Raw genomic sequence first — 71,159 nt, 5'->3', positions numbered from 1 at the left:
AAGTTAATTTCATAGGAAACAGGCGAACCAACACAATTACAGATTCAACAAGTCTAGCGCCTACTTGAAAGGGAATTAAAGCTGTATTATGTTTCATTTAAATTTAACAAACGGCAGGAGTCTTTTAAAAGTTTTTTTTTTATTCTAGCGATGAGAAACACCAAAATTACACATCACACATCACATGCAAATGAAGAAAAAATTCTTTCCGGGAAAGATGGTCTCCATACAAAAACAAACATTTCCAAGTTGGCAAATAACGAGGCGAATCCTCGCTCATGTATACGCCAAAAATGGGGAGCTTACTGCCCACGTACACAAACAGTTCGTGGTCAACCGAAGCAGGTTCCAAGAAGAGGAGAGTCTGGGGAAAACGGAACTCACGATCTGGCTAGATTTTTATTAGAGGACCTAACCAATACACAGTACAGTAGATATATTGAAGCGCAACAAACTGACATATATGTTGGTATGCTCGGACTGGAGCTAAAGGGTGAGTATTGACTATGTGTGTGTGTGGGTGGGGGGAGAGGGGGGGGCTAGATGAGCATGTTCTGCGTTGGTTAATTCAACGGGATTTTCATAGGAAAATTCCCAGGAAACTGACCGATCGACATGAAAGGCAAAAGAGTGAAGAGTTATTTCACTTGTATTGTGAATGGTTATGTGTTTAATCAAGATCGAGGATGCGAGAAATGAAAACCGAAGACGGCAAATAGATCTATGAAATATTATTTTTCCACATTAGGTGATTTCTCGCAATCGCTCCTGGTGGTGTTGAGTTGTCTGGTACTCAACACGACACTGAAGTCGATTTATATATACAAACATAGCCAAGCACAGCATTACGGTAAAATGAACATATAAAGCGCTATGAACGCTATGCTCTCTAGCAGCGAATCACTTACGCATGTATAGGTGAGTGCGAGGTTAATTTAATTCCTCGATGGAAAAAGACCACGCACAACGGGAAGCAATTTTCCAGGCATGGACAGAAAGTAAAAATACATTGTAATAGACTTGATGCACTCTAGCTCAACCCTCTAGTGCTCAAGTTAATTTTCAGACGGACTTCGAAAAAATCACTATGAAACTTTATCACATTTTCAGGGCCAAACGGTATTGAAGCCAAAAATAGCACAAGACTCGGAAATAGTTAATACGTCACATGTGAAAACGCTATTTTATGTTTGTGAAGCAAACATAAAATAGCGTTTTCTTAGGGAACTCATTACAGGTCGGACTCCGGAACGTCAAAAATATATTCATTCCAGATAATTGAGTTTTCCGGATAATCGAATCACAGAGAAAAAAATTCATATTTGCTTTTAACGAACATAAGATAAATATTTCCTTTTTTTGTTTTACTTGTATGATGCAGTGGCGTAACCAGAAATTATTTCTGTGGCGAAAAGGAGTAGAGAGAAGCGAAAAAAAATTGTTCATTAATTATTTTCACTCAATTCGAACATGCCCCAAACATGCGGTAAGTGACATAAATGGTCACAAATATGCCAGGAGGGACGGTAAAGGTGAAAATTTCGGAATTAAAATTTAAAACGAACACCAAAACAATAAAATTTCGAATAATCGAGTCTAAAATTCCGGATAATCGAATTCCGGATAATCGAGTCTCCGGATAGTCGAGTCCGACCTGTATCTGTATGTTCCGAGTCATGTGCTCCTAAAATTTCAAGTGGTGGCTCGAAATCGGCTATTTAGGGCTTCCATACCGTTTCACCTTAACTATTGATTAAAGCTTTTTAGAGGTTTAACTGAAGACTGTCTTAAGGCGACGCTGGGGACTAGAGGGTTAAGGTTTGTTTCATTTAGAATTTGACCGCATACAATTCCCGATTTCTTCATGAGAAAATAACGTACAAAATTGGTACAATATGTTTTTGCAGGGTTTTTATTAGACTGAAAGGAAAAATACAAGAAAAAATATTTGTCTGCTATTCTGATGAATTCTCAAACTTTTCGTGGAATATGTACTGCCTGTAATCGCAAAATTGTAACATTCGACATTTTATGGATTTCGTGCTTTTTATTGGGAAATGTTTAAAATAGTATGTGCTCTTTACATTTGAAAAAATATGCTTTGTTTGTTTGGAAAAAGTCTTCACGAGTTATTTTGTCACATAGCGTAAATAACCTAAATACTTAACTTTTTCAACTTTTTTGTCAAAAAAGCAAATCCAGATCTGCATCCGTTGGAACTCGGAAATTATTCTGGTCCGGCAACCAAGCACCGGTGATCCGTGTCTGATGTTCAGCGCATTTCCGTTGAATACAAGAAAAACTTCATTTCCACTGTGATATATTCCAAAAGTAGCTTGAAAGTAACGGCATAAAAGTATCATTGCAAAAATTTCAACAAGTTTGACTTCAAAAGTAATATTCAATATGTACACAGTGTAAAGTAGTACTTTCTTCATGATACTAAGTTTAGTTGAACTGTTTCATTGCATGAATATATTGAGAACAATGCATTTAAGGTAAAAATATAAGTGTCATTTCCTCGAATACCAATTTTGCAAATGTTACAATTATGCGATCATGGGCAGTGTACCTCCCACCAATTTTTGTACAGTCGCAACATCAACGGTATCGGCCATTTTTTCCACCACTTCGCCATATCAGACAATGTTTTGATTGATTTATCATACGTCTTCAATTTACGCTTCAGTATTGCCCAATATTTTTCGATGGGACGAAACTCTGGGCAGTTTGGTTGATTAATCCTTTTTTCGATAACATCGATATTATTCTGTTTGTACCGTTCCAATGCATTCCGGGCGTAGGGGCAGCTAGCTAGATCGGGCCAGAACTTAACGGAGCCTTCGTGTGACTGAATGAACGGCAAAACTATCTCCTGAAGACACTTCCCCAAGTAAACTTATCCATTCATGTTGCTCCAGTGATGAAAACTTTTGTCTTCTTTCTACAGCTAGAGATGGCTTGCCAAATCATAAAAATGTAAAAAATAAAAAAAGATAAGAAATATACTCTACACAGAAAATTTGGTACGACTGCATCCCGAGTAGAAGATTCGACAGCCATCACACTTCATGGTATAGGCTTCGATGCATTAGCGTCGTTGAGAATTAACAAACCCCCTAGCTTTTAAAGGTCTAACAAAAAAAAAATCTTGTCAATTTGTATCTCAAACGCTTTTGTCGAAACCGAATTTTAATAACTCAACCATTCATGTTTTGGTAAAGAAATTCAACATTGACGCACTTATTAATTTATGGAAAATAGATTTATTTAAAATTTAATAAATTTATACCTTTTAAGAAACCCTAACCAATGTGACGGAAAACCAGAAGAATCGGGGAGTGAAATGCATAGACTTTAAATTCTTTGTTATGATAAGGTTTATGCTGGTCAAACTAGAACAAGGAATGTTTCCGGAGAATAATATGCAGCTAGAGATTTAGAGGAAGCATCCTATAGTTTTAAAATATCTTTATTGTAAATCACTCCGTATCACGCTTCCAAATCCTCAGCTATTTTCATGATTTACTACTCCTGTGGATATATGGATATATGTTCATTACTTTTTCAAGTTTTCTTTGAATTGATCGTGGTATAAAACCAGTGAGTTTATGAAATAGACCTCGTTCGATTTGGGCATGTTTTGTTTTTGGTACAGGTAAGTTTAGGCAAATGGGCGTTTTTTTAATATTTTTTCAGTTTTTCGTCCTCCCTTTAACAAGTTTAAGCTCAACAACCGTCAAAAAGAGGTATTATGCTCATCAGTGATGCCAAGATCGAACGGGGTCTGTAAATATAATCTTGTTATTGTGTAAGTCACATCCATAGGTCCTTAAAATTGAATTGTTACATTTTAACAAATTTCCAAATACGAACGTCAGATCATGAAGAGTTTTTAACTGGCAGAGGTTGCAATGGAAAATCTACCCATTCACCATATCTGTTACTCACTGTCCAAAATTGTTTATATCGAAAACTCCTCCGAAGATCAACAAAAGTTTCAACGCGAGCCTCTCATTTTTTTCAGAATCTCTTCAATGGAGCAACTTTTCCGAGCAAAGCTGTATGGTACTTCGGATCGTACATAACGAACGATAGAGTTCTGCTTGTGTGTATATGCGCTTTTTCATTCAATAGCTCTCATTCTATCAATCAACACTGTTGCACAAAAAGGAATCCCACGCCGCAAAGCAGAACACATATACGCTGGAACGTAACTGTTTATATAGTGTACACGTATATGAGTTCGCACTGAGCTAGCAATGAATGAACACGAAGCGATGCATTGTTCATTCCATACACCCCTCTCGTTCTTTTCCTATAATCTATCTTTGTTCAGGAACGAAAAGGAATTCTCACGATCGTGCCCGAGTGCCGAGTAGTACACGAGCATACGTGTGGGCATGTGGGCATGTGTAGGTGCTTCGTGTCGATTCCACGTCGTTCGCAATGAACTTTGCGTGCTCCTTGCTCGTTTATGGTCCATCAGAGTTTGCGCAAGTATGGGAGTCCGTTCGTCCGTGTAGGAGGGTCGCGGAACGGAGAGAGGGAGCGCAGCACAGAGTCGTTCGCTGTCGGAGTGTTGGTGCAAAAGTCAGCTTGGTGTGGCGTGGAAGTCAAAAAGTTATATTTAAAATGCTTTTAGTTGGATACGTGCCGCGGTTTGAGTAAGAACGTTTTCCGCTTACTGAATGTTGCGCGCAGGACCTTCTGCATTTATTTTACTGTGCACTTGAGCAATAATTATTGTTGCGCCATCAGCAAGAGTGACTGGCTGGCGAAAAAATTGAAGTCAATTGGTGCCCAACAGGATCTGTGTGTCTAGAAGTTGTGATCTTACATTAGTTATAATCTATTCTTCTGCTGGTGATGTGTGAAGTGTCTCTGGAGAGAAGTAATATTTTGGCTTCGTGCACGGATTGATTGTTTCTTATTTGATGAAAAAGAGAAAAATTGAAAGGGGTGGCTGTTAGGTTTTATATGTCTGAAGTGAAAATATCTGGAAATAGGAAGCAATGAAGTGTTTTTTCGTCTTTCAAAAAACGTGATCTCTAACGCAAGTACCATCAGAAACGCACAGTGTTGGCCACTAGATAAAATAAGCTGGAAAAAGTGCAAGCTTTACTGAAAAAAAAGGAGTGCAAAAAATGTTTATCGCAGTGCGAGGAAGTTGCGAAGGAATTTACAAATACAGCACATAGCACTGCAGGCAGCCCTGCCCAGTGAACGAACATCGCACGGACGTTAGACACACAAACGAGCAGCAAATCGAAGTAGTGGTTCGTGTAATCACCGCTGCCAGTCGTCCCAGCTAAGCAGCAGGCGAACAGGCGATCGGATTCGTAGTGTGCTGTTTTTTTTTTCTTAACTTACCCGAAGCAAAAAAAAGGAAACTCGCGCAAGAACAAACGATAGCGGGGCCTCCAATCCAAGTCACATACATACACGGGCGGAGAAAATTGCCGAAGCGCAGCAACACACCTCAATAGGAAACCCATTCAAATTTCAATCCATACTGGCCCCGGAAAGGAGGAAAATGTAAAATAGGTACGTGGCAATTACTTTTTTTGAGCCGAGGATAGTTTAGAAGTTGATCCATTTTACTTTAGAGAATACGTTTAGTAGTTTAGGTGTAAACGAAATAAGAAATTTCATTTTTTGTGTCAAAAATTCTATTGCTAAAATGAAATTGTGTTTATATTTTTTTGCATCATACAGCATTATTAATTTTAGACATTAGAAGAATTTGCGATTTATTGTTATTGCTTACCAAATAAATTATGCGCGGTAACTAAGACGTTTTAAATTAAATTCGTCATCAATTATTTCATTCAAAGCATCTTGCAAAACTGTTATACATAAATGTTATTCGAATATGAAGTTCCGTTTTAGTTTTGATAATCCTGTTAGACTGATATTCGATTCATGAATGAAAAGGAAACAGGGAAAACGATTACTCTACCTATACCCACAGTTCTGACAGGATTCTCTTTGTTTCCAAAGTATTTCACAAACTATTACCCGCCAAAAGTTTTTGAAAACTCACGTCATTGTCGATAATAAAAGCCTATGTAGTTTTTTCGTGTTTTGAAGTGTTACAAATAAATTGTTCATTATTTATTAAATTGTAGTAAAACATCTAAGTTTAAAGCCTGTATTACACTCTTTGTCCAATGGTCAAATATTTGACCTTCTGACATAATGGTCAAATTTGACATCATGGTTGTTGTTTGCCCGTGTTTGTCCCATGTAAAAATTGGAGAGTGACAAACAATTATCTTTGACCAAATTTTTATCTGTCAAAAAGTGGCAAATATTTGACGCTTGGTCAAAGAGTGTATTAGAGCCTTTAAGCCTGTAGTACACTCTTTGACCGAGCGTCAAATATTTGTCACATTTTGACAGATAAAAATTTGGTCAAAGATAATTATTTGTCACTCTCCGATTTTAACATGGGGCAAACACGGGCAAACAACAACCATGATGTCAAAAAAATTTGACCATAATGTCAGAAGGTCAAATATTTGACCATTAGACAAAGAGTGTACTACAGGCTTAAGAATCATGAAGCACTGTAGATTTAGGTGTGGTTGGGTGCTTTAGGGAAAATCAAAAACACAACTTTTTCATATTTGTAAATTACTTTCGATCAGATGATCGAAAACTTATCGATATCAAAGTGCTTCAAAAACCAAACTCAAAGTTTAATGACTTGAAAACCACACGCCTGGTAGCTGCAAACCAGACTTATACACACATAAAGCAAAACCTTAACCACAAAGTAGGCAAGGAGGAAAAACTAGAAAATTGCATGCTTTATCGCCTTCTCCTGCACTTAGCTCCGCCGTGTCCATCGCCCCTTCCCCCATTACAACCCTTAGCCATATCTGTGGTATCCATCATTTTCCGTTTTCCTTTCTGTCGACATTTTCCTTTTTATGACTCCTTTTGTACTCTTGTGGTACGCCTGGCTTGCTGTGGCCTAACCTGTACTAACGCTGGAAAAGGCAGCATCGCTGATGGGCTTCCGACCCATGTTACAGCGCCGGTTGCCTGCTACCGGACTCACGAATAGTCAGTCAAAGAGAAGAAAAAGGCCAAGCCACGTCTAGTTTCTCCTCCTAGACTAGCCTCCTGCCAGAGTGGGTTCGAAGCAGGCTTCTCGAAAAAGGTTGTGGCCAACTGTGAGCTATACGGGGCAGCAGCCCAGAGAGAGAGCTTGAGCGGTGATTGACCTCCATCGGAGTATTTTTCCTTCTGCGTCGTACTCCTTCTCCATTTTTCTTCTGTTTTAGTGTGCACCGTTTTCGCCGCGCTATCTATTTTCTGCTTCACTGATTTCGTCACCAGCGTCTAGTCCTCCCCGCGTTTTAGTACGAAGTAGGAAACAAAACAGATCTTAGCAATTATCATTACTCGATGCGATTTTCGAGAATTGCTTCATTGCCCTCCGCACTGGATTGTATTGGGGTTGGTGTATTTCTAAGGAGGGAGGAGGTCGGTTTATGATAAAAAAGTTTTGTAACTTCAGAGCGCACCGAGCTGAGCACAATTTAATGGAAAGTAGGTGCGACCAGTTGGTGTAATAATAATATAATAACAGATTGAATGTGGAAAATCTAATTAATCTAACTGTATAATTGACGAAGTTTAAGCCAATTTACGACGCAGACGACTCGAGCGCGGACTGAACGGCTGATTGAGCAAGAAAAGTTTTCTTTATGCCATAGTCTTGTTCACAGCGCCATGATGGCATGGGCACATTGCTGTCTCTGTTGGTCGGTAAATCGCGGTCTCCTTTTTCGGGCTACATCGAGCCACTGTGAACAGTGTTCTAATTTTGATTTATGGTATCGGGGCTAATGAGCGAGTTGTTTGTAGTGAGAAATCCGTTGATTGGCCATTGAAAGTTTGGAAGAATTCGAGATCAGCCATCGCTCGACTAGTACAAACTGGAATTGTGTTATTTGTGCACCGTTACTATCGGCTTGGTTGTCACTGGGAAACTCCGCTTGGAGTCATTAGTACAGTGTTTGAACGATTGCTGATGTTTTTAATTCCACCACTGGTCCAGAGCGGATCCTCCTGGTAATGCCTTTATAATGTAGTCAGTCCGTTAAATGGCACATAATCCTGTGATCACATCCATTCCAGCCACAGAAACACGAAAAATGCGAAATGTCAATTAGCGCTAATTCCGTAGTGCCGAAGAAATTCGGTCACAGAATAGCGCACGATTTGCAGGCAGTATTTACCGAGGGTCGTCGTGATCGGGTGATTATGAAAGAATCCTCGCTCGTCTGCTCCGTCGCGTCGTGGCAATTCCTGGAGCAGTTTACAGTTCTTCGGAAACCTCGTTCAGCTGAGCCAGTTTGTGCCAGGGTTAGAGAGAAAGACAGAGAGCGAATATGCTGACGTAACCTTCAAGAACGTCGCCTTCTGTGTTGCTCTCGCTTTCCGTCTTAGTATGGGCGTCTTGAATGGAACTCCCAAACCAATCCAAGCCGATTGACAGAAAGAGCGAAATGCGAACCGGCTTCTTGCTCTCTGCACACAAAAGCTTTGCGCTTCACCAGCACTAGCACGCGATGTGTTGCCACCAGTCGTAATAAACTCATGATTTGTTTTGGTTTTTGATGTGGGAAGCCGTTCGATCTCTCGATTTTCCTGGTGTAGGATGGCTAGTTGGCGCTGGTGTGTTGGTGCCAGAGTTTGCACATCTACTGAATTCAAAATCCTGACAGTTCGAAATACCGCTGCCAGCATCTCGAGGTGCATTAGAATTCCTGCATGACGACAGAGGAATGATACAAAATTAGTTGAAAAAACGAAGGAAACCAAGTTTAGCTCACAAGTGAAAGACTGTGTAGCAGACGTCGTGTGCGAATATTCTAGAAATACATAGCTATAGATATTTTTAAGAGAATATACTGCCTGCCCAGTTCCTGCGAAATGACGGCTTCGGTTCGGTGTGCTCGTGCAAAGCTAACATCACTGGTTGCCTGCGGTCTGCTCAGCCATCAAGGACAGTAAAAGGACAACGCAGGATCACAAAGCCGTAGTTTGCTGCAACGTGAGGTGGAAGCCCGTCAAGTGAGAGTCGAGCCCGTTGCGTCCAGGCAGAGGAGCATAATAAGGATATCCAATTATGCAGAAGTTGACGGAATTACACGGAGGATTCAAGCTGCTCCCTTTACAATTAATGGACTGGAAGCGCTGGTTTCAGAATAGACTGAGCCTTTTTGTGCATATAGGATAATGAAGTCGTAAATAGTCTAAATATTGAATCTATAGTGTAATGATATAGGTCGGCGTGCAGAAAAACCGAACCAAGCGCCAAAAACATTATTTCGACTAATCGGCGTTCAATGTTTAACCACCCCGTATGTTTCCGCAAACTGCCACAACTAATTTTTGTTATAATATCATTATGAACTATTTAAATGATTTCGTTTTTTCTTGGAAGATAGATTATCAGTTTTCACATCCACTGGTGTTTAGAACTCAATTAGAAAAAAAGGCGTTTGGTTCGGTCTGGTTGCACGCCGACCATGTCAAAAGCAGAAACAGTTATAAATATGAAAGCCAAATGGTGAGAACTCTGGTCACAGATAATTGACAAAATCGCTGCATGTGCATAATTCAGATTAGATGCATTTAAATTACTTCTTTACTTTTAAAATCCATGCATCCGAGGAGGAATACACGACCAAAAATATCAAATGTTAATAATTTTTGAGAAGAAACATATATCAACAAAGAAGAGAATACTACTAGCTACTAATTGTGGCTTTGAAAGATTGCTTCGCTTCGTGCTCACATTACCGGGGTTACGAAAAAAGCTATACACGATTGTTAAAAATGTTACCTTCCAGTTCCCAGGCTCTACCAGCTGGTCTCGAGGTACGGTGCTGGCCTAACAAGCCAGTCGTCGTAGGTTCGAGTCTCGGCTCGGGAGAGACTGTTAGTGTCACTAGGATCGTAGCGCTAGCCCCGCAATTTTCCTGTACACTTAACAGTTGGCTGCGAAGTCTGTGTATAATAAACAGAAAGTCGAGTTCCGATACGGAATGTAGCACCAAGGCTTTGCTTTGCTTTTACCTTCCAGTTGATCCCGACGTAAACTGCGGATTCAATCAACCAGTTGTCGCATATTCGATTCTCGACTGGGAGAGACCACTAGCGTGAAGACTTTGCTTTTTTGCATAATTATGTGTAACTTTTACAATGGTAAAAAGATAATAAAAATTTAAAGATTTTTAGAAAAAATTGACGAGCGTCGCTTTGTAAAATATGAAGTTTATTCGTTTTTAAAAAAAGTTCTAAAAATGAGTGGTTGTTTTGTATGCTTAAAGAAAATGAGAGAAAAATACCACTGCCAAACTCAACAATGATTTCAAAATAGTTCATAATTTCCAGGTCGACGATTTGCTATAGATTAGGAAAAGGGGAAAGCAAAGCCTTGATGCTACATTCCGATTCGGAATTTGACTCTCTGTTTAGTAGGATCGTAGCGCTGCGATCCTACTGACACCAACAGCCTCTCCTGACCCGAGATTCGAACTTACGACACCTGGCTTGTTAGGCCAGCATTGTTGAGGACCAGCTGAGAGAAAAACAAGATTAAGAAAAGTTACTGAAGAAATGTAGTAAGTCTGTATGGATCCATACGACTAAGTCGTGAAATATATATGGGAGCACATGTCTTCCCTTAACGATTTCTAAAAACTCAATCTCTTCAGATTCTCAATCTTTTCAGATTTGAATCTCCTTTTCCTAAGACATCGCAATCACATGAGGATTTATGTAGTGTTAAATTTGACGTTTTCGTACAAGTTTTCAATATGTAAATGGTGACAAATCGGAGATATTTTCACAACACACGCTTTATTTATAGCCTATATATTATTATACATCCATTCGATTATTAAAAAGGCAAATGTTTGTTGTCCTATTCTAACGAGGAAGCAGCCAATTTTTTTCACTAAAAAAAATCAATGAATTCTCTTGGATCTATTAAATACCGATCAGGACAGAACGATAAAAACCTCAACTAACGTTCTCATTTTATACATTGTCCAACGTAACGAAAAAAACATCTCAAGGACATATATTGTGGTATTCGAAGCGATAAGGATTAATCGTGCGTTTGACAGTTCAAAACCACACGAACGAACTCATGCGGGGTACTAGAGCGATTGCCTGTGCATCTCAACCAAAAAAGGCAACGCTATCATCTGCGCTGCTAGCTAACTATCGCGTTTGGATCAAATTTTCCGTGCATACCACAGCACGGAACCGCACTTCCCAGCAAGCACAGTTAGGCAACATTTGCTTCCTAATTCCCAAAGACAGCTCTAAATAGGAAAGGATGGAATGGAAACGATGGCAAAGCTCCCCGGTGGTGGCGGTCCGGTAGCGGTGAAGGTGATGGTGATGGAGAAGAAAAAAACTACATGGGGAAAGGTTTGCAGCTACCACCGAGGAAGCCAACGGAGCTCTGGGAAACACAACAAGAAACAACACGAAATGAGATTATTATTTTCTCATGATTTTTTTCCTTGCTTCTTTTTTTATGTGAACCGAATACGGTCGTCTTCCTCCTTTCGCGTGGTACGCCTTGTTACGCTCCTCTCGATCAGCTTCGCTGCGGTCATCATTATGGTGTTGCACCGAGGTACAGAACACAACCTCAGCATTAGCACTAAACTAACAGTCAGAAGCTATAATTGCACTAAAAGTCTCTCGATTGTTTTTTGTAACAAAAATAAACATAAATCAAAAACTTGAGCTTACGTTTTTGTTTTGAGCTGAGATAATTTTTTGAAATTAATCCTCACCGCAGAAGAGGCGGCATGCGAAATTTGATGCCACCAAGGACCATAGAATGACATTTGCGTAGTGCTGGCTGTCCACTGCTGTGGGTCCACCGAAAGCTGTATGTTGTGTACTATGTAGTGACACCACACCCAGTCCTTCTAACAAATTCGAACAATCATGCTAGAAGAGTGCGTAGTCGTAAAGTGTCACACTGTGTAGCGTGACATGTGCCGGTGTGTGCGTGTTTCAAAGGGTTCATAGAATAACCAACACATTGTCAATGGGAGGTAATTATATGCTGACTCTTCCAGTGAATCAAAAATAGACGAGTGGGTCGTAGGTGGGGCACTGGGCGGACCGAAGTGGCAAGGGTCTGCACCTACATACCAAGCGTGCAACGAAATGAAAAACTCGTAAAAAGCGCAACAGTTAGCTTTTGGGTCCGGTGTTTGTTTTGTTTCCTCCGACCCCCATTCTCGCTGTGTTTGGTTGGTTCCTCCTGCGGGTGGTCGGGTCGGGTGGTAGCGTGCGGAGCTGTCGGCACAAGCTAGCTTCCCATGGCCCCTCACTTGTGCATAGAAATGATTAAGCATTCTTCCTCGCTTATTTCTATAACAATAGGATTTTTATGTAAGCGATGGAAAAGGTAACAACGATACACAGCTAGTTCACAAACATTCAGTTGTTCGTCAGCGAAAACTGACAGCATGCGAAATCATTCAGCCCGGATATACCCAACAGTTGGCACAAATCTTTTCCACGTGCTGTTCTAACAATCCTTCACGGTTGCTCCAGGAACATTACATTACGTAATATATGTGTTCAAAAGTAAGACGCACAATGGTGATGCTTCCCATCATTCGGTCGGGTGGGGCCATCCCTTTTTCGTTTATCTATTCGACAAATAAAGCGGCTACGCGTCTCCATTCGACGGAGTACTGTCTCTCGACCATTGTACATAGTCATCCGGGGAGCAGCATCAGCGCAACCGTGGGGCGAGAGATAGGATAGAATGTTATTTTCCACATTTTTATCGTTTCTGTGCGCTCGTTTTTGTCCTCTCGTGATCCGTTGCTCCTCCGTCGTTGCCGCTTGGCTGGGCGATAGAATCCTACGGAGAGGCAACGAGAAACGCAAGCGATTGGGGGTTCGTGTTAGCCGCTCTGTATATGCTGTGTGTTGGATACTTGGGCAAGGTTGAATGAGGGGACTGGTCTAGCATTAGAGAGGAGGTTTTATGATGATACTGACTGGTATTCGCGCTCCAGTCAACGGCATCTCTTCGCCAGGCTGGCACTGGCACACAAAACAGACTCGCACCGTGTTGTTAACAAGAGCGCTCCGAGGATGAGAGGCAGAAGGCGAAACCAACTCGGCAAATCGGACCGCCAGGAGGGTATAGGATGAAACTAGTCAGCCAAGGGGCGGGGAATAGCATCAGGAGGCAAGGAAGCGGAAAAATAAATATGGCGTTTTTTTCTACTAGCTGTTCGCCTCCCTGCCAGGCCGACAAACGGAGCGTTTTAAAGATGTATGCGTGTGTGCGGATTTTTCAAGATGAGACTCTATTAGGGATGTGGCTATTTAGCCAACGTGGAAGGAGACTCCTATAGGATGGGTGATTCCGCTGCAATGCTTCTATACGAAATTCATCACTGTATTGCACCCTCATCTAATCTACCTCAGTTGTTGCTATATCTACTGCGCAGGCACCAGTCGCGGGACGAATCAGCGAATTCTTCAAGACACCCGCTGGAACGGGAAACAATGGCAACCATAGTGAGTTGCGGTATGAAGGGGGAGGTTGCGCATTATTTTCCCATCATCCCATCCAATTTCAGCTGCCTGCCACCGTGGAACCCAAAATCCAAGCGGGCTTCCGAGTAGTGTAGCACTGTGATTGTTTGCAGCCGCCCCGCCCGTATAGGGCAGGAACGGGGGTAGGGCATGCTTGGATGCGCAATTGCCGCTTTGACTCTGTTTTTATGACCGGACCGCATCGACTCCTTCCTGCCTTTTGTACTTTTCCTCCTCGCGAAACGGGTGAAGCTGAGGATGTGTTAGTGTAGCCAATATCCGCCATTAGGAAAAATGGAAATGAGCGAGAATAGAAACGGTTGGCCGGGATGATGAAGCTGTGCAGGGAGGGGCAAGAAGCATGGCAGGCGACTAGGAATAATGGGGACGAGTCAGACTCTGCCGTTCAAGAGCTTACAGGGGAGTGCGACTATAATTAAATGTAGCATTTCCGGAAGTTGGCTCATCGCTCTCTGTCACTCCACTACTGGCTACTGTCAGGCACGGGACGGACGTGCATGTATCTCGCCGCCTGATGGCCGTCTTCCGCTGCTATTACTGCTGCTGATAGTTGCCTGATGACAGTGGAAATCTATGTATATATGACTGTATATAGACAGATATACAGGAGAGGAACGACACTAACCACGAATGTTTGTGTGCGCAGTCAACCTCGACTCTGACGACTGGCGTGGCGGTGGCGGCACATAACGGACGCACAGAGAGCCATTGATGGGGCCCTGCAAATGCTGAATGTAGATTCAGATGCTATCGTCGTTTTCCTATGACAGCGCTAAATTTTCATCCATCTTTTTTTTTCTCTGTCGCTTGTGTCCGCTGCTGGATATTTAGGTCACGAGTTACGATCATAGGATTCTCGGTTGTTGTTGCTGTTTGCGACAGCATTCAATCTACGTATCCATGGTTGCGAGGTATTCTAGGCAATTATTTCAGCGAGATAATCAGTGTCGAAAAATAATTGTACATACGGTATTTGACTCACCATTTTGTGGCTTTAGCAGATGTTTTTTAATTCAAGCACCTGTAATGGACACTGAAAGCATTTTTGACAGTTTGTTTCTACTGATTGAGCACTGAGGAAGGTTCCAAGAAGAAGCCGAAACACATATTTGCTCATAGACAGAAGAGGATTCAAGAATGAAGTGAGAATTTTAAGTGAAGTGTATTTAATGCATCTTGCATCACTAGTAGCAAAATTCTTTACTCTGGAAGCAATTGCGAGTACATCGTGCAATTTCGCAATCTTCGCAAGCAATCGTTTCAATCGATCGACCCACGTTTCCCCTTCCGTTACAGGCTGGAAACCACAAAATTGCTGTATAACCATTTCAGGAAAACAATTCCTCCCATATAAAAAAGTAATTACCATTCTCGTGCAATAGACTGAAAAAAACCCTAGCCTAGCATGGAGTGGAGAACAATACAAAAAAAATGCACATTCAAATTGCTCTCCTGTCACTCTGCCGCATTTTCTCGGAAGCCCCCAAACGGATGATAGATAGCGGTGAAATCAGCGAGTGTCACTCCAGCACCGAACGGCGGACTCAGTCGACTCCTGGTGCAGCTAATGTCGTCGTGCCGGTGCGCACACACATCCACCCGTACATCCATCACTCAGCAGCAATCATTCATCTCGCGGAAAACACCCACCTTCCCACGACGCATAGCGCTACACGTATTCATGCATGCATTCGACACTCAGACTGTGCTATACACCGGCCATCACACCACCACTACCAGCGCATTCAATCCAACCTGGCGAATACGGAAAACACACCTACGATCATCATCGGATCGCCGGATCGCACACACTATGATGTAACTGTAAAGAAGCGGCTTCTCACAGCAGCATCATCACCACGAGAAGGTAATTTCCGCGGACGCGAACTAGCCGTCTCCGCTACTTCCGCCACCTTCCGGAGCCAATTCAACACAACCCCACCCGCACCGTTGTACGCCTGGCTCCTCGTGCGCAAATTACGTCATTAATTTAGCGTTTTATTTTAACGCCCCACACCGTTCCGCGCGGCTTATCGCTGCTGCCAATTGGGCTACACACATGCGAAGAACCGCCACTTTCCGAGCGGTGCTCGGCTCAGTCGGTGGAGGAAAATAATAAATAAACTCGTGGATTTGTTGTGGCTGCTTCCAACACTCACCCACCTCTGCCCGCATCTTCGATCATTACAACTTCTTTTATACGCTTTACGCGATGCTCGTTTTGCATCTTTTATTGATGCCTTTGGCCTACCACCGGCAGCTTGATAAATATGCAATTAGTTTGGCAGGTAGACAGCATGAAGGTCGTGGTCCGACAGGGATCGACATCGACACTTTGTCACCTTAGAAAAGAGGAACATTATGATTTTGAAGACCACCAATGATTATCTAATCGAGCACACAAAGTATTGTTTAGACAAACAAAAAGTTTGTTTAATCTCAAGCACACAATTCCATCCATACCTAGCTATGAAGATCAATCAGGGAGATCTCTTCAAGTACCTTTGCCACCGTGTCAACGAAACGGTGATGCTGTTATTTGTTCGGTTAAGTCGCGATGTTGGTTATTTCTGCTGTTGGTATTGTCCTTCAGAAGCTATTCATCACCTTCTTGGCTGATTTCAATTTTTTGGTCATTTGTCATCATCCTTTATAGTTTGGCTTTGGGTGTCGCAACAGCAGCAGCAGAATTCGACGAAAAGGGTCGACGAAAAACCGGATTTGAATTCGGCAGAATATTATTTACACACTACTACCATCAGCACGCAGCGTTCAAACATAGAAGCTCCGGGATGGGACCTTTTTGGGACGTTTTTGTCACGCTAGAAAATCCACCTCTCAAGGTTAGCGGGGTTCTTTTCAGGATTACCGCAGCACGGCGAATGATTGATTTCACGTCGGAAGCTTGCCGAAAAACGTTGCAAACATGTTTGTTTCATCCACATTTTGGGTTCAGGATTTTACTATAAATTGGTATAATGGAGCATTGGATGAAAAACTGAGCATTATGCAACAGCGGTAATAATGATACCGAGTCACCATTTGCTAGTGCCATTAGGGGATATCAACTTAAAATTCACTAAAGTCGCTTTTACGCAGTTACCAGAATTTACGCTGATTTCGGATTTCACTCGGATTTCAATTTTGGTGCGTTTGTTTACGTGTTCCTCAGAAACGTAGAATTTTACGCAATACTATATTTTATTATTTTTTACGCAATATTTTATAATTTTTTATCATCAGATTCTATGTAGTATTTTTACGTTGATTTCGTATCCTCGCCTGGAAAACCACTTCAGTGTAGTTAAATCTAAAAAACTGACTATACAATCAAAATTAGTGTACCGTTTCCTCTTATTATTATTTTTAATCATAGAAAGTTCGAACAGATCGATTTCCGATTAGTTTTTGATTTTTTGCTTTAAATACTATTCGGAAAAGAAATTAAAAAACCTAAAATGCAAATGTAATTGTTCAAAAACGTATGACTTTCCAAATCTAGTTTTATTCTTCAAATTTATACCAGTTTTTTAAACCAAAATAAGTAGAAAAACTTTAACAGAAAATCCATCTAAAATGTTTTTATTTAATAAAAACAACCTTTGTGTTTCACAAAATTTGCCTATAAATACTAACATATATAATCTTCATCACCACGCACTGAAGATGATCATCAGCATCCTGCCTAAACTGGTGTATGAACAAGCGCTAATCGCCACCGCACCACCGTCCTGCGCCGTTGGGTAACGCCTGCTGTTGCCTTGTATGCATATCATTACTAGAATAGGTAAACCTAAATTCACATCGAAGAAGCGAACTAAACTAAACCTGCATATGCGGCCTTCAAGCCAAACGCGTTTACACACCGACGCAGGACGGGCGAGGCTGTGGAAGTGTGGCTCGACAAACCAAAGTAGATAACAAGTGGGTGTATTCCCCATCAGCATATTCACGCTCCACGAGACTGGTTTCGAAGGGAATTTTTCAGCTTTTTAGCGTTACATCGCCTAGTCGTCGTAGGATGACTCCAACTTGGAGAGAAATTGCGCAACAACTAATCGTAGGTTTCGTTCTCTTGTCTTTGTTTCCCTATCTTACAGGAGAGAACTTTGTGGTTCTGAATCGACTGAAGCAAACAATTTATAGTCATTAGGAAGGACGTTGGTGTCGTAATCGTACTACAGCTGCAAGAGAAACCTTAGTCTAATCATCAAATCATGTCGTCCCAAAGATTCTGCCTGCGGTGGAACAATCACCAGACCAATTTGCTGTCCGTGTTTGATCAGCTATTACATGCAGAAACCTTCACCGATGTCACGCTGGCCGTCGAAGGCCAGTACCTAAAAGCACACAAGGTAAGTGTCCTAATTTCTTCCCGTTTACAGTACACCGTCGTATTCTTGGAACGCTTATCGCACATGTCTCAGTGTGAGCCTGTATATCACATGTTTGAAAGTAGCACGGACAACTACTCGAACTAGTAAAGCACATTTCGAAGCAGGAGAAAATCAATTCCCCTGATAACAGCAAAATAGCCACAAACAGATAAGACCACGAAAGATTGAGTGAAACCGGCCAGGCCGAGAGGAGCAAAAGGATCCAATCCTACAACGTATGTCGTTATCAGTAGTCGACCACTTGGTGCCTTTTCGAAATTATCTAGGTACTGTCGCCGTGCTTGTGCAAGGCTTTGCGATAAGCACAAACTTGGGCTGAAGGAGATAAGCGTACCACAGGACAACAACCGCGATAGGACAACGCATGAGCAATCATATGCGTTTGTATTTAGAACTGAAGTAAAACACGTTCTTCCTTTTTTGTTACAATTTCAGATGGTTCTATCGGCGTGCAGTCCCTACTTCCAGGCTATATTCGTAAGCCATCCGGAGAAGGATCCGATTGTTATCCTCAAGGATGTACCATTCAAAGACATGAAATGTCTGTTGGATTTTATGTACCGTGGTGAGGTTTCTGTTGACCAGGATCGTCTTGCTGCTTTCCTACGGGTGGCAGAGAGTCTACGGATAAAGGGCCTTACAGAAGTGAATGATGATAAACCGCCCCCTCCGACTACATCGTTGACCAGCAGTGGTCTGACGACAAACCAAAACCAAACCCAGCCTTCCCACCAGCAGCTTCAGCAGCAGTTAGCCGCGGCAGCGAATCGGAACACGCAGCTGGCCGCTCTGCAACAGTCACAGCAGTTGCTGCAACAACAGAAGCAGAAATCTGGCCAAAGTATGCTGCTGACAAATCCCCTACTCGGTTCGGCACTGTCACAGCAAAAACGAAAGCGTGGTCGACCGCGAAAACTGTCTGGTAGTGATACGGGAGGTGACGGGGAATGCGATGGCTACGAAAGTGACAGTCTCGTACAGGGTTCGCCGGAACTCATGGACACCAAAATGGCTGGCGTTGACAGAATGTCCAACTCTGGAGACGAGAACGCAATCAGCCGGTCAGAAGATCCAGACCAAGAGGAATCATTGAACCTGCAAAATAGCCCACCTCACGTAGTGAACAACAATAACAACAGCATCAGCAAAAATGCCAGTAGCAGCCCCGCCCCTTCCGGTCCCGCAGCGGCGACCAACACAAAAAATACCACCACTACCACCACCACCACCAACAACAACAATGCCTCTACCAACTCTACCAGCAACGCGAAGAGTTTGGCCAGTAGTCTTAAAAACGAAAATAGCATGTCAGGTACGTGTGTTGTCCAAGTGCTTCTTCACCTTTAGACTTTCCTAGTTTCTACACTTCCTATTTCACTCATTCTTTTCTACTTCCATTCAAAATTTACCGTTACCTGATTGTAATCTAGCCACTGACTGCTTAATGAAAAAAGTGATTTCCCCACTCATTAGGCTACTAACACCATCATCCTATCATCTTTTTGTCTCTCGCCTTCCGATTCTACTATGCAATCTAATTGTTGTAACTCTCCATACTGCCACATAATTTCCGGGGCTCCAGGAAAGAAATTTTGTCTATTTTACTAACCATTGAATAGATTTAGGTTTATGTAAAAATGCAAAACAGTCAATAGCCAATAACAACACAACAGTGTTTTTCCACTCTCTGGCATTTCTCTCTTTCTTTCTATTCCGGAAAAGCTAAAAGGGATTTGATTCTCGGTACAAGAATTCATTCTAAGAGAAAAACTAGAAATCATTATAGCGGAAATGAAAATCGTCGGGCGTTCGATTATTTTTTTGTTTGCGTGTGTGTGCGTGCCCTGGTATTGCAAACTGGGTAAAACGAAAATAAAGAGAAAAAAAACTGTTCTAAAAGTGTTGTTCCCTGCATATGCGATCGACTTCCTATAAGAAAATACCGAGCGAGATACTACAACGGAAAAAACTCAATGAGGTGAGTTTCCGGCTTCCCAAGCGCCGCAACAGTCGAAAATTAATCAGAACACAACCTCAGCTATCCTCGATATCCAATCGGGGGGAGGTGCACACAAACGCTATTCCAGTTGAATTCGGAAGAAATATTTTTGAATGTTTCGGTCTTTGCTTTTACCGTTGTACGGGTTAGGAGATTCGAAATTGCTACGGTTCGGCAAGTAGTAACACGACTTTAATGGTTTGAAATTGGCTTATACTCTTTATAGTCTGCGATCAGACTAAAATTTTACTTAAGTAAACTCGAAAATTGTTGTTCATTAGGTTCTAGTTCAGAAGAATGCAGAATCTTCGACTGATTCCAAAATTTTAAAATTTTAGTGTGAATAGCCAAGACCTCTTTGGAAAAAATTGAATTGTTAATTAATTGCTTTGTCATTCAAAACTTGTTAGTTTGGTCTTTCATCAAGTAGTCAGCCTTTGTAACTTAATCGATTTTGCCAGGAGCTGCGCAATAAAAAAACCAAAGCTTCCCCCTCCTTTCAATATAAGACATCCAAAAGCAAAGATCGTTACGATTCTCTTCCTCTGTAAATAAAACAAAAACATTGTTCGCTCAAAAGCAGCCTCCGGTTAATTTCGTATCCGAAATCAAACAGATCAACTGATTAAAAAAAAAAAACAAAAACAAATGTTCAGCCAATGCACAACAAAACTAAAACTGAGCAACGATCCAAACGTGTGCCAACCTCTGGAGGAAATGATCCCTTTTAGCTTTTCCTGAAGTTTGCCTTTGCTCCAGGGGGCAAAGGCTAGCTCACACACATTTGTACAGAATATTTAAAGAATAAGTATCACTTAACGAAAATGTGTCTAATAATTTAATGTTGGTGTTGGAAACATGCAAAAATATTTCTTACCAGAAATCGAACTACAAAACAGTTACGCACAATTCTCATTAATTTTTGCTGTCATGCGGCCTGGGAAAATGGAATTTATTTGTTTACACGCTACTGTCCCTATAGTGAAAATCGATCATACGAGAGTCACGTGTTTTCTCGCTTTCGTTTCATTGTAGATTCCAAAGATTCATTCCCGGAAGACGATACTTGCGGTGGCCCTATGGACGAAGACGACGACGACGATCAGGATGACGATTCGGACGAAGATCGGGAGCTCAACTCGAGCTACATGGAACCGCAGATGTTACTGGACGAATTCGACGAGCCAGTGGAATTTAAGTACGACCCCAAAGGTTCGGACAGCGGAGCAGTAGATTCCACGTCCAGCAGCTTCCCACCTCCACTGCAAGCCAAACCTGATACACCAACTAGTAATTCCAGTCGAATGCCGCTGATCAATGTGGTTCCAACGATGGCTCTTTTGAACACGCAGCTACCGAAACTGGCCCCACTTTCATCCAATGCTGCCGCAGCAGCAGCAGCAGCAGCAGCGGCCGCATCAGCCGGATTTCTCGGCACAAAATCTTTACCAAAGCTTCAAAAACGTCCACGGTTGATGGGTAAATCACAGAACGGTATTACCGCTACGCAGACCATCTTAAACAATTTGAATAACAATCTAAACGATAGTTTGATCTCGACTTCGACCAGCGGATCGACAGCAGGTGCAAATGCTAGTATGCAAATCTCCAATGTCCTTTCCGGGCTGAATACTTCGGATTTATTCGACATGTACTCGAGTCAAGTGATGAGCTCACCGACAACCAGGTCATGTTCGAATTCTCCTTCAACGAAAGGCGGTGGTTCTGGAGGAGAAGGAAGCAGTGGCCGTACGCACAAATATACGGTGATTGATGATACCGAAGGAAGTGTGCGAGATTTTTGTACCAAAGAGGGCGACCACGTGTACCGATGTAAGGTTTGCTCGAGAGTCTATACTCATATAAGCAACTTCTGTCGACACTATGTAACATCGCACAAGCGCAATGTTAAGGTTTATCCATGCCCGTACTGTTTCAAGGAGTTTACGAGGAAAGACAATATGACGGCCCATGTTAAAATAATCCACAAAGCCGAATACGCCCAGCAAAATCCCAACAGTGGTTCGGATTCGGCGCCTCATCTGATGAATACCAATAGTAACAGCAGCACGAATGGTGGTTCCACGACGCCAGTACCGACAACTTCAGCCAGCAGCTTTGCAAATGCAGCAATCATCAATGCCGTCGCAAATGCTGTTGGTTTGCAGCCCAAAAATGTTACCAATTCCGGATCCGGTATCCGGATAGTGTTCCCTCCGGTTGCCTCTTCATCCACGACATCAGCCGCTACAACAACCACCACTGCCGGTAGTGGTACCATCAGTATCAAGAAAGAGTTTCAGGAGAAACCTTCGTCCTCGTCGCCGGTCGATGGTGGCTCGGTATCATCCAGCACTGTCACTTCACCGAGCTCGACGACGCTGGCCAACAGCAATGCACCGGCAGCAGCAACCGTCAGTCAATGAAAACATGCAGGAAATCCACCACAAACACACATAAAAGAGGCTACTAACACTAAAGTATATCAGCTGTCGGACGGCACAAAAAACTCGGTTGAAGAAGACGACGGCCAGTGGAAGAGAGGAAAAGATAGAAAGCGAGCTGCAATAACTGTTTTTATATTTTATGTTCTGTTGTTTATTTAATTATTTTTTCGCTGACCGAGATCGTTAATCATTCCTTTTAAAGGGTATTTGTAATTTTAATATAATTTGGAATTGTATAGCAAGAAGCAAGCACATGCGTTCTAATTGGGCGCACCTACAGTAAGATTGACATCAGAATAAGCAGAAGAAAAAATTACTTTTCATTGAAAAAGAATAAAAGTGTCCTAAAATTTACATAAACATTAGTGTATCAATTTTTTGGCTGATTACCTTTATATTGTAATATTGTACTATTAGTAGTAGGACATTGCAATCGCAAAAACATGCAAAAATCTATACACAACCAGTACATATGCAACAACCATTTCACGCAAGTCTTCCCATTTTATCGATTGCGAGGTAATTCGCGCGGAGTGAAACCTGACCTCCCTCGTTGATTGATTCGAAACATTTAAAGAGTATAATCAAAAAAACATAGTACAATAAAAATTAAAATCAAATAATTATTGCCTTAAGAAAGCAGAAAGAAAACATATTTAAAGTATTCTTATAGCCTGCATCAAACCAGGGAACCGTTTAGCACCGTTGTTTTGAACTTTCACTGCACCTTTATAACAAGCTGAACAGAGATAAGATGTTAATTACTTTTACCATTCAGAAACCGCTTACGTTTATGTTTCCAACCTCGATTATTTACACCGCATTGAATAGTTGTTCACTTGGACCTACCCTCAAGTAAATTTACAGCATTTTAGCGTACGTACAAAAATGGAAACGTTTCGAATAACAATGCTTCCTTTCATTTTATTATCAATCTTCAAAAAAAAGGTGTACGTTCCATCCACAACTTAATTTGCGTTTTAAAAATTCTAAATTTCTATTAAAATCTAACGTTATGAAAGTAGTTTTTTCTACGTCCTTTCGAAATAATTTCGTTTCTTCCAGCATACGCAAAACTTTTCTCCTTCGCGAATGTTCAAGTGTGATTCAAAACGACACTCTTCTTGTGTACAGTAAAGAACGTCTTTATAAACACGGTTGTTTACAAAACTAACTAGCAGAATAAAAATGCTAAATTCATTTTGTTATTTGCCTCCAAGGCCATCCTCCTTTTAATCGAAACAGAAAGAATAAAACAAAATCGTACTTCGGAACATTACCGGCGGGAAGAGTGGCGATCACGGATGGTAGACATCGCGTGTGTCCCTTCCTCGACCGGTGTGTGTATGTGTGCGTGTCACATGGCGGCAGAAGCATAACAAAATTCTGTGATTATTTTACTATTAAAGTGTACCACTTTTTTTTTGTTCGTTTTAGTTTTGTTGTTCTAATTAAATCTCCACCTTCGTTTCAAAAGCTGTTCTCTTTCGAAATTTTGGATACCTTGTGTAGATTTGTCACAATCGAAACAAACGATTGAAAAAGTAAGGAAAGATGTGAAAAAAATTTAAGTCTGAGATAGTAATTTTACGGAAAGTAAATAAGGAGTCCCCGCAAATTGGTTCACAACATAGAGAGAAAATCTATTGTATTGGGATTTTAACCAGGTTAGGAATATCAGCGATAATATGTCTAACTTAAGGGCAGTAGGAACATACAGTAGAACGTAATATTTATATATTATCAAATAGTAAAAAAAGGCTAGTTTGTTTTTGGTGTAAAAATCAAACCGATGTCTTGAAGAAAACAAACAAGAAACAAATATTTAAACAGGAAACCATTTTAGCCGCCTAAGGAATTTTTAATTACTATCGTGTTTTAAGTATTTGTTGTATCTTTTTGTTTATTATTTTTCCTATAACTAGTTAGTTCACGTGTACATATTTAATCAAATTGGAGTAGCCGCTAACGGTAAAAGTACTGCAATATTTTTATATAAATTGCTCTAATTTTTGCGAGCACCGATCCTCACACCTCCGCACTAATCAGTTAATTTTAACCTAATAAACGTTATGCAAAGGTAGATAGTGCAATTTTATGGTTAAGATTTTCTCCGCAGCCGTTTTTTATTGTTTTCGCAGATTCTAATGAATGGCTTATAGGTAAATTTTCAGCTATCAAAAGGCTGTTTAAATTTTAAATTTAGGAAAGAAAAAAAAGTTATAACATATAACGCACACTTGGCACCCGGCTTCACATTTGACCGTTAGTATAATAATTTGTTCCAGATGTTTAACAAATACTTTGTTCGGTCGCTAGAATCAAACAGCGGTGAAATAAACTAAAAAATCGGAAAAGTAATTACTATGTTTTAATCCTAGCCTAATAAATAATCATTTTGCATTCTTTATTAAATATACTATAAAATATATTTTATTAATAATTATAATAATATATATCACGCAAATACACACAAACATATATTTAAACAAGAAGGAGTAAGCATATAGAAGGAAAAAGCAAACTTTAATAAAGTGAAACATGTACATGTAAAATCTGTGTTTTCTTTCTACTCGCATGATTGCTCTTAAAACCCGATAATGTCCATTTGGCTTCCTAAAGGACGTCACTAAAAATTACCGTTGAAATATACTTTGTTCACTAGGATAATTTTTATGAAAATTTTAATTTTACAGTTCTTAATTTATGGGCGAAAATTTAAGTGTGTTGAAGATGGATGTTAGATGTGTCAATGTATTATGCAATTCGATGAAGCCTTTGCTAGCAAATGTATTGCACTTCAATCTGTTCACCCATCATGAAAACATGAATAACATTGTACCAAAAATAATTTAAAATACAAATATATTTTAGCTTAAAGTTCAGTTTAAAATAGAAAAGAGTTCTCCAAACGAAAAACGGAAACCAAAACCAGACCTGGTTTTTAATGCTCAACGTTTTTAACTTTAAACGTGTTATGAAATGACACCATTTTACATGAAACTTTTTTTTCGAAGTTCCTTTTTTTTGAAAAGAAAACTAGAACATTTTTTGGTAATTTCGCACCACATAGGTTGAAAATTTTAAGAATCTGATTTTTTATGTGAATTTTTGATAACGATCAACATACGAAACATTTGCTTCTGGCAGTGTTGAGCCCATGCTTAATTTAACACTGACCGTTCTTCAGGAGATAAATAAACTAACAAAAACATCAAATTTAGTTTTTGAAATTCGGGTTTGACTTACCCCGTTATTGGTAGATCCAGGTTTCAGCATAAAGATCATTTTTCTTGATTTATAACTTCACTTCGTTTCTTCGAACACTTTTGGTATATTTGTATGTTACGTACAATGCTATACTAGGTGCTTCACTGATTGCGGTTTTTGTGCTTTTCATCATGCCACAATTGTTACGCAATATGCAAGGGCGTCTTTTGCCGTTTCCTTGACCCTTGAAATGTAAAGTTTCTGGTGAATGAATGAAAGAAACGAATCGTATGAAAGGTAAAACCACGTGTAGACCGTCAATAGGATACCTACGATTGACAGTCTACACGTGGTTTTACACGATTCGTTTCTTCGTTCTTTTAACAGCAGCTTTTGCTTCTTCATTCCCTTGAGAGCACGCTTTCAACGATGTACAACGATACGAAGCGGTGAGAAGATCCTTTCTCTACCAGAAACGCACAGTTAGTTTGAAACATTACTATTCACCACCTGTAAGTAAAATCCTACGGGTTATCTTAACTAACGGACAGCAGTTTCAGAGCTCACCTTTATTTGCAGGCTATTACTGCATTCTTCTCGAGGTGCAATTCGGATCTCAAAGGATTCTTGATTTTCGAGAGTTCTTCAAATAGCGTCTTAACGATACTAGTTGCAGGAGTTGAATGAAGAAAATCATGCTAATGAAAGACAGGTTGCTGAGCAAATCTTTGAATTGAAGATAATAATTTCGCCTTTCCAAAAAAATATACACCGTAAAAAATACCTTTGTCGAACAAAAAAAAAAAAAAATTGGAATTTAAAGTCAATTAGGTATCTCTTTTTTTTTAATTTTTCTTGCGGTGTATTTTGGAATGGATGAAATATAAAATACTCTAAAATTACTGTCTTCATTTTTGTTGAAAATGTTATAGTAATCAAGAAACTATTCTGGCTTTTTTTTTAAGTTCAACTTTTTTATTTCTCATTACTCCATGATCGGACAACCACCATTGTCGAGCTAATTTTTTGTAGTTTTTTCTCTGTGTGGACTCATCCCTGCTACCAAAGTTTAGATCTTTTGTGATATTGCCCAGGTGTTTTCTCTACTCCGCACTTCATATTATTGGCAGTATCACTATTGAAGTGAGTGATACGCTTATCATTTATATCCGTGCTTGTGTTTAAGTTTTATGTTTCCGTTTCAAACTTACTGCTCTACTATACCGAGCCTCCGTCTTCCTAACAATGCAATGCGCCTAAATGCGCCTAATTACAATTCCCTGAAGAGAATCGATTTTATAAGAATAGAAACTTCTTTTTTATAAGAAGGAGAGTGTAGAATTCAGTTTGAAGGATGGGTACGTGGTGGGGGGCGTGAGAATAAACCTATGCTAAAGTCCTTTGATAACCAAATTTTGTAGTCTCTATAAAATAAAAATAAAAAATGAATTTTTTCATTCTTTTTGTTGTGAAAAAGTTGTTTTTTTTTTCAGTTTATATTTTTCTAGAAAGACTAAATTATAATCTACAACTTTTCTGAACACGTCATACCAATCAAACAAAACGTTCTGCCTTTAAAAAAAATGACAAGTAAAAAAATCTATTGAAATTGGAACAGTTTTATGGAATTGCTCATCTGTATACGAAGGTTGCCATCTGTATATTTTTTGCTTTCCTCCACTAGGAACTAATATAGCCGCGGATACACAGATTTACGGGCTCCACTGACAAATGCCCAACAAAAACACCATTTATTTACCACTTTAGTCAAGAAGAACTCTTTGCTCCCGCGAAACAGATGTCATTCCCTTGAATTTTGGGGCTTTTTTTACAATCATTTAAAATCTTTAGTTGCGTCTCTGGTTTATCCTAAGAAGAACTTATTATGACAAGAGAAAGGAGTCTTATCGAAATCACAGTTCCCGTGGTAATGTCGCCTATTACTATTCTCTGGAAAGGATTGCTATTCCTTAGGTTTACTATAAAAAGATTTTTTTTATTAAAAGCAAAAACCCCCGACCACTCGCCTGTCAAAGCGAACTTTGTTACCTTGCGGCTAAGGGAACATTTAGAGTTTGGAAATTGGAATATTCAAATTGGAATATTTTTTTCTGGTTTCTGGCCAAACTATTTTACTTTTTTAATACAAAAACTTAAAAATGCAAGTAAAAAGGTTCGAATCTTTCAACCAGTTGTCAAGAAAGTTTAAAAAATAATACTTTCACCACAAATTATAGAAAGTTTATATTAAGGATAAAAAATAACAATTTTAGTTAGTTGGAGTATATTTGTTGGACAAAAACTAACCAGAAACCAGAAAATTCTAATTTACTGCTACTACTAATTTATCGTTAATACTCAAATTAGTAATTATTATTGTTACCTCCTTTCTTGATTTTAGATTTGGCCGACAAACCGGAAATAACCATTATCCCTCAAGTATCAAAACCAGCCACAATAGTTCCCACAACCGCCCCTGAGGGATCTCCAATGGAAGCGGACGACGCTGAGGATGAAGATGACGACGATGAGGACAGGGAGGACAGCGATAGCGAGCTTGAATTCATTCTACCAAAATTCGAGCCTTCCGATGACTGCACAATTGTTGAGTCCAGCCCGCCAACGGAGACAAGTGAAGACCAACAGCAACAGCAGCAAGTGCATCAACAGCCCCCTTCCTCATCCGAGCAGGCACAACCGAACGCAAACCAGCAGCAATTGTTTTTGCAGCAACTCCAGCAGCAGCACTTCCAGAATCTACACCTTCAACAGCGTTCTCTAGCAAAGATGCGATTGGTTCGAACTCGCAAACCAGAGAATGGAGACAGCAACGGGAGCTTCGTGGTTAGAAGTGATCCAGAGGATGCCGATTTCGGTTCACCAGATGCGCCAATGTCCCACGGAAGAACTCCGTCTCAGGATTCTTTTGACGAGCAAAATGGCAACAATAGCCACTACACCCCTTCACGACAACCGGCCAGGCGCCGAGCCAGAAGGAAAAATCTATCACCGGATGATCAAGCCGAAGCACTAACGGAAATGTCCGTTCGCGGGCTGAATCTGTTTCGTTATGCCAGCATAAACGACGGTGTCTATCTCTGTATGGAATGCGCTAAGGAAAATATCCAGAAAACGTTCAAAAACAAGTACAGCTTCCAAAGGCACGCCTTCCTGTATCACGAAGGTGCCCAAAGAAAAGTTTTCCCTTGTCCGGTCTGCAATAAGGAGTTCTCCCGTCCGGATAAAATGAAGAATCATCTCAAGACAACGCACGAATCGTACATGCCCAAATCTGATCCGGTCTATCCGATGAGTTTCATAGTTGGAACAACCGAGCAGCAGAGTGCACAAGTCCCACCGAATAACCACCATCACAGCACAACGGCCAAAATAGAGTCCGTGCTAAATGCGATTCAGCTACAACAGCAACTCACACTGCAAAAGGAAATTCATTCGCAACAAGCCAAGTTTCGTCTACAGCATCAACTGATCTCACCCAAACTAGGGGATAATGGTAACGCACCACCGATTGCCGTGGTGGCGGCAAACAACAGCTCGCAGTAGAGATGCTACCTTTAGAAATAGATAACCAGATTTCCAGTGCATTTTTATTATTCTTAGCAACTAAGAACACCACATATTTTCTGCGAGCACTGATTTTCCTAGGAAAAAAAACACGAGACTGCAACTAGTCTTCCCAAAAGATTGCTCACTCGCGAGACAATCCACGTGCACCGATTTACACATCAGCAGAAGCATTTACTGTAGTACACTTCATTTGAAGCTGCAGGAACAAATCGAAATCGGAGCATCAGCGCCATTTTTTTTTTTTTTCAAATATCTTATTGTATAGCGGTGCTATCCAACACCGAACTCACCACGTGTGCCTTAATTTGCTAGACTCGCCCTCACGCACAAATAATGCCTAATGTATAATAACATTAAACTGATAATCAAGAGTAACAGAAGACTGTCGATAGTTCGAGTTCCCTGAAGAGTAGTAAAAAACTTTCAAGTCACATGACTCCACCCCTAAACGAAACAAAAAAAAAACAGCGCAGAGGAAGGAGCTAGAATAATTTTCCGATCTCGTCATTTATTAATATTAGTTTTTTTTTAACGAGGAAGGCATGAAATTGAATACGTTCTTTCTCTAATCGAATACATTTTTGTGTATAGGAGTCAATATTTTTCTATTTAGTTTTGTGATACAATTTTCTCACCATTTTTTCAATAAGTTGCATTTTAACTGCTTCTAGTGTCGATTATCATTTATGGAAACAATAATTAAGTGAAGCACCGTTGATCTCTTTATAAAAGAGAAATAGGTCCAGAACTGATAGCTGAATGCACAGCAATGTTGTGTGATTTTCGAAGCAACAATTTACACACGCAAGCAGAAAAAGTTTCAGCGGTTTGATTTGATGTTGACGCTGTTTTAGATTTACTATGAACAAGAATAGGTAGTCATGTTGGATTCTCTACCTGATAGGTAGAGCATATCTTCGCTTCACCGTTTCCGGTAAGCCACCATGATGTTGATTTTGACAGCAGAGTAAACCTCCGTACTAGCTTTTACAGTGAACTGATATAGACACGTGGCAATTTGGTTCTATTCTAAGTAGTAATAATGAAACTAACTATTAAGATTTATCATATGTTGACTGCAAGCAGGGTCACGTGTTTGCACAAGAGTGCACGAAAGCACAAAATTTCGACTTTGAATAAGGTAGAGATAGTAATTGCAATAGGTTGTAAAGAAGATCGGAAAAAATAGCGACAGAACTACTCAAGACTCACTGTTGACCTACTACATAATTTAACCTCGGCGAGAGACGCACAATTTATCATGATTGATACACACAAACTGGAACTATGCTCTGATGGTAAAAAATAAATAAAAGCATATTACATATACAACACAGGATTGTTTTATTCTAATATCATATCCTCTTAGATTTCAAGTTGAAACAATAATCAACTCAATAGCAGTAATTCTAGCTGAGCTCGAGTGTTGCATTTGAGGTCATACGAAACTATAGAATTTAACTGAACCCAACTACGTCCGCCCACTATTTGTGTTTTGTTATTCCTTTGGTCTGGAACCCTTGAACATTCAACAGGCAGGTTGCTAACCTGCTGAAAATGCAACGAAAATTGGAACACTTTTTGGGAAAATCCCAACATCCCAACCTGCCCGGGTCGAATGTACGTGGAGAGAAAATCGGATCAAGTTGCCGACGAAAACACGGAATTCCCCATCATAACAAAATCCTCCACCTGCCCTGACCTGCAGCGCTGGTATGCACCCAAGTTTGGGAAATTCCCAGCTCAAACAGGACCATAACTTGTTCGGTCCTGAAATGTTGAGAGGTAGGCGCATAACGGTTCTATCCCTGTTTACGCAGCCTACAGTGCAGTGTGCATACGAGCGCAGATTGAAGTGGCTCTAAATCGAAATAGGATTATAATGGGTTTGGTTATGGTGCCGGATTGTTTGGGTGTCTAATAAATATGCAAATAGGGAAGAAGTCGTTTACCTCGGCAAGCCACCATCCCGATCCATTCACATCGGGTAAGCTGCTGCTTACGGGTGGGTTTTTTAAACTTTGCCTTTTCTCGATGTTTTGATAGTGTAGGTAAACGGTAAATAAACACTAATGTGATGGAAACAAATTTGTTTGTTGTTTCCTCTGAAGTTTTCCAGCGCATACTAGCAATTGTGGGTAACTTTTTTTATTATCGTACAAATGGTACATAGATTTTTATGTTTTTTCACTGGTAACGCATGTACTAAACTTGTTGATAAATGATTTTACACAAAAAACAAGCTGCTTAAATTTGTTGTAATATGGGAAGATAATAATCAAATAATTAAATCGTAATCTTAGGAAAAAAAATTTGTCCTTTCTTAAATAATGAATATTTGAATTTCCACTACTTTCAGTCGTAAATTGGGTCCTAAAGCTATACTAGTTTTTATATATCATTTGAAAAAGCCGCCGGTATATGGAAGAACTGTCTTTTGAGCATTTTTTTTTATTCTTCATTTAAAAATCGGAGAAAAACGATAATCATTTTTTAAAAATCACGTTTTGATCAGAAAATTGCACTCTTTCAGCTGATATAAAAAAATCAGAAAACCGTGTAAAATTTTAGGACCCAATTGCTTTGAATAATCATGAACAAAATTGCGCAACCGAAAACCGATTTTAGAAAGAGGAAGTATTTTCATTACTACTTTAGGTATTTACGATTTCGATCTCAGCATTCAATAATAATAATTATATTAATAATAATATTTCAATAATATTTTCTAAAGAATCGTTTTACCTCTACTAAAAGCATTATTATTGAAAAAATACATACCGAAGGCAACCAATCTACTATTGTTAAGCATTTCAGAATGATGTACCGTAACAAACAAAACCAGTTCTACGTCAAACATAGGTAGATTGAAAATCAACAATATACTGGGCGTAATTACTTGGAGTAACAGCTAGCACATTCAAATGTATTGTATGTATGTATTTAAAAATAAACATGATACTAACTTCCTAACACAAATACTAAGCCTGCATACATTTACTATCCCAAAGAAGAAAGCATGAAATATGCAGATACCTGCAAAGCTTTCTGAGCAAGAAAGAACGAAAGGAAAACAAATCCAGGTATTTTTTTTTATTTTTACCAAGCGGAAACTGTGCAGACCGTAATATAAAAGCGTCCCTAGTACCTACAGCAGCATCAGTAGTCCTTCAGTCGTCCCCGGTGGCAGTTCAGAATATCATTTGTAACTAACGTCAATATGGATAGCAATCCGACATTCGTCCGTCGTTCGTCAACACTCCGCCGTTCGTTACGTGCATCGAGGCGCCTGAATCGCTCATCATCCAATCTGTCACCACTTGCGCGGAATTTGTTGAGGAACCTACACGAGCAGAAGAAGGCAACACTGGCTGCCGAACGAGCCAGCCGGTGCAGCCGGTTTGCCCCATTGAGGTACAACTTCCTCGACGACGTTGATGATTGTGATCGCAAACAAAAGGACGAGGATCAAGACGATATTACCGTCCAGAGTTCGCCGTTGCTCGAAAAGGCCATTGTCCAGTTGGAGCGTAAACTGGGCGATCAAAAGACATCAAAGAGTAAAATCAGCCTTAAAAAGTTGCGCTCTGTCAGGCGCCAGGTGTCCAAAGTTGTTTCCCGAGTATTTAATAAAAAGTCATCCAAGCACGCCGAGCCGGAGTTCTTGAATCTAAAGTTCTATCGGAACATACAAACCACGGAGTTATGACGGGGCTTCTAATTGCATTTTTTCGTCATGTGCATTATTAATCCCAGTGGATTGTAGGTTATTACATATATAGGATTTCGTTAGTTTTAATAAGAATAAAAAAAATGATACAAATAATCTCTTTTTTGTTCTTTGTACAATATCACAAAGATAATAAAACTTTTAAATATGATCGAGTAATCGTCTACTTCTTCGTCGTTTTCTAATGATCGTATAAACTAATCGAATTAAAAAGCCTTCTGTTCAATTATAGACTTCGCAGCCAACTGTTATGTGTACAGGACAATTGCGGGGCTAGCGCTACGATCCTACTGACACTAACAGTCTCTCCCGAGCCGGGACTCGAACATACGACGACTGGCTTGTTAGGACAGCATCGTACCTCGAGACCAGCTGGGAGAAACAAACTAACGAACTAATCGAATTAATCTATTCAAATTTCAGATCGATTTTCAATGATTCTAAAGTAATTAGCATAGCCAATGAAATTGTTTTTGTATAGAAAATTCCCTCTCGTTTTACTCTTCAATGTTTAAAAAGAACTAATACCTAATTGAATAACAGGCGCGTCCATGTATTCAGGCCTTGAATATAATGTGAATCCAAATTATGTTAGAATTAAAATTATGCTAGATCTCGAGAAAAATCAAAAAAAAAAAAAACAAACAATCTCTCCTCAAAAGATATTAATACGAAAACGGTGTTAACGATGCTTACCTTACCTGTCTGTTTACAAGGATGGTTGACGTATAATTATTAGGTAAATAATAAAACAAACAAACCTGGTTAAAAAAATGAACTTTATGTTGTTGTGAATTTCATAAAAAGTCGATGGACTAAGAGTTGCGTAACTTTCTCAGGTATTTTGAATGTCAGTTTCGATTATTACACCTAAATTTTACGGCAAAAAAGGTTACAAGTTTAGCTTAATTGATAATGTAATTTTCTATAGGAAAAGATGGAACAACCCAAATTGCAATTTTATAGAATCCGCGATAATTGATGACGAAATGTCAGCCTAACCAACTAGTATAACATTTTTTCATGCAATCTTCCTTAATCCTCCATAAATTATGAAATATTCAACTGATTTAAGCTGAGTAATTTGGATAAAAACTTTCTGTTATCTTAGAAATAAAAAAATGTCGACACAATTAAAAATTGGACAGTAAAAATAACCCTATTATTACTACCGGGATGACATCTTTTAAGCATTCATCGAAAAGTCGCTTTCTGATTTTTGTCAGTGTCGCTGGTAGATACACAACAGAAGGCTACACTGTAATTAAATGCCACGATTACTTCAAGTGTTTTTGCACTTGACTCGATTTGTCACGTCACACTGCAAATTGAAGTGATTTAGTGTTGATTTCACAATGATTAACACTTTCTAATGAAATGATCTTGCGTTGAAAACTGTTCAATGGAAATCACCATCATATTATAATGAATATCTCTTGAATTTGCACCACTGTTTAAATCAATTGAATTACAGCTGCGAATCCAATTGACAAACGTCAAAAACATAAAACGAAACAAAAATAGTCGCGATGGCGAAAGGCGCAAGCAGCACATTTTCCCCGGAGATTAAAAATTTGTTTGGAAGTAAGTTCTATTGAATCTTTGATATCAATAAAATAATAATAAAACAACTCTTTTACAGATCCTGAATTCAAATACACCGACACACCGACAGTGGTCATTTTGTATTCAAATTGAAAACCTAGAATAAAACCCTGCTACAGAAATAAACCGATCCTGTCAAAATTTTGCTCACAAAATCAACTAAGATCCAGGAACTATTCTCCCAAATTTCTGTATATATATTAGGGTGGGGAAACGTTATATGGAAGAAACGAAACTTGATAGCAGAAAGCCAGAACCAAGTTTTTTTGTTATATTTGGGGCCCCAAAGAGTCCTGAATTTATTGGAAGTCGATTGGTTTTGTCTCCGCTTGGCGCATTGCATTTTAAATTTATATGGAGATTTGTATGGAAAAACCAACTTTTTTGCATTTTCCATTTTAAAGAGCTCAAAATGGCTCAAACCATAGGTTTCATGACTTCAAATGGTAGGTTTTTTGACGCCTAACAACTTGGCCGAAGACACTAAAGAGCTAGGGAGTTCCAAAAAAATACTAGAGCTGTTCAAAGTTGAGTATTTCGAAATTTATGTTGCAAATCATTTTTTCTGCCAACACTGCCAGTGTACCGGCGTCAGTCAGATTTACATCAGAAATAACCTCGTAAACACGTTGTAGATTCTATTTACGCCTAGAATATTGACCTAAATTCGTTTGCTTGGTCCAGCTGAGTGTATAAACTCGTTACGACATGTTATTTCTGATGGGAATCCTACTGACGCCAGTACATTGGTAATGTTGGCAGAAAACAAGATTTTCTGCATTCAAATGGACATACTCAACTTTGAACAGCTATAGCTCTTCTTAGGGACATTCTAGCTCATCAGTGTCTTCTGCAAAGTTGTTAGGCATCTAAAATACTATACTTTAACATAATGTAGTGCATTATTAGAGCATTATTGAGCTCTCTAGGAAGGTAAATGCAAAAGTAGGTTTTCCCATATAAATTTTCATACAAATTTGAAATGCAATGCGCCAAGAGGAGACAAAACCAATCCACTTCAGATAAGTTTAGGGTTGTTTGGGACCCCAAAAGGAACCAAAAAATCTTGGTTCTGGAAAATCGATCATTTTTCCCCACCCTAATATATATCAACCTAGATAGAAATTGTTTATTGCCGCGATGATAAATTTCTTTTCATTTGTACCTTGTAGGTAAAGTTGCTGGCAAAACATATTTCGGTATAAAATTCTAGACATGGAAAATTGGGCAAATGTTTCGATTGGTAATAGGGTAAATCATGTATTTATGGACAGGCTTAGGAGTCATCCAGAGTCATCCACAAGGTGCATCAAGCAAATAAGCATGGCACCACACAATATAATCAAAAGATGTTTCTAATAGTACGTGATTTTCAAGAAATTTTTTTGTTATATTTTGGACAGGGTTTCAAAAAAGTATCAAATTCAAGCTATCGAGGGGTTCAATAGTTTGATTAACAAAATATACAGTTTCGTCACTTATTAAATATTGGTTTTCAAACAAACATAACATCAATCGTTTTTAACACCCACCTTTATATAGCAGGTCTCAACGGGAATTACTATTTTATTTATATTCGATTGAGCATAATTAGGACATAAGAATGTACTTGCGCACGTATTTGACTCGAATGAAATCAAGAATAAGGGTGCATGAAAAAATGTTGCTGCAATCTAACGAAAGGCTCAAAAGATGAAAAGCTGAAAACCGCACAAAGCATAGATACGGACAATAGGATGCTGACGACAAAGGTATGTTTAAAAAAATACACTAAATCTCGATGTTTTAGACTGTTTTGGGTCGTTTGGCCACAAACGACTCTACTTTCTGGAAAATTTATGATTTTTCGACCTTCTAGAGTAGGGTCCCCCCTTAAGTACTAGCAATACTCTCTTCGACAAAGTTGTAGTACTACTTGAGAACTTCAAATTCGTCATACAAAATTGTTCAAAAATGTGCTTATTGAATGAGCTATCGGCTTACGAAAAAAATGAACTTCACCCTTGTGTATAACACTGAACTAACGGATTGCGTAACAAACATTGTAACAAATTTTGAATATATCAGTCTGACAAAGTATTCTCAACTCAATTTAATGCCATTTCGATAAATAACACAGACGAAGTAACTCCTAATTCTGTTGACAGAATTAAAAGTACGACAGAACGGACAGAACACACACCCTCCAGACGAGGGTATAACATGATCAGAAACGGACACATTTATTATGGGAAATTCCCGAATCCCACAAATTCAGGCAGAATATTTGCAGAGGATTGACCGGTCAGGCTGCACTACGATTGAGAGAACAAAACAAACTCCTCTAGGATAATGCGTCCCTGAAAAGGTGTTTACAAATCTGTTCTACTTATGGGTTTAACAAGAAGTTGATTGCAGTGCTCTGTGCTAATGCCATAAGACTTCTATGTATGTGTCATTCAACACGTAGAGAGTTTTCCATACTGATTTTTACTTCACTATTTATCAGTGTTGTTAATTACTGATTTTTAATTATTTAACAAAATAAATGTTGAACCGACCACAAATTTGTATCAATTAACGCCACTATGAACAAAGTAGAGAGATTTGATAGAAAATAATCAGCTTTTCACAATGCTGCAAGCAATTTAGATTTATTATACGTTTTGTCTAAACAAGACACTGCTATACAACTCGAGCAGCAATAGATTGAGTGATCCTTCGTGCATAATAAAATCACTAATAAACCGGAGTTTTACTGCTGTCGCCCAGCCACTACAATTTAGTCGATCATTTGCGCTTGCTTCCCGTTGCAACTAAATTACTGAGGATTATTCCCGCCCACTGGAAAATCACAATAAACTACACCAAAGTGCATTGATTATCTTCAGCCTTCTTGTTGGTGAATGGGCTGACTTTTGTAGGTATATTCGTTCCTTAGCGGATAGAGCTAAGTCCTGTCACTTCTCGTCCTATTCAGTTAGGAATAGCCTGCCTGTCCAGTACACTCTTCGCATACCTTGTTATTTATTTATTTAATAAACTTTACCCTGGGCAGGCAGCAAGAAACAAGCTGCACGAATTACGTACACAGATGGACAACAATTAGCACGCTGCGGACGACAGCGTACATAAGTATCCGGTCAGGATCCGTTTTCTCTATTAGTACCGTATCTGTCAAAGTGAACACTCAACGTCTTGAGCCTTAAGATTACCGTATCATGCAGGACACACCGGCATTCCTGCGGTCTTCTCCGCTTCGGAAACCTATTCGTACAAAAAAACGCCCAAGTGAAAAAGTGGAAAGTGATGATACAACAATCCTGCATATATATCCGTGGGACAGGAGCTTAACTTCAGGAAAAGACAGTGGATTTGAAACTTCGATGGTAGACGATGAAACTGAACTGCTGACACCCGCGAGCAGTAAGCAAAAGTTGAGGATGAAGAAAAGAACCAAGAGTGGTAGAAACACCAAATCGGTTAGTAATCACGTGACCCAGATGATGACCTCGGTAATACTTCGTTGGAAGCCGACGAGAAAAACGCCGTACTGTAAAATATTTAACTCAACCCGTACTAAGTATAGTGATATCTAATAGAACGAAATATGTGATCTTTTTTTTTTGTAAGTAATTTAAAGTTGTAAATAAATTTTATCAAAACTAAAAATTTCAAAAGTTTTTATTACTCAGCGATTGATGAGTAGAGTATATGTTAGAACTGAAAATATAGAACTACAACTAGAAGTTTGTTAGCGTAATTAATTACCTCATTAGGATATAACTGTTTTAATGACCATCTTCATTGCACCCCAGTGTCATATTGTAAAACTATTCAGAAAGGTCAAAATCAAACAAAAAAAAATGAGAACCGTCATTTTTAACTTGGTGTATACCGACGCCTAAGGCTAAGCCCAACTAAGGCTCTCAAGATGTGTCATTTTTGTTAGTTTACAAGAGCTGAGAATCAATTGCGTCATGTTATTCTCACCGATATTTTTCCAGTTTCTGAGTTTCTAATGATTTCTATCGTTTATTGCCCTGATGACCTTGTGAAGTTTGCGCTTCTAAACATTATGAACCCATTTAAATTTTAAGCAATATGGTTCAACTTTAGAATTACATATTGACTTAACATTCATTTTATATTATCCTTTTAATTGCTTTTGAATATTACATTTTGTAACATACCAAAAAAATGGAATATGTTTTTTGTCTAGCAAGCGACTTATCTTTGGGCAAGTTACAAAGGAAAGTTCGAATATGTATTTCGTTTTACGGAAATAATAAAAAAATGCTACGTATATATGCATTACCTTTAGATATTCATTTTCATCGTTAAAATCAAAATCAAGACTACTAAAACGAGGACCGAGTGGGCCACCTGTTGTCTCTATTAAGGATTACACGGATTGGAAGGGTCTTACCTGGATGAGGGAACAATGCACTAGCGTTGCGTTATCACTTCGGCACCTTAATGCTAAGATACATCTTGCCCTGGATAGTCTGCTTAACCGGATTGATCTTTTTCAAAATAGCGGTCATTGTCTCCACAAGTTTCTCGCTCGACACACCGGTTTTCTTGTTTTTGAACTTCGTCAGAAGTTCTGTGGTCGTCATCGGTTTACGCATCAGATATCGCCGAACCGCTTCTTCCGTAATACCGTAATCGCTGCAAAAAAAAAAAAAAACTGTTAGTCATGCCTTCTATTGGTCATCTACTCTATGGACGTACTCTTTACTGTTGCTGCTGACAAGACCGGTAAATGTAGGCGGTAGAGCCATTGCCGAGTCCATTTTGACCTTTTTAGCTGGCGTTGACACCGGACTGTTGCTATTGTCCGACCCGGTAAGGTCTGCCGAGGGCATGTTGGATCCAGCCATCTTTCTTTTGTTTCCCTCCTGCTGAGACACACTAGGCGAGGCCGAGCGGGAATTATTGGCGCTCGACAAGTTCGAACCCAGTCCTTCCTTGTCCTTCTTATGTTTCTTTTTTTGCTTCGAATTACTGTTGTCAGCATCGGAATCCGAGCTATCCGAACTGGACCCACTCGACGAATCTTTCTTATCATTATCAGACTTCTTCTTCTTTTTATTTTTCTTCTTTTTCTTAGATTCCTTTGAATCCTTCTCTTTATTATCCTTCTCCTTGTCTTTGGAAGCTTTGCCATTTTTCTCTTCTTCTTTCTGGTTATCTTCCTCTTCTGATTTCTTCTCTTCATCATCAGAATCCTCGTCGGAGGTGAGCAACTTACGTAGAGCATCCTCCTCCGCAACTGATTTTAGTTCCTTATTGGCTTTCGTTTCCGGTTCGGATTCACTTTCCGAAGAGTCAGAAATATAATCAAGCTCTCTTCCCTCCTCGTCACCGTCGTCCGATTCTTCCAAAGCCTCTTCATCCACATCTCGCTTCTTTTTCTTGCTTTCAGCTAAAGCTTTCTTCTTGTTTTTAGCCTTTTTATCTGCCTCATCATCACTATCTTTCTCTTTTGGCTTTCCCTCGTCATCCTCATCTGATGAACTCATATCATCCGAATCGATCCATTCGTCCATATCACTAATTTTCAAATCTTTCGCCTTACCACCGCCACCTTTTTTCCCTTTAGCCTCCGCCTGATCCTCCACGGTATCATCATCACCCTTCATGCGTTTTCGCAACATCAGCGAAAAGTAATTCATGACCTTCTTTCGTCGGCCAAATTCCTGCTCTGCCTCTTCCGCCGACAACGCTTTATACCGTTGAATAGGTTGGAAATTATACCACTCATGCAACGGATAAGCTTCAATTGCACCGTCTGGAGCGTGGGTAAATACATAGAAAGCCGCATTTTCTCCCACACCTCCTTCTCGTATACCGCGAAATTTCTTCCCATCTTTTTTACCCCCTGCTTTCAGTATCCAAGGCTGTGCTTCCGGTCGATACTTTTTTGCAATAATCCCGTAGCGCTTCCGCCGAGCTTCTTCTCTCAGATCTCTGTTAAATTCAGAACCGGCGCCAAATTTCGGCATATCTTCGTCAAATCCTTTGAACTCCTTCAAGTTATTCTCCCGTTCCATTTTGACCGAATGCCATTGGGTGAAGTCGACGTTGAGCGTCGCGTTGAAGCGCATTACATGGTACTTCTTGGATAGATTCTTCGGTACACGAATCGTAAATTCCTGCACTGACACTGGTGGACCGGACGAGGTTCCAGCTGATCTACCAGCAGCCGATCCACTGCCTGATGAGTGACTCTAGAAAAGTTGAAATAAAATATCGAATAATATTCAATGGTGTAATAAAACTTTATATATTGTTTATACTACATACAGATGGTCCGCTCATTGTAAACTATCAACGACCTTTTGAGGTCGTTTTTCTGCAGGTTTCGTTGAATTTCACTAAAAAACTTTTTGTACGCCCCGCGACACAATCGGAAAACAACAGAAAAATGACCAAACAAGAACGTCAGCAACAGTTTGACGCGCGATTTTGGCAAGCAGAGATGCCAGATGTTTTTGAAAAATATCTGCGGCTGCTCGAAAAACCGTAAAAATGCTTGAAATCTGAATAAATTTTATCCGTAACTTACACTAGCGGCCGGATTCCGAGCACACATTTCTTCGAAGAGAAGAAAATTTCTTCATACACTTTTAATGAAGAAATTTTCCTTTCTTCAAAGAAGCGTCTTCTCGGAATTGTGCAAATTTGTCTGCAAAACGCAGTCCGTGTGCAGATTTTTATTGACCCTGTCACAAGTAAAAAAGATTTTTAAGGCAGTTCGTACCTATGTGTGGTCCTAAAGTTTGAAACGGTTTTATGATTTTTATATATCAACTGAAAGAGTGCAATTTCCTGAGCAAAACGTGATTTCTTAAAAATGTTTTTCGTTTTCCTTCGATTTTTAAATGAAGAATAAAAAACTGCTCGAAATGCCTTCAATGACAGTTCTCTCATATATATGGGCGAAACGTCAACTAAGACCTTTCGAGCAGTTTTTTACTCTTCATTTAAAAATCGAAGGAAAACGATAAACATTTCTTAAAAATCACGTTTTGCTCAGAAAGCGCGGCTTTTTCGAATGATATATAAAAACTGGTATAGCTTTACGACTCGCTTTTTAAAACATACAGTTACATTTTGCCGCAAATAAAATTTAATGAAACTTTTAGTGCTCAAAACGTGCATTTTTTGGGAAAAACGTTCCCGTTTGCACTGGAAACAAAATACTCATAAAAGCGATCGTTCGAGGACACGACATACTTCTAACCTAACGAAATAATATGAGTTTTTTGAATTCAGTTGACCCGCTGAGTCTCTATTAGGATCACCGCAAGCCTCTGCGAAAAAAAGCGTTCCGGGGAAACGGCCATTACTCCAGCAATAATTTAAAATCAAACGTATTTTTTGTTGTTGATAATCTGTACTTCCAGAAAAATACCACTTCGATACAATAAAAATGGTGCTATGTACTTGAAAATAAATTTAAACTGCCCTCATTTTTCTCGAACAAAACGGTATATCCCCTTAATGCTAACTTTACCAAGCACGGTCGATAGAATATCAAACCTAATCAACCGGGAACGTACTCTTTGGGCTATATGAGAGCAGGTTTCTACTCAAACCAAACATTTTACTAGTGGATGGTAGAAAGAACGGTCTCAACTCAGTAGCAGCAGCGAGTAGCAACAGCTGTAACGGCAGTGGTAACGGTATCAACAGCGGGTAGCATCAACGTAGCGGTAGCGGTAGCAGCGGACTTGCCGAGTCATTATACTAGCAGATCTAGCAGATGGTGAGAAACAGACGGCCACTTCCTCTAGTGAAGTTCTGCTTCGTTTTAGTAACACAAGCTTTTTGAATCGTCCACTCCACTGTGTTGTCAGAATGCCTGATTCCGCTGTCTGGGTACACACTTAGATATTATCACCGAGCACGGTAAAATAAATTACCGAGATTTCAACAGCTGAGATCTCTGTAAAAATCTCGGTAATACATCAAAACACCAAGATTCTGTAAAAGCAAAAAAACAAAAACCTGTCAAACTTTAACGAGGTTCTCGGTAATGTTTACTCGCAAATTTCTACTGTCAACTTATTACGAGAACTTCGGTGAAATTTACTGAGGTACGTATTTTGCGATTTTTTTATTTTTCAGAATATGATCCGAATGATTAAATATACAAATTAATTTATTAATTTATTACTCAACTGATTCAAGTAAACACAGCATTGGTACAAACGGAAGATTTGTATTGCATACAGGAATCAAAGTAATATCCATCACTCTGCAACTTCCATCCTGTGAAGTGAGTTGATAACCTATAAAATTGGATGAATAAAGAATTAATCGTTATTTTTTCAATATTCTTTGCAGTAAAAAACAAGATCTAAGAAAAAATAGTGTATACTTACTCAATATTTTAGTTAATCTGAACATTACAGATTTCTCCATAATAATAATCAGCCGCAAAACCTGCTCCTTTTTTCTTTCTAAACCGGAACACGAAAAAAAAACTGTTGGTGAAGCACGCGTTATTTTGACAGTTCAGTTTTTCGGAATCTCGGTAAGAGATTTTTTGTTCGACGAAATCTCGGTTGAAGGTTCCGAGATTCGGTATTTTAGTTTACTGAACTCGAAAATTTTCGGTTTCACGGATTTTTCGGTAAACAAATTTACGGTATTCCGGTAAACACGTTCGGTTCGCGATTTCTCAGTATTTTTTTTACTGAACAACGGTAAACTAAAATGTTTTCAAGTAGTACGGTATTTTACTTTACCGAGAAAACATAATGCAGTTAAGGGTGTAGTACATATAGTGGTGCGATCAGCATCATGTCCGATTTTGAATTGAACAACCAACTGTCCTTTTTAGAACAACCAAACAAATATATTAGAGATTAAACATTTCTCTCTACTGGTTTTGCGCCAGCCGTGGCTTTGCACACAGTCCTTCTGTTATTTTCATAGTGAATTTCTTTATTCCACGGAGTCAGTGGAAATTTACCAAGGAAATGGCAGCCCTATCTAAACTCTACACGTTTGACAGTAGCCAACATATCGGAGCTTTATTTTAAAATAAAGCCCCGAGGCAGGCGCCCAGAAAAACTTCCATATACTTTTTACTTTAGTCGGGAAGACTCTTCACTCATTCAACATAGAAAGAGATAGCATGTTGCCATTCCCCCGAAATTTACGCAGGAATAGCGGTACTGCGATTAACGATGCAAGACAGTTATGCCAGATAGCCCCAGACGGGTTCTGCGAATAAAGAAATTCGCTAATAGTTTCTGCAGTTTTTTGTCAGAGTCCCTTCATATTTGAACAGACTTTTTCGAAATTTGTGCAGACTATTCCGGTTTTTCGAGCAGTTGCAGACATTTTTCAAAAACATCTGGCATCATGGCTGCAACATCTTTGTTTAGTCGGTGTCTTCGCCAAACCCTTTTTTTGACAGTTCCAACTTGGATGTTTTTGTAGTGGCAGTGGCAATCGTTCTGGCACTAATTTTTTCGCTTTTCGAAAATAGCATACGTGCATAGCTCAGTTTTTTTTTCAAATTTCTCTAATTATTACAAAAAATTGTGGAAATTTGTTTCTTATTTTTCTTAAACACAGTGTGTGATGATATTCGAGTGCAACCTCGAACAAGCCAACAAATGTATCAAGCTGGATCAAACGGGTCAGCCGTTTGTCTAGCAGCAACCGCGGTAGTTAGTGGAACGCGGAGAACACCTGAAACATGTCTACGTTCTCAACGCTGATTGGCCAACTGCTACTGGTGGGAACCATCCTTCTTGGTGGTTCGATACCGGTAAGATCTGAAACGGAGGATGCCGATCCGCAACCACCAGTCGTCGTGGAAAAGTTACCGTTTTGTGACGAGGATGTGGAAAACGGAAGGGATATTAGCGATAGGTAAGTACTGGATTAGTAATTTGTAGTATTTTTTCAAATAAACAGTGGAATAAACAATGGATAGACTTTCATGTTGGTGTACAGTTAGGATTGATAATAATCATTCCATAGCTTTTCAAAAAAATATTAATTTACTAGAAAATTATGATTCTTTTTGATTCCTTATTTTTGTTTTTCTTAGAACATGATCATGTTGAAGCATGATTGCATCATGTTTTGAGACGGCGTCGTTTGTGTATTTTTTTCATAGGCAAGGGTATTTAACTTACCTTTAAGTTTTATTATGATTTTTTTTTCAACTTGAATAATAATTTGATAATCTTGATAATACATTTGTAAATAATAGAATGCGTAAAATAATTAAGTCTCTGATAACAGTTTGTGCACCTCTATTTCTATATTCCGCCAAAACACCGGGGTGACTGAAAAGGGCTACCCTGTGATAACGATAGAGCATTCAAGCATTTGTTATCAATCGTTCAGACTGACCGGTAGTGCACGAGAGATTGGGAGAACGAAAATTGCATTTAAAAAAACTGTTGCAATTCGTCATCCACTTTGTCAATTTGCTCTAGAATATTCCGGTGGAATCTATAAGAAAAAGCGCGCAGAAGGTGAATGCTTGGCTGTGATAGGAATAGATGCTTGCATCCTCAAATGTGCAGCAATGGAGAGGTGATTGATATACGCTCCATGTTTTTAACCTATAAATACTTTTTTTTACAAGTGTTTTCAATCAAGGATGCAAGTCTTCACTAACAACACTATCGGTAAACCTCAATAAAGACGTACTGTACAAAACAGTTTCTGCGTTTATAAAAAAAGAAGTAAAAATCTTCACATTGTTATGGAAAATTGTCCCAACAAGCCTTGATTTTTTATCATTTGAGCCTTAAACCAAAAATAGACGAATTTCATGCCAACTAATCCAGCATCATAGTTGCAAGGGGTAATGTTCTTTCTAAAAAGGTGGGATAAACTTGAAATTCGTCAATGAAAAAAAAACAAAGCTTATGAAAAAAACTCTTTTTCGAAATCTCTTACAGTGAAAAAAAAAAAAAATACTTAAATATAATTGATTTTTTTCAAAAACATATTGTATGATCTGAGAGAAAAATCTCAAAATATGACATTTTTACTGAAAAAAATCTTTTTTGTTTTGTTTGTTTTTGAAAATACAATAAAAATATTAGAGTAGATAACATCACAGAATATTCGGTATTTTTTCTATCTGATTTTTGTTTTTAATTTTTCATTCAACGCTCTCTTTGTCATTCATTTAAAAACTCTACCAACTGTATCATAAGGCTCATTTTTGTATGATTTGGCAAGAAAATGCCGTTCAACTTCTAAATGGCATATTGATTTGCTCCTACGGAATTTTTCTCTTGAAATTTCAAGTGTGCAATGTTGCTTAAATTACCCATGTCAACAAATTCACATTCACGATGCTCCATTGAATTATCATAAAGAGTTCGCCTCTTTTTTTTTAAATGACCTGAATCTAACATTCTGTTCCCTTTTAGACTGATCTATGTCACGACACTAGACGGGCGCCTATCAGCCCTAGATTTGGCCAACGGAGGCGCACTGCAGTGGAGTGTTGAAACTGGTCCAGGACCCTTGCTCTCGTCCAGCATACACCGGCTGGAACTGACGAACAATGGGAAATGGGTTCGGATGATTCCGTCGCTGAATGGAGGCCTGTATAAATTCGACGGCGATACGGTTGAACCGATTCCGTTCAGTGCCGAAGACTTGCTGAAATCATCGTTCAAGTTCTCTGACGACTTGGTGATATCTGGTGGCAAGGAGACACGCTCGTACGGGATCTCCAGCCGAACCGGGCAGATTATTTACGAATGTACGATGAGCGGATGCAGGAATACCACCGAAATTATGCATGCCGAAAAAACGAAGGATGAGCCGATGGAGGAAGTGTTATCGTATGATCCCTTGCAGGATGATGTAATCGTTATTCGTCGTCAGACGCAGACGGTTCGAGCGGTTGAATCTCGGACTGGCAATGAACGTTGGAACTTTAGTATCGGTCATCATGAGCTAGAGATGTTGAAGAATGAGGATTGTCGAGGAGGGTCTTCGGAAGCGTCGTTAGACCCGGGACTTCTAGATGTGGAGCTTAAAGTTATCATTCCAGATGGCGTTGTGTGTGCCGTTAGTCGATCTACAGGTAAAATTCAATGGAAGTATACCTTCGACCATCCGGTAGTAAGCGCTTGGCGAGCTAAAGATAAGAATGACATCATGAGCGTGAATTTGTTTCGTGGAGCGGATTGGATTTGGAATGATAACTCACAGCAACAGCAAGCGGATGGACAAGGCAAACCTGCGTCTACATCAACGGAGTCCAAGCAAAATAGCATGATAAATCCCTCACTTTATTTGGGAATGCATCAGAAGCAGTTGTATATTCAAGAATCTGGCACTTTTTTAGCACGCCGTCAGCCTGTGGATGTACAAACAGTTTTTCTTTCAGATGAGTCCAAGTATCCGATGATTCCTTGGAAGCCATACCCGGCAAGACCGGTAGTAGCAGGTTATCTCACAGACGGCAGCGATAAAGATGAAACGGAAGATTCAAAATACGCTGAGTCCACTGCCATCGCACGATCGGTTTTGTATCAATCGGCGTACGTAAACGGGGATGGATTCTTCCTATATACGCCCGATGATCTTAATCAGAAGGATAATGGCTTATGTTCAAACAATTCTGGCTCGCCAGGAGGCTTGCGAAACAAGAGTTCCATATTCGATTTTACCATTGATCCAGACGCACCAGTGAAAGTAATAATTATTTCTATATGGTTTTGGTGGAAAGAAATTCTTGTTATATCCGCCACAACCGCATTTATTCTGAACTTCATGCTAAGATTTAAAAACGAGAAAGAGGTGGTAGTGTTTGTAGAACGACAAGTTGAAGTTCCTGTACCGATTGCTTTGGAAGCAACAGAGGACAATATAACTCCACTTGCTGCGTTAAGAGGCTCTAGAAGTTTGTCCGAATCCAATGGAGACAGCTTTGTTTCTCGATTCCAGGAAGATTTCGAGCTGGTACAGTGTCTTGGGAAGGGGGGCTTTGGAGTGGTTTTTGAAGTTAAAAATAAATTGGATGATTGCAATTATGCCATAAAGCGAGTGGTACTTCCTAACCGGCAAGAGTCTAAGGATCGAGTGATGAGAGAAGTAAAAACACTTGCCCATTGTGAGCATAATAACATTGTGCGATACTTCCATGCTTGGACCGAGACTCCGCCACCCGGCTGGCAAGAGAATCAAGATAAAATATGGATCGAACGCAATTGCCTATCGACATCAATCGACATAGAAACGCCGACAGAAACATCACCACCAAACAGCAATATTATACCTGGCAGCAGAAATAACTTTTCGCAGAGCATCAAACAAAAGTACAACAAAACCAAGCATTCCAGCTTAGGCCAACCGTTGCCTTGGCTAACGAAAGTACCCGAGCCAAGCTTTTCCGGTTCCCACGTTGATAACGATGACGATCAGTCCGACAGCTATATTGAATTTCGGGCAGATCATGCCCGCAGTGAAACTTCCGACACATCGTTCCAAATAGAATTCAAACATGACAGTCAAGCGGCAGATGATTCTGTGAATATCGCCTATAACGAACCATCACTGAGTGCTACCTCACGAAAACATCATGTGGTGTCGATCCATGAAACATCGTCATCCTCTGCATTCCCCCCGCAGACTAGACCCAGGATTGATCGTCAAACACTTAAAAAACGTCATCGACGACATCTTTCGCTTGATCTCACCAGCACTGGGAGTGTCGCTATACTATCACCTGTTACTGAAAGTAACAATATGATGAGTTCCAACACCAACGGAACAAGCAACGTAAGCAATAAAATTTATCTTTATATCCAGATGCAATTGTGCCGAAAGCAGTCATTAAAAGAATGGCTTGCTGAAAACGATCTAACCGTTAGGCAGGACCGCATTATTCCTATCTTCGAACAGATTGTGAATGCTGTAGAATATGTTCACCTGAAGGGACTAATACACCGGGATCTTAAACCTAGCAACATTTTCTTTTCGCTCGATGGGCGCGTTAAAATCGGTGACTTCGGCCTGGTCACCGATTCCAGTGATTTGCAATATGACAATGAAAACAACCTTCCCGGTATGACGATGCTGATGACGAATGCCCAAAAACAGCGCCACACCCGACAGGTTGGTACGCAACTGTACATGTCGCCAGAGCAGCTGAAAGGACAACAGTATGACTATAAGGTCGATATTTACTCACTCGGTTTGATTTTATTCGAGCTGCTGGTTAGCTTTGGAACCGAAATGGAACGAATCAATACATTGAAAGATGTGCGAAAAGATATATTTCCCACCGGGTTTCAGGAAAAATACTCCGATGAGGTAAGAAACAACAGTCAAGGTATTATAAAATTCAATGAAACAAAATTATTTTTCATTAAAACAGTATCTACTGCTGAAATTGATGCTAGCGGAAAAGCCGAATCAACGTCCGACGACTTTTGGTATTAAGGCTCGTCCACCTTTGAAACGTATGCCGGCAAGCCGTTCGACACCGCAACTTCACTCGCAGTCTTCGGCTGACGATCAACCGTTGGTGGAGGGAGCCAATAGTTCTCCATCGTCTGAAAGTTCCGATCACAGCGAATGGCACTTTGAACTGCCACCCAGACGTAAGGATAGCCGTTCGTTAACTGCGACAACAGCCTCGAGTTCCAGCAACTCTGGAACAAACCAGAATCATATCTTCTTTTGACGGCGGAGGAGATTTACTTACATTTAATCACTGAGGCCAAAGGCCCAAATTATTAAATTATTTGCTCTTTATGTTATAAGAAGTTACAACGATAAGTTGATTACCTTGGTATAATAGTCTAAGTATTTCTTCCAGTTTGTAGATACCAAGTATTAAACATATGATCGTGAATAACAGGAACCGTTTATTGTGAAGACCGGTACGACTGGTAGGATTTGTAATATTTTGAAGAGAAATAAACGTTTTACAATCTACCAACTAGCAACTAACTGATAAGTTTGTTTATTTCTCCTCAAGTACAGTTACTTTTTAGCACGTTTTCCTTCACCTTTTTTGGGGGGAGCTTTACCACGCAATGCTCGTAGCCTTTTCATTTCCTCTTTAAAGTCCTGATGCTCGTCGCGGAATAAACCGTACTCCCGTAGTTTCATCGCTAGCAAATGCGTTTCTACGTGCCTTGGGTACCAGTTTTTCACGTAATCTCGGCAATGAATTGGTTCTTCGCTAAACATTTTCACTACCTTCATCGATTGGGAGTTGGTAGGCCGGGTCACTTCACCGAAAATCCGGTTTGAAAGGTGATTCATCCGCCGGGCGTACGTAGTCGATAGCTGCACTAGATCTTTGTACTTAGACATGTTATGTAGAAATTATTTTGTACTATGATTATTTGAGAATTTGTTTAAATAGTTTGCAATCGTTTAGTAATCTTCGTAATCTTATAATTTTCGTAATAACATGGCTCAGGCTCAGCTGAGTTTCAGAGATGCCAGATGTTTTGGAAAAATTTTGCAACTACTCGAAAGCTGTAAAGAGCAGAGATGCTAGATGTTTCTGGAAAATTTCTGCAACTGCTTGTAAACATGAAAATTCTGCTTGAAATCTGAAGAAACTCTATCCTAGAGACTGTGTTATAAAGAGATACGCAAAGAGAAAAGCAGTAAATATGGCAACCCTTTGCTAATATTTTATTTTAAACAATTCTGGCAACCACATTTATTTTCGCATGACTTTTCATACGCACTAGAAAGTGTAATGAAATTTCGAAACTTTGTAAGGATATATTACTGAGTTTCAGTGCTTGTTCATACAATTTTAATAATTTCCAATGCATCACTCATAACATGAGCATGACGAACACATTTTTCGTTGGAACCATAATTGCACGTGATTCACAGAATTTAAACTGATCGCAACACATATTCTGTACGAAAAGTAACACGCATGAGTTTGTTTACTTTGCACACTTGGAGCCTCGATTTGACGGTTCACATGAAGTTTTCGACCTCACTCTTTGCGTATCTGTTCATAACACCGTCTGTACTCTATCCGTTCTTAAAAAAAAATCCGAACATTTTTCAAACACATTGGCCATCTCCAAGGGGCTCGTGCGGCTGTCAAACTCCATATATATTTCATTTCATTCATTCATGGATTATGATACCAGCGATTCTCGTACTCACTTTTTGGTTGGTTTGCCCTAAAACACCTGAAATAGAATAAACGTCCCATAATACTATATATCGGTCAAATGAGTGTAATTTTCTGAGCAAAATGCGATGTTTATTTATTTATTTTGTTGTCCTTCGATGTTGGCCTGATGTCCTGACAGTTGGCCAAACTTTAACTCTAGGTCTTTAGCACATACATAAGACATACGTAACACTCAGGAAGAAATCTGCCAAAAAAGTTGGTACAAAATGAACTACTCGAATGGTACCATCACATACATAAGACATCCCGCATAATCAATAACCATAAAACGTGCCTAACAACTAGTTCGGGATATAGTCTCGACTGTATGGGGTATCGTCAAACCATATGGATTATCATTCGTTTATGGTTATTGATTATGCGGGAAAGCCTGTATTACACTCTTTGACCAAGCGTCAAATATTTGGCACTTTTTGACAGATAAAAATTTGGTCAAAGATAATTGTTTGTCACTCTCCTATTTTAACACGGGGCAAACACGGGCAAAAAACACCCATGATGTCAAATATATTTGACCATTATGTCAGAAGGTCAAATATTTGACCATTAGACAAAGAGTGTACTACAGGCTTAACACTCAGGAAGAAATCTTCCAAAAAAGTTGGTACAAAATGAACTACTCGAAAGTACCACCCTCTGTAAAAAACCTCTGTTTGAGTAGTTTATGGAGGTTGTGTACCTGCGCAGCCCTGCATTGTCTCGTTTCCCCTCGAAAAATGCAGCATTGATTTTTTAACCAACTTTTTGACAGTTTCGTAAGGGATTTTGTTGAGGGCTCGCGATAAAGAAAATTTATTCCGTTCATTTTCGTCGAGTAGTTCATACCGGGTGATGTGGGGCAATGAGTACAAAAAAAATCGCCAGTGTTACGTATGTCTAAGTATGTAGTACCACATACAAAAGACATACGTAACACTCAGTAAGAAATCTTCCAAAAAAGTTGGTACAAAATGAACTACTCGAATGGTACCACCACATACATAAGACATACGTAACACTGGCGTTTTTTTCTGGTACACGTTGCCCCATAGTACTCCGTACCTCGCCCTGTCAAACTGCTCGATAAATAATGAACAAAATGATTTTTCTTTTTCTCGGCCTTATCCAGCCCCAAAGAAAATCCCATAAGGAACTGTCAAAAAATTATTTACAAAATCAATGCAGCATTTTTCGAGTAGGAACGAGACAAATGCAGGGCTGCGCAGGTACACTGCCTTCAAAGACAACTCAAACAGAGGTTTTTTTTACAGAGGTTGGTACTTTCGAGTAGTTCATTTTGTACCAACTTTTTTGGAAGATTTCTTCCTGAGTGTTACGTATGTCTTATGTATGTGGTACCACACTCTGAATAAAATCACTGTTTGAGTTGTTTTTGAAGGCAGTGTACCTGCATTTGTCTCGTTTCTACTCGAAAAATGCTGCATTGATTTTGTAAATAACGTTTTAACAGTTCCTTATGAGATTTTCTTTGGGGCTCGATGAAGCCGAGAAAAACAAAATTCATTTTGTTAATTATTTGTCGAGCAGCTGGACAGGACGAGGTACGGAGTACTATGGGGCAACGTGTACCAGAAAAAAACGCCAGTGTTACGTATGTCTTATGTATGTGGTAGTACCACATACTTAGACATACGCAACACTGGCGATTTTTTTGGTACTCTTTGCCCCACATCACCCGGTACCAACACCAGTATGAACTGCTCGACGAAAAAGACGGGATGAATTTTCTTCATCGCGGCTCTACTCGAGCCCTCAACAAAATCCCTTACGAAACTGTCAAAAAGTTGTTTACAAAATCAATGCTGCATTTTTCGAGTGGGACCGAGACAAATGCAGGGCTGCGCAGGTACACAACCTCCATAAACTACTCAAACAGAGGTTTTTTTCAGAGGTTGGTACTTTCGAGTAGTTCATTTTGTACCAACTTTTTTGGAAGATTTCTTCCTGAGTGTTACGTATGTCTTATGTATGTGGTAAAAGTCTGTCAAACATGAATGACATTTCACATTGCTGAAACTTTCAGTAATATTTCATTGCTGAATGGATTAGGATTACTGAAGTTTCAGAGTGGCAAAATTCAGTGAAAGTTTACTGAATTACAGCAAAAAAAGTTTAGTGTGGGTATATTTTCACCCAGCAAATGGGTGCTGCGCTTTTAGTGTGTAGCTTCACCTATTTGTGTCATGCAGGGATACCAAATGTGCAGATTTGTCTGCAAAACGCAGATTTTTGGAGTCCGTGTGCAGATTTTTAGTGATTTTCAGATATTTGCAGTTTTCCACGGTTTCTGCCGATTTTTGTCAGATTCTCCTTATATTTGCGCAGATTTTCTTAAAATGTGAGCAGATTTTCACAGACTTTTGCCTGCGCGAGCGAAATTTTTTCGGATTACGGGTAGATTTTTTTCAGATTTAGAGCACATTTTTTCGGTTTTTCGAGCAGTTGCAGACATTTTTCAAAAACATCTGGCATCTCTGGTGTCATGTCAAATTTAATACCGGCGTCAGTGTAAAGCGAAAAACGTTTTGTTTATTTGCTGTTTGCTCAGGTTAAAAAGTTTACTGGGTTTTCAAAGTAATACCTCGTAAGTTTTAATAAAAATGATGCGTGATTCGGATTTTGTTGACCCTAAAAATGTGGTCAAATGTCGAGAGCTTCTGTATCGGCTAATGATAAGGTAATTAATAAACAATAATAATGTTCGTTTGATCAACATGTAATTATTTTCAGTCAATTATTTTATGATGGTCATCATCAGCTAGCAGTAGAACTGACTGGGTTAGTACGAGCCGATCCACCATGCCCGCCGTCAGATCGTTTGTTGAACATTTTTCGGCAGGCTAGTCAAATCGATACAAACAAGCCTACCAATGTCTTCGATGAAGTAACCTCTGGATTGGATTTGGAATTTGAGATTGAAAGTTCTGTACTTGCCCCGGAACCGGCATCGTATGAAACGGCTTACGTTACATCCCACAAAGCTGCTTGCCGGGCCGGTTGTTTCAGTTATGATGGGCAACTGGTGGCCACCGGGAGTGTGGATGCTAGCATTAAAATTTTAGATGTAGACCGAATGTTAGCAAAGTCGGCACCTGATGAACAGGAACCCGGTAGGGAGCAGCAGGGTCATCCCGTTATCCGTACATTGTATGATCACACGGACGAAGTATCGTATTTGGAATTTCATCCAAAAGATCAGATTCTCGCTTCAGCTGCACGTGATCACACGGTCAAATTGTTTGATATTTCAAAGGCATCCGTTAAGAAAGCACATCGGGTTTTGAGCGATTGTTCGCCAGTTCGTTGCCTGGCATTTCACCCAACTGGGGACTACATGGCTGTTGGAACAGATCATCATGTGCTGCGAGTTTATGACGTACAAACAGGGCAATGCTTCGTCAGCGCTATTCCTTCTCAGCAGCATACCGATTCTATTACGTGCGTGCGATACGCAGTGAATGCTAAAGTGTACGCCACCGGAAGCATGGACGGCTCAATTAAGTTATGGGATGGCGTTAGTGGCCGTTGTATCAATACTTTTGCGCAAGCCCACGATGGTTCAGAAATCTGCTCGGTTGTGTTTACCCGCAATGGAAAATATTTGCTTTCATCCGGTCAGGACTCGCTCGTCAAACTTTGGGAATTGAGCACCAGTCGATGTTTGATTGCTTACACCGGGGCCGGCACCACTGGAAAACAGGAACATCAGACTCAAGCCGTTTTCAATCACACGGAAGACTATGTTCTTTTTCCTGATGAGGTTACTACTTCACTCTGTTCATGGAATTCGCGTAACGCATCTCGGTGCCATTTGATGTCGCTGGGTCACAACGGGGCCGTTCGCTTTATCGTCCATTCGCCGAATCATCCGGCTTTCCTGACCTGTTCGGACGACTATCGGGCACGATTCTGGGTGAGACGATCCAATTCGCACTAGTAGAGTTGAGCATATTGAAAAAGAATCCAGCATGTTCAAACCATTTTATACCGATCTTTATACTAGTAGCATTGACTACAATATTAACTGCTATCGCATTTCATTCTTTTATTGCCTATTATAGGTCCATCATGAAACACGCTGAATAAAAACGAAACTAAATACCGCACACGGTAATCCGATACTGGGCCTGCCGTTTGCGACGTTCACGGCCGTTAGGCGTACGGCCTGTATGTTTTGAAGATGCCCGCTTTAGTTCGGTTTCGCAAGTAAGTGACGCAGGTGGCAGAAAATGTTACTGAGAAGTTTTCGCCTAATTTTTGGTGGCTTTCAGTCGGTGAGTATTTTTCTACTATCGTTTGGATTTTACTTTTGGAATCAACATGTTTTTAAATGGATTGTACTATTCGACTTTCGTTGCCACGATTTTAGTCAGTCAATAGATAAACCATTGAATTCAACTTTCGTTATTTAAATAATTGCGTAGCATATAATACATACCTCAACAGTTAGAAAATGTTTGACAGTGTAAGGAATTTTTATTTCATTTTTTTTTTTAAATATGTTTTAATTAATGCTAACAACAGTTAGATGTAGTTGTTGCAGATATAAACATGATAAAAAATAAAGACTAGGATTATAATGCATAATATTGGCGAGACTTTTTCAAATACTATGTATGTACTTGTACGGAAGATAATGAACATAAAATAAAACTAAACTTTTCATTCAGCAATTCATATGTGTAACTAATAGCGAATTATTTAAACTCGGGCTAGAAACTGGGTGAACAAAGTGGGTTGATTTCCTCTTACTTGTCTGAACATTAGATGAAACTGCATAAATCAATTTTATTTCTAAATACGGCTACACGATTAATTTCGTTCCAGTTTTCCAACGTCACAAAAGTAAACAAGTTAAAATATCGAATTTAAAAAACTGGTGTTCACGAGCCATGTTTGCTGTAGGATTTCGTTGATAGAAATAATCATTTATTCTCGTATACGGCCGTAGTCGACAATCGTACGAAAAAATACGTACGAATTAAGAAAATGTTATTTCCGTTTTGGATTGTTTGAACGAAAATGAGTATTCAAACTTTCGATACTTTTATGCGAATGTGAAACGGTTTCAAGAATAAAAATGATAAATTTGTTTTTGAGTTACTAAAAACATAGTTGTAGCCTAGGGGCTCAAAAACATTTTGATAATACAGATAAGATATTGGTTAATATATTTTGATATTTATCGTTTATTGGCCACCTTGATATCACAAGGATGGTAGCAATGTCCTCAATACTTGAAAATGTGACAATCGTTAAACCATATGAATTATCATCCGTAAAAGGTTCTTGTTTTTAGAGTAGTTTTGTAATTCGTAATTTAATTTCTCTATGTTTACCCGGCATTATTGTTTGTTACCCACAGTTACTGTTGAATACATTTTATTGTTATTCAAGACTATGGCTTCTATTAGACTTGAATTACTGCTAAAATCTATAGTTAATATTGGTAACTGCGTAATTATGGATTAAAATCTACTTGCCATAAATCAAATTAAATTTATTCTGCAGTCGCCTTTATTTGTTTATATATACATATAATATACGACTAGCTGGGCAACATTAATTACGTCGTCACTGTACGTTTGATACGAACGACGCACGCTAACCGCGCAGCGACGCGTTGGCAGCCATCTTGGTCGTCAAAGCTTCGTTCAATTTCTCCCGGTTTTGTAAATTTTCGTTCAGTTTGCATCTTGTTTGTCGCTTTGCCAAGATGTACGACTGGCAGGTACCGAATTAAATACAACCAAACATTTGTTACATAATTAATTTAATAGTTTTAATCCTTTCATATGGTATCTTATCTAATAGCCAAATTAAGCAGCAGAATATCATTCAATTTTTTGTCTTATTTTTCAAATCAAAATGTAGATACAGTGTTAATTATGTACACAAAGAATATTGTGTAGTTCAGTACCTATTCAGTAACCATCTTGTTGCTACCTCGTTTTGCTTTTGCACTCGTGTTCCTCGTGTGTGAAAACTACGAGAGAAAGAGAGACGTCGAGTTCAGTTGAGTATGAGTTTGCTTTTCGACTGCCTACCGAACTGTGGTGCTTGTGGCTTCGCTGTTGAGCTGTGTGCTACGAAAGAGAGAGTGCGTTCGCGAGGTAGAAAAACGTTTCATGTTATTTTGACCCTGTGCAAAGCGCGGATTCGGAATATTACAAGCTATATATTGGACTAATCAGAATAATATCCTGTCGAAAGCACCTGATACGAGATGTCGGAATCGAATACTACGGAAACAGCAGCCGTACCGACGGAAGTGGAGGTGAAAACGCCGGTAAGTACGCAGCGAGTTTTTTTTTGCTTTTCCCTGCAAGTGTGAAGGGGGCCCGAGTTCTGTATCGTCATCGCGCTTGGGATTTCGAGCGGGAGCGAAAAATGTCCATCTTTATTTGCGCTTTTGGTTGGCGGAAAAGGCAAAATAAGGCTGTGGCGTCATCTTGAACAGGGCGTGTATTTTCCCGTTCAAACAGGAATGCTATCCGTTGGATGGTTGACTGAACTTGGCTGTTCCAGGGTGGAAGCTGCCCAGTTTGAAAACCCGGAAGGTTTCAGGCCAGTAGCGCTAGGCTTTGCTGCTTCCATCTTTTCCCTCGTCCCGGAATGGGTTTTCGACTCGTTTCTACGCTCGGTAATGTTGGTGTCATCAAATGAAAGTTATGACAGTGTTAGTGCGTGATGAAATGAGGAAAATTTTCAAGTGACGCGAAGCTTCGAATCGGAATCGATCCAGAAGGCTATGTATGGATTAATGTATAAATGTATGGTTCTGGGGAGGTAATCTCATTGTGGATTGTTTTTGGTTGGCGGAGATTGGCCGGCCGTGGTGTCTATGGAAGATTTATTGTTTGCTGAAATTACGTGTTTGTCACGAAAAAGCAAGCTTGAAATGTGTACGTGCAGATGTATGTGTGTGTGTCTTGCAACTTTCGAGTTTGAAATCACATAACGGACGATTGTGTATATATATGCGCTTAGTGATATCATAAATAATAGGGTTATTTACCTCAAATAGTTCGCGTATTTTTCTATATTTTGAAATATTTTTATGACAATTTTGAACATCTTAAATCATTATGGTTCTTGGTTGTTTCATCCGCTTATTACTTTGGATGTATTTGTAGAAAATGCAAACTAGAAAAACAAGCAATCATGAATAATTCGACCAAGCCAATGTTTATTTGCTGAAACGTGAGATTTTTAGAACCGGTTTGTCCATTATAGTTATGTCTTTATATTTGTTCAATTTGTTCTAAATTTTGGGAGTATTGCATCCTTGTGTCGGTTTACCAATTGTTTGCTCACTTTCGTTCGAACATGGATAAATATGAGATAAAAATAATGAAAAAATAGATCTAAATTCCTTGTTTGAGTTAATGTTGAAAGTGTAATTTATTGTAATTGTTTAGGAAAATCAGAATACGTCAAAACAAAGATTTCGTTGCATTTTTATAAACGTCGAAGTACTTGTTAGTATTGGAGCTGCGACTGCAACGCACGGGTGTACAGAAAATAAAAATTTGTTTATCACGCCTCCTAACCTCAATCAGTAGCCGGTTGTTAAAAAAAAAAACAAAATTTATTCTTTTCTCAGTATGTCAGTAAAATTAAATTTAGGTTGATTTTCCATATTCGATGTTCATATAAATAGAAGTGTATGGTGTCTTAACAAAGTTGCAAAGTTGTAATAATTAACATGTAATCGTAAGCAGGTTATTTATTGCACCGCCACGCAGAGTTTTGCGCCGGCTATTTCATAGCATCTGAAAAGTAGATTTTTGTTTATGTGCACACAATACGGAAACAATTTGAGAAATTGTATCTTAAAATATTGGAAAATTTGTTTTTGGATGTTGGGCGAAGAAATGCTAAAACTAATGCAAACTTGACCACCGGTTTGGAACTCTTGCGAACACTTATCAACGCCAGACTTGGCACATGATGTGGAAACGACGCACGGGCTGTAGGTATATGTATGCAGTAGTGCTGACATAACATTGCTTTAGATGCTCGTCGATAATAATTTTGCAAAACATCGTCAATAGTTACGGTTTATTTTATTATATTTTTCTTTGGCTTACGTTTGCTTTGTTCACCTACGCGTGTTTTCACTATTTTCGTCTGTCAGTGATGCATGCCGCGTTGGACACATCTCAAGTTGATTTTCCTTCATCTTGCATTCTACATTGAAAGTTACCACTACAAATAAACCATAACTCCTCACACTGGTGAGCTTTTCTGATTTGTGTCATGGTTAGTATAATGAACAATTAAACAAATACATGTAAGATAAATATGCCCAAAATAATTGTAATTGGTACTGTCAGGCCAAGAAAAGGGAAATTATCTTGTGATAGATCCAGCAAAATTTGCTTTCCCACTCTAGCCGTGTTACTAACAGACACTAATTCACAAATTTGTATTTTACACTTATTTTTAGACCAAGCGTACACCATCGAAGCGTAAGGACGCATTCCAGAAAGAAAGTGAAGAACTTCTGAAGAACATGGGCATGGATCCTTCGGAGGAAGGAGGCCGCCGTCGTACCCGGGCAAGTACACGTGGTGTTAATTCGACACCAACCGCACCGGCTACCCCACCGGCAAAGAAATCTCGCACGGCGGCTACCCCGAAACGTGGCCGAGGGAAAAAGGATGACGATGACGAGGAGAAGTCCCCAGATGCTGAGGCCAAAACTCCCAAGAAACGGGGAAGACCAATGAAAGAAAAAGAGGACGCTGAAGACAAGGAAGATGAGCACGAACAAGAGACAAATAAAGATGAAGATTCGAAGGATGCAACGGTCGATGCCAAAAAAGATGAAGAGGCAAAGCTCGAGGTTGGCGAGAAATCTGATGAAACGGACAAGAAAGAGCAGGATAAGGTTGACGCTGTTGTAAATAGCACAGAGAAACAGAAAGAGGAAAAACCAGAGAAATCGGTTCCGGAAAAGATGGATGTGGATGTTGAAGACGTGGTCAAAGAAAAGGAGAATAAGAACGAGAGTTCAGTGGAAGAAAAGAAAGATCCAAAACCGGAAGAACCGACGACAACGACGACGCCGGTGAAAGAATCTACTCCTGCTGCATCCGTGGCCGTTGACGTAACTGAACCCGTTAAAGAAAAAGCAGTCGAAGAGCCCAGTAAGCCCGCTGAAACTCCTGCTGTTGTAACACCTGCCGAAGAAGCGAAGGAAACCTCAGCTCCGGCACCCGCTGAGTCTGCACCGGTTCAGGTGGAAGGTAACGGCAGTTCGACGCACGAACCAGAAGAATCGGAAGTGGAAGCGGTTGAGCAGGTAGCAATAGTAAAGGAATCGGTCAAGGCTAATGATGTCTGTAGCACAGAATCCACGAATAAGACGAACGATGTTGCCGCTGTTGAGAACAACGTGGACGAGACGAAACTGGAGACTAATGGTGAGTTCATTAGTACTTAATAGTGTAAGTGGAGCTCGTACATAAATATGTAAAGGAATGTACATAAATAAACAAACTAGGATAGGCAATTCGTTCAAATAGAAATTTCATTATTTTGAGTTTTTTCAAGAATAAAAGTGTAAGCAACGTTTTGCCATCATCATTTTGCTGTTGCAATAAAACATTTTAATGAATGTACAGGGGTAATATATGATTGAATTATTTTGGTTAATGAAAAGATTTGTTTGAAGCATTTTAATTCATAGAATAATTCTAACATAATTGTATTCGTTTTGCATCTTTATTTAGTTTTTATATATCTACATTGGCAATATTTTTCCCCTATAATAATAATTGTCGATATTTATATCATCAAGGCAATGACAATAAAGATTAAACTAGGAACCATTGAGTCCGTAGCTATTTATCTCTTCTATTTTTAGATCCTTTTGTTTTTTAGCATAACTGCAATCTTATACTCTTCTTTTTTATTCCAGCAGAACCCAAAATCATACCAGCAGAACCGACATCCGTTGAACCGACGGCAGCACAGTAGACGAATACGGAAGGTACCTTTTTGCAAGCCTAAACAGATACTACGTTATCATCATTTCCTTTACAAGTTCTTTTGTTTTGGAATGCTAACATACAAAAAACAACTACATTCAATCGTACGGTCCCATAGAATCGCACGACGGGACATCAGCAGTGAGAAAGAGAGAGAGGGAGACGACTACCACAAAATAGAATGACAACCAACTTGCATTTCTTACATTCACTATTAACAATTGATTATTTTTTTTAAATTTATCCTCTGACAAAATTTTCTTGCACGAATGTTTTCGCAGATACTTGCTGGAAGTCAAGTAACTCGATTCTCAAACTTTTTCTTCTTGTTTTTGCTTGAAGTAAGCATCCCATTCTCCCACTGAGAAAAATTTTGACGTAGCAAAGGCCGGAAGGTTCTACATTTAACTCTGTTTTAAAAATTTGGACTTGATAGCAACACCCTCATACCATTTGTAGATTCAAAATAAAGCAAAAATAAAATAACGGAAGAAAGATGTAAAATATACACTAATTAATTACAGATTTAATCATTGATAAGAATCAGATCGCTAGAATTAGGGAAAATATAGATGTTTTCATCTTTTTGTTTGATCAGAGAACGGACCTGAAACAGAATTTAGCACACAACTAATACTGTAAACAGAACCTATTGTAGCAATTGAGACATTTACACAAAGCTAAACAAAACAAAAATCATGTATGATAGCAAATAAGCGCAAAACTTAAGGACTCTAACGCGAGCAACATTTAAATGTATAACTTATGATTTGCTGCTAGTTTCCTACTGTGTCTATCCTTTCGCTTTTCTTTCGTTTTTATTTTTTCATATCCACAATAGTTAGTACAGTTGCACCGAGAGTAGTAAGTTTTTCCCATTGATACCTGAACTTGCCGAGAGCAGCGGCATGCTGCTGCAGGATTGTTACAAGCCAAACAGGTATTTGCTGCTACCCAGGCAAGCCTTTACTATAAAACAAAAGCAGGGAAAGGACCATTTTGGCTATTGTAAAGTTGGACTCAATCAACACCTAGCGAGTACCTACTTGTCTGTATTTGATTTCTACCGGCGAAAATAACTTTTCTAAAGGAATTTCAGTTTAATTTTTGCCATCTTAGAGATATGATTTATACTTTAAAGCAAAGAAAGATATATTGGTGGAAACCGATAAATATATGGAAAATCTTTACACAAAATGATCACCGAGTTTACATTACTTTCGACTACTACAGACAGGAACCTGATAACAAACACGTAACATATACGCGCGTGTTGTACGCGACAGATCACTACACAAAATAGGGAAAACAGAAAAAAAAAAAAACAAAAAAGAAACAAAAAAACTGGTCTCTTTTTAACTAATGTATAGGTTATTTTATTATTGTGTCGTGAATGAGACAGAAAGAGATGATAAATACAGAAATATGGAAAAACAAAACAAAAATACCGATAGGGTGCTGGTGGCTGCGCAATTACACTGATGACTGGCCTTCTTTTTTCCTTTGAGTCGTTTAGTGCCGCTTGATCCACTTCTAATACAGAACTGCGGCTTGGTATTCACTGTGCTGCGGCATTTGCTCATTTTTAAAGCATTTATGTTAAATTATAGATGATAGACGTGCATGTTTCTACATGTTTGCAAACAGTATTTACAATCGACAATCATTTTCGTCAATTCAAGTTTGATATACCTAATTAAATTAATTTTTAATCAAACATAAGAACGTATATTGCAAACAACTGACATCAAGTTATATCACTTCCATACAAGTTTACATGGGTTACCTGAAAGCATAGGAAAGCTTTTTGACAGCTTTTAACTGTAGATTAGGGTGACTGCATTTTATGCTGTCTTTTAGGTTTCGCTTCTGTTAGTCAAATTTTACAGGTCTTTCGCTCATAGAACATATATGGAGCTGCTTAGGGGGGTTGAAAAGTTCAATGCCCACCTTAATCGGTACTACTGGATACTATCGCGAGCTTTAAGTGTTGTTTATGTTTATAGATGATTTGATTCTATTGTTGGAGGCGTTGGTGTTGGTATCTAGTGTAGTGATTCAGAGGTTAACTGTTGAGAAGAGGAAAATTTTGCATTACTAACAGGCTGTTTCCACTACGCGTGGAATGCCGGCCCGCATAAAAGCGCTAGCGCTATCAACAATCAAGTTAACTATTTGCTATGCACACTCCGCGAAATTCTCTCTTTCTCTCTATCGGCATTCACACACGGTTAAACATTTAACCATTATGATTCTTTATAGCCGCCTTTTGGACCCCAGACGAGGTTATCAATTTTGTTTTATCAAAAAATTTACGCAAGGGTATTATTGTACACTAGTTTACACGATTCGTTTCAGCGCCGCGATGATGTAGGGTGGGGTAATTTTGTTTCACAGCATCGATTGTACTGGTATGCAACTTCGCATCACAGCGACTGACTGCATCATGTGGCGTCTCCGGGTCGCAATGGAAATTTGCGAAAATTGGTCCACTGATGGCCCATAATCTTCGTGCTAACCAACTACTTCGGCATCATTGTTGCTGTGGCGGGCCGTTGGTAGATGTTATTGTAGACATTCTCTAGATGAAACTTGACTACTCAGTGTTGTCCAGCGTTTGATTCATGCAGACCTATTGATTCTATATTTGCTCTTATCCGGGGCGTTTTTGTTTGTTAGGTATTAGTTCACCAGGTTAGATCATTAGTTTACCAGGTTCGACCATTTCTTGAAAATGACTTGATCTAAAAAAATGATAGTTTAAGGAAATATGTACGTTGGAAATGGTGCGCAGTAATGTTAGGTTTTAGCAAATATCAATTTGCATATCAGGAAGGCGAATTGTTTGTAACAGCGCTTTATACAATGAATCGTGAATAACTAGAAAACTCTACATATTGCAGTGAAAGAATTTTGCTCGTGGCTAGATGTAGAAGGCGTATTTGATCATTCATCTCATGATTTCTTCGACAGTTGCATTATTCATTGAATTAACAAGATGTCAAGAAGAGAAATACATGCTAAGGAATTCTTCAAAAATTGCAATCATCCCATTTACACGAAAAAAAAAAATGCACTGTATAATATAAGACTCAATGGTGAGCATTTGGAACTTTCAGACAACGTCAAATATACGATTTCACATAATGTTAGGTACTACGATTATTAGTTAGGCCGTTACAAATTTTATTTTCATTTTATGTCACCCCCCCCCCCCCCCCCTTCAAAAATCTTGAATATTGGAAGGGTAAGAAAAAAAAAGCTCAAACCGTTTTGTTCATTTCATTGGTTTTCCGACAGCATAAATGCTTAGTTTAGCAACAAACAAGTCAGGTGACAGCGAGAGTGTCGTCGAAAGGCAAGCGAAATAAATAATAATAATAAAGTGTTATTTTTAAACATTTATTTGAGTGCAAGTTACAAACCTCATAACTTGCACACAAACTTTTATCAAAGATATTTCTTTTTTTTTCGTCTCGGTGTTATTTATTTTTTGCCACCCCTTTGATTTGAACTTTGAACTTTGATAATCTTGGACATAAAAAGAATTCGAAATTTGTATCAGCCTTACTATAATTTCTAAAAAAAAGGTATTCACACATCAATGATACATCGTTATTAAGCAATTCAGCTACACTTTGCTTGTTGTTGGGTAAGATGCCATCAAACTGTTTTGCCACATACGAATCACCATTGTTTTGTAGGATAATCTTGTTTACCGGAGAGCAAAGCGTAGCGTACAGCCCGTGGTTGTCTTTTTTCGTCACTCTATGCAGTTTAACGATTTTATTCAAATGTTTTATCTTGTCGAAATGATCCGTCCGAGAGCCATTCAACAAAACATAAAGCTAAGTGTAAAGGTAAGGGCGTTAATCATAATTAGCCCTGGTGATCATTGCGATCAGCGCCACAACGCGACGGGCAGGCAAAATGGGGCTCCGACGTGCCGCGAGTTTTCTTTGTGCTGAAAGGCTTAAAAAACTCACAACTTGTGAAAGAAGCGGGCCTGATCAGTTGTGTTTTAGCTTAGACGACATCTGAAGCTGTGGCTATGTACAACTCTCCCACCTGTAGAAACGTACATGTTGTAGTCATGGAGTTTGAAACAAATAAACGGTTCAGTTTAATTATCAAATGAAAATTTCTCTTCACCAAGACCTTGAAGTCATTTGAACCATCCACTCCAAAACTAGCGATACGTTTAATAGTGATTTTCCCATTGTTTCGAAGTAGCGACCACGGGTTGGTTGGAGTCAGCTGACAGATAAATTGTAGTTAGTGATGTAACCCGACAAATGTGATCATCTTACCAGGACCATTGGGCAGCCCATTACCTGTCTGATTGTAGCCGGCGAGTTGAATGTGGAATGGGGCTCAGATGGATGGATGAGCCCAGTGTTATTTTGCTAACCACCAACCACGATAGCCATGCACAGCACTCCAACATTGCATCATTAACAGATCATGCTGATGTTGCCGCGCAGCATTTCGTGCTAAGGCTTCTGGTTTCCTTTCACGATTTTTGTGTGTGTGTGTTTGTGTTAAAAGTGATGATTGGAATTTCCACTACTTGATCAAATGAAGTTGGAGGCTCCATCGTGGCATTCTGTTTGAACAAAGCATGCCTAACTTGTCGGTTTTTTCAAAACAATTTCCCACAACAGCAAGAACGAGGGGTACCTACTGCTTATCTCTTTTCGTCACCACTCGAATGTATAACATCCCACAAGTAAGTGAGTGAGGTCTGAACCATTTCAATAAACTTAGTCATGAGTTTAACGTTTCAACTGCGAAGCTGTTCAGAGTTTTATGCTTCGGATAGACGGAGGTCACTTACTTAGTAGAAACAAGGCTGCTGTATGTCAAACGAAATTTACACAAATCAACCTCAATTCTAAGGTGTTTAAAGATGGTGTTGTATACAGAAGATTTTTTTTTTCACTTGATTAGCTTTGAAATATACGAATGTTGTATAATTCGATAGTAGGGCTGTTCGCAAAACAGAAACAATTATTGAAACTGTGACTAGCATTATAACATTACGACGGGGGTACAACAATGCGATAAACAGTGACTGAGTGCCTTCGTGACTGAATAGATGATATAAAATTAGATTTTTCTATTAGTGTGCGAAATCTACGGTGAAAATCAAAAGAGTAATGATGCATTTCTCATGATACTCGGTGCTCGGGTGAGTTCCAGTAGTCCACAGTCTCGTTTTGAGGGGTTAGGCGATCTTCATTCCAGCAAATTGACTGTCAAATGTGAATCTGCTAAAATCTGCCTTTCTAAATGCGTCTCTGGTTTGCTGCGGTTTTTTGGGGTAGCAAATTTTCGTTGTTACGTTAAGCTCACTAAGTGATTGTTGTATACAGACCCGAAACAGTGTTTTCAATGGGAAAAGCTTACCTGTCTAATTTGTTCATTATTCATAACTATTGACACTTCAAAGACTAAAACGATTTGTTTGAGTAAATCTTAAGGGTAAATAGTTCCCAGAGAAAAACCAATTTTCCTTGGGAGAAATTCCCAAATGTGTTTAAATAGCAATATGAACTGGAAATTGACATCGAAATCTTTTTCAACATTCAAACGCTGACAGTCACAATTATCAGAGCAGCACAACATTATATTGCGAATCATTCCCAAATACTTTCTATTCAAAGGTTCCGCTAATTCGCTGAACCGCCTATTGGCGATGCTGATTTTCACTCTTTTTTGGGCAGATTAATGATCTGTATGCTGAAACTTAATTCGCCAAGTTTGCGACAAAAAAGTATTTACACAACTGTGAGCCGATAATGGCGTACATAAGTATTATTTTAACCGTAACCGAGAGGTCAAAAGCAAAGCAAAGCTCTTGGTGCTACATTCCGATTCGGTACTCGACCTTCTGTTTATTATACACATACTTCGCAGCCAACTGTAAAGTGTACAAGTCAATTGCGGGGCTAGGCGCTATGATGATCTTACTAACACTAACAGTCTTTCCCGAGTCGAGACTCGAACCTACGACGACTGGCTTGTTAGGCCACTATCGTACCTCAAGACCAGCTAAAAGGGACGAGAGGTCATTCGCCTCAAATCGCTTCGAATGATGAACATGCCTTACTGCGAGAGTTACTTTCAGAACGTATGTTTCATTGAAACAGTGTACGATTGTATAAATCATGTCTAGGGTTCCTCTCTTTACGAGACAAGAGTAAGTCTTTCATGTTATCAGAAAACGGGACTGGAGGTATCGTACAAGCCGCCGGAGTATTTTAAAGAAATAAAAAACAATGAAATCGAATCTTTAATATCAATGTCAAACAAATGCGGGATTACAGGGCGTTAACAATCAGAAATTTACTGGAATTGAGATTGAAAAAGTCCAGAACATTTTCCACAATTGTATTTAACTTAACTTTTGTTAGTTGCATTTTACAAGAAAACATTGCTTGGAGGTATTGTCAGGGCACACAAAACACACATTTTCGCCAAAGACTATGCATCTCCAGGACTTTTCCTTACAAAGTTATCTCATATTTCAGCTTATTTCTTGATAACATTAGGAAAGTAATTGTTAAAAAGGACTTCGTCGAATCATGATGTCAATACTTTTCCTTGAAGTTCAGCTGAAGTACTACAAACTCTTAGGTTGCATTTGTCCCAATCCACCCATATTAGAGTACGGCGAGCATATGCTACAGTAGGTACGTTTTCTTATATTAAAATACCAACTTTTTTGCTGAACATACAAAATTCTTATCCTAATTGGGTACAGAGTTACAGAGTATTTTATATAAAAGTTACTTAAAAGTTAGATTTTTGTACTTAACTTTTGTTAGTTGCATTTTACAAGAAAAAGTTGTTCTGAAGAAGCATTTGGGCATACAAAACACACGTTTTGGTCGAAGATCATACATCTCCAGGACTTTTCCTTACAATGTTATATCATATTTTAGCCTCTTTTTTCGTTAATTTTAAGAATGTATAGGGTGAACAGTGAATGGATTGGGACAAATGAAACTTATAGCATGTTTGAGTACTTGAGCTAAACTTTGAGATAAAGTATTGAAATCATGATTCCACTTGCCCTCTACACACCCGTTGGTTTTTATATAAGCACGTCGTAAATTGGAGTAGCTCTAGTCCGGTTGATGAATATCGCGATTAATTTGATGACTACGTAATGTATACCTTCCAATGAACCGCGTTTGCTTTCGCGAGTGTATTCGGGATTGGTAATTGACAAATATTTATACACTTGGATGCTTCGGTTGGTGGATGTATTCCGCGCAGCTGACATAGATTAGCAATGCATGACAAGAGAAATCGTTCGTCTTCGTAATGAAATAACTTCGCGCACAACATTATTTGACTTCGTCACTCACCACAGTGACACAACCCTTCCTTTCCGTCGCATTCGTGGAGATGCAGAGATAAACTCGGTCTCCGACAGCAACGACTGTTACACCTTTTTCCTTACAACCTCCATCCTTACAATCTGCTTCCTTACAACTTCCTTTTTTACCCCAACAACCGTAAGGACGTAGCCGACGCTGCTTTCAATCTATACAAAGCGGAAACTACTGAATTGTTGTACATTGAAGATGGTGAACTAATTCCAAGTAGTCATACACGTGGTTTTTGTGCAACTTCACTAACTCAGATACATCACGGAGGAGCAACAACGAAATGTGCGGTCGTCAAGTTCAAGCTCGTGTTGGGAATCTTTACTTTATAATTTAGCGTTTCTGCAAGAATATCCGCCGCGTTCCTTGCTGGGACCCGTGTTTGACGTGTAATTTTTTATTAGGTACTTCAAGAAAAATCTTTAAACCTTCTGGGTCAACTGAACAAGGCTACAACGGTCCTGTCTCCTCTGAGGTTTATTTTTAACTCTCGACATTTCGTAGTTCTTCGTCACCTCTCTCTTCCGCTTCTTCAGCCTCTCCCTCTTCGCCATAAAACAGGATACAGTTGTATTCAGGCGAAGTTTTCGCGTTATTGCGGCTCTCTGTCCTTTTTTATGGTCTGTGAAATGTTATTTTTGGTGGTGCTCAACATTCAACAATGTATATTTATGCTGAATGACTATTTACAATTTTCTACCTCCTTATTTCTGAACAATAATGTGAGACCTTTTTTATTTACATAAAGAAAAAAAAGTAAAATTTGAACAATAACAACGATATTTTACAAAATCAAAAAAACGTATAGCATGCATATGTAACTAGTTGTTCAGTTGTTTCGACATCATCGGTAACATTTTTTTAAATAATGACGAATTTTATGCAAAAATCATATTGAAGATTACAATTATGTTGGAGCCAGAACGGCTTGTTTGGTCAGGGTGACATCTTCGACAATGTTGTAGATAATAATTTGGTCTTTTCCAAAAAAAAAAAAAAAAATACACCACGAAGGAACAAAAAATAAATTTAGCTAGGGTGTCGGGGTTAATGAAATCATAGAGAACTAATCTTTTGCAAAAAGATGCTTTGTAATACAAAGAACCATCAACCTCAAAAAACTCATTTTTTCAAATCCCAATTTTTTAATGAACACTAGAAAAGGTTGGCTAAACAATTATGGCTGTTTGATCATAGAGAAATAAGAAACAAAAAAACTTAATTTATCCACCTAGCGGTCAGACCCAGCCTTTCTCATTCAAACTTATTATTTGTAAAAATAGATTGACATGAACGCTTCAATCCAATAAATGTATATTCACTTTAGGGGTTCTAAAAATTGATGTTGTAATCGATACATATAAAAATTCAGTCCGGTCTGTCTGTCTGTCTGATCCATATAGGCTCGAAAACTACCGAACCGATCGGCGTGAAACTTTGTATGTAGGGGTTTTTGGTGCCGATAAAGGTTCCTATGATAGTTTGAGACCCTGGAAGGGAGGGGTCCCATACAAATGAAACACAAATTTCTGCCCATCTCGAAAACTAATCAACTAAATTGAACCAATTTTGGCGGGTAAATGTTTTTATTGGTAAAAAATATGTTCATAATGTTTTGACACCCCTCCTTCTTTTGGAAAGGAAGGATGCCATACAAATGAAACACAGATTTCTGCACATCCTGAGAAATAACCAACTGAATGGAACCAAATTTGGCAGGTGAATATTTTTAGAGGTAACAAATATGTGCATAATGGTTTGACACCCCTCCCTTTTCTATGAGGGAGAGGTACCATACAAAAAAAACACAATTTTCGCACAGCTCAAGAAACAATCAAGAAAATACAACCAAATTTGGTATGAGAATGTTTCGAGAGGCAACAAATATGTCCCTCTTCTGGAAACACATATGTCTGCACAAATTTCTGCACATCTCGCGAACTAATCAACTAAATGGAACCATATTTGGTGATTGAAAGTTTTCAGTGGTAACAAATATGTTCCATAATTGACCTCAGGTAACATTTTGGATTGTAAGATGGCAACATAAGGTTTCTGGAAAACAGCCGAAAATGGCCGATTTCCACCCAATATAATAATATCCGGATCTAGAATAATACACAGGAGCTCAAATCGACCACAGATACCATTTTGAATTCTAAGATGGCGACTTCCGGTTTCTGAAGAACAGCTGAAAATGACCAAATTCCACCCAATATGAGTATCTCCGGAGCCAGAATGTTGTAAGAAGCTAAAAATTGACTTCAGACACCATTTTGAATTCTAAGATGGCAACTTCTGGTTTCTGGAAAACAGCCAAAACTGGCCGATTTCCGCCAAACATGAGTATCTCCGGAACTAGAATGATACACAGCAGCTGAATTCGATCACAGACCCCATTTTGGATTCTAGGTTGGCGACTTCCGGTTCCTGGAAAACAGCCGAAAATGATCGAATAACACTCAATATGGGTGTTTCTTCAATCAGAATGACGCTCAGATGCCAGAAATTATCTTAAATACCATTGTGAAATCCAAGACGGTGACTTCCGGTTTGTGAAAAACATCTTAACATAACCAATCAGGCACCATTTTGAATTGCTTAATGGCAACTTCTAGGAAACAGTCGAAAATGACCAAATAATACTCAATATGGATATCGAGATGTTGCATAGAAACCAAACATTGACCCTGGACACCATTTTGAATTTAAAGACGACCACTCTTAGTTTCTGGCAAACAACTAAAATAACTAAATACCTCCCAATATGAGTATTTCCGGTGTCGGATTGATGCCAGAAAATCGGCTGAAAATAACCGAATACCACCCAATATGAATATATTCAGAATTAAGGCGATGTACAGAAGCCAAAAGTCGAGAATGTTGTCATTTCGATAAAACCAATCATTTCAAACGATTTGTTATTCTTATTTGACTTTGATCATATCCTATGGCCGATTCTCCGTGCATTTGCAGATT

General features: G+C 39.2%; 6 protein-coding genes across 13 annotated transcripts; 4 read left to right on the top strand and 2 right to left on the bottom strand.

The window, feature by feature from the left end:
- The first annotated feature begins 4,635 nt into the window (after positions 1-4,635).
- On the top strand, positions 4,636-30,613 carry LOC129727796 (protein tramtrack, beta isoform). 2 transcript variants are annotated; one of them, XM_055685978.1, is made up of 4 exons: positions 4,636-5,547; positions 17,739-17,993; positions 18,471-19,347; positions 28,093-30,613. In XM_055685978.1, exons 2-4 carry the CDS (start codon positions 17,856-17,858, stop codon positions 29,253-29,255), a joined length of 2,178 nt encoding a protein of 725 aa, XP_055541953.1. In that variant the 5' UTR covers positions 4,636-5,547; positions 17,739-17,855; the 3' UTR covers positions 29,256-30,613. The 2 variants fall into 2 exon arrangements, with proteins under 2 accessions (XP_055541953.1, XP_055541952.1); XM_055685977.1 differs by lacking the exon at positions 28,093-30,613 and adding an exon at positions 21,070-25,036 and having other exon boundaries at positions 4,637-5,547.
- Positions 30,614-38,897: 8,284 nt separating this feature from the next.
- LOC129727735 (general transcription factor IIF subunit 1) lies at positions 38,898-41,050 on the bottom strand. Its single transcript, XM_055685845.1, has 3 exons — positions 40,906-41,050; positions 39,331-40,829; positions 38,898-39,267 (listed from the first exon to the last, which is right to left on the bottom strand). Exons 1-3 carry the CDS (start codon positions 40,918-40,920, stop codon positions 39,057-39,059), a joined length of 1,725 nt encoding a protein of 574 aa, XP_055541820.1. The 5' UTR covers positions 40,921-41,050; the 3' UTR covers positions 38,898-39,056.
- Positions 41,051-44,035: 2,985 nt separating this feature from the next.
- Positions 44,036-49,560, top strand: LOC129730560 (eukaryotic translation initiation factor 2-alpha kinase-like). The gene is made up of 3 exons (XM_055689979.1): positions 44,036-44,493; positions 46,020-48,918; positions 48,983-49,560. The coding sequence occupies exons 1-3, from the start codon at positions 44,318-44,320 to the stop codon at positions 49,289-49,291; spliced, it is 3,384 nt and encodes a 1,127-aa protein (XP_055545954.1). The 5' UTR covers positions 44,036-44,317; the 3' UTR covers positions 49,292-49,560.
- Positions 49,534-50,074, bottom strand: LOC129730561 (28S ribosomal protein S33, mitochondrial). The gene has a single exon (XM_055689980.1). It carries the CDS (start codon positions 49,927-49,929, stop codon positions 49,594-49,596), a length of 336 nt encoding a protein of 111 aa, XP_055545955.1. The 5' UTR covers positions 49,930-50,074; the 3' UTR covers positions 49,534-49,593.
- Positions 50,075-53,275: 3,201 nt separating this feature from the next.
- On the top strand, positions 53,276-55,015 carry LOC129727674 (cleavage stimulation factor subunit 1). 2 transcript variants are annotated; one of them, XM_055685715.1, is made up of 3 exons: positions 53,276-53,462; positions 53,516-54,698; positions 54,847-55,015. In XM_055685715.1, the coding sequence occupies exons 1-3, from the start codon at positions 53,386-53,388 to the stop codon at positions 54,865-54,867; spliced, it is 1,281 nt and encodes a 426-aa protein (XP_055541690.1). In that variant the 5' UTR covers positions 53,276-53,385; the 3' UTR covers positions 54,868-55,015. The 2 variants fall into 2 exon arrangements, with proteins under 2 accessions (XP_055541690.1, XP_055541689.1); XM_055685714.1 differs by having other exon boundaries at positions 53,516-54,900.
- Positions 54,951-62,230, top strand: LOC129727675 (high mobility group nucleosome-binding domain-containing protein 5). 6 transcript variants are annotated; one of them, XM_055685719.1, is made up of 3 exons: positions 54,951-55,059; positions 59,238-60,216; positions 60,714-62,230. In XM_055685719.1, the coding sequence occupies exons 1-3, from the start codon at positions 55,015-55,017 to the stop codon at positions 60,770-60,772; spliced, it is 1,083 nt and encodes a 360-aa protein (XP_055541694.1). In that variant the 5' UTR covers positions 54,951-55,014; the 3' UTR covers positions 60,773-62,230. The 6 variants fall into 6 exon arrangements, with proteins under 6 accessions (XP_055541694.1, XP_055541693.1, XP_055541692.1 ...); XM_055685718.1 differs by lacking the exon at positions 54,951-55,059 and adding an exon at positions 56,800-57,074; XM_055685717.1 differs by lacking the exon at positions 54,951-55,059 and adding an exon at positions 57,258-57,428 and having other exon boundaries at positions 60,717-62,230.
- The last annotated feature ends 8,929 nt before the right edge of the window (positions 62,231-71,159 follow it).

Source organism: Wyeomyia smithii, chromosome 3 (genome assembly GCF_029784165.1).
Source record: "Wyeomyia smithii strain HCP4-BCI-WySm-NY-G18 chromosome 3, ASM2978416v1, whole genome shotgun sequence".
NCBI lineage: Eukaryota > Metazoa > Arthropoda > Insecta > Diptera > Culicidae > Wyeomyia > Wyeomyia smithii.
The sequence above is the reverse complement of the archived record's forward strand: the minus strand, read 5'-3'. Positions and strand labels throughout refer to the sequence as shown.

Excerpts from the sequence above, each read along its gene's own strand:
- LOC129727796 (XM_055685977.1), top strand. The coding sequence starts at position 17,856 with ATGTCGTCCCAAAGATTCTGCCTGCGGTGGAACAATCACCAGACCAAT. Across the intron at positions 17,994-18,470 it reads AGTACCTAAAAGCACACAAG|ATGGTTCTATCGGCGTGCAG; the intron begins GTAAGTGTCCTA and ends TTACAATTTCAG. Across the intron at positions 19,348-21,069 it reads AAACGAAAATAGCATGTCAG|ATTCCAAAGATTCATTCCCG; the intron begins GTACGTGTGTTG and ends GTTTCATTGTAG.
- LOC129730560 (XM_055689979.1), top strand. The coding sequence starts at position 44,318 with ATGTCTACGTTCTCAACGCTGATTGGCCAACTGCTACTGGTGGGAACC. Across the intron at positions 44,494-46,019 it reads GGAAGGGATATTAGCGATAG|ACTGATCTATGTCACGACAC; the intron begins GTAAGTACTGGA and ends GTTCCCTTTTAG. Across the intron at positions 48,919-48,982 it reads AGGAAAAATACTCCGATGAG|TATCTACTGCTGAAATTGAT; the intron begins GTAAGAAACAAC and ends TCATTAAAACAG.
- LOC129730561 (XM_055689980.1), bottom strand. The coding sequence starts at position 49,929 with ATGTCTAAGTACAAAGATCTAGTGCAGCTATCGACTACGTACGCCCGG.
- LOC129727674 (XM_055685714.1), top strand. The coding sequence starts at position 53,386 with ATGATGCGTGATTCGGATTTTGTTGACCCTAAAAATGTGGTCAAATGT. Across the intron at positions 53,463-53,515 it reads CTGTATCGGCTAATGATAAG|TCAATTATTTTATGATGGTC; the intron begins GTAATTAATAAA and ends AATTATTTTCAG.
- LOC129727735 (XM_055685845.1), bottom strand. Across the intron at positions 39,268-39,330 it reads GTCAGCAGCAACAGTAAAGA|CGATTACGGTATTACGGAAG; the intron begins GTACGTCCATAG and ends TTTTTTTTGCAG.
- LOC129727675 (XM_055685716.1), top strand. The coding sequence starts at position 57,273 with ATGCTATCCGTTGGATGGTTGACTGAACTTGGCTGTTCCAGGGTGGAA. Across the intron at positions 57,429-59,237 it reads TCGACTCGTTTCTACGCTCG|ACCAAGCGTACACCATCGAA; the intron begins GTAATGTTGGTG and ends ACTTATTTTTAG. Across the intron at positions 60,217-60,713 it reads GACGAAACTGGAGACTAATG|CAGAACCCAAAATCATACCA; the intron begins GTGAGTTCATTA and ends TTTTTATTCCAG.